The 72,089-nt window shown below is 40.9% G+C and overlaps 1 protein-coding gene across 3 annotated transcripts; it reads left to right on the top strand.

Annotated features, from left to right (window-relative positions):
• Positions 1-36,170: 36,170 nt before the first annotated feature.
• Positions 36,171-65,853, top strand: ALKAL1 (ALK and LTK ligand 1). Of its 3 annotated transcripts, XM_015145342.3 has the most exons (5): positions 36,185-36,987; positions 57,253-57,306; positions 59,793-59,873; positions 61,183-61,259; positions 65,307-65,853. In XM_015145342.3, the coding sequence occupies exons 1-4, from the start codon at positions 36,798-36,800 to the stop codon at positions 61,245-61,247; spliced, it is 390 nt and encodes a 129-aa protein (XP_015000828.1). In that variant the 5' UTR covers positions 36,185-36,797; the 3' UTR covers positions 61,248-61,259; positions 65,307-65,853. The 3 variants fall into 3 exon arrangements, with proteins under 3 accessions (XP_077798858.1, XP_015000828.1, NP_001181366.1); XM_077942732.1 differs by lacking the exon at positions 57,253-57,306 and having other exon boundaries at positions 36,171-36,987; positions 65,307-65,817; NM_001194437.2 differs by lacking the exon at positions 65,307-65,853 and having other exon boundaries at positions 36,798-36,987; positions 61,183-61,247.
• Positions 65,854-72,089: the final 6,236 nt, after the last annotated feature.

Genomic DNA, 72,089 nt, shown 5'->3' with positions numbered 1-72,089 from the left:
ACACAGAATGTATTTTGCAAGATTAATTTTTACGAACCTTACATAACTTGTTTAAAGTTTTAGCTTTATCTTATCTAATTCAAAACAATCCTTTAGCCCTAGCCAAAAATTTACATTTCCATGCCTTCTTACAATCTTGTACTACAAACACATTTTACTGTTCTTACACACCTTGCATGTAAATCCATTTTCAGTGGTCTGAATTACATGTTATAATGGTGACTCTTAGCAATTTTTAACTTTAATGTAAAATCCTGTAAGTTGTTTTAATTATGTACTACGCAACGATAAAGTTTGACTCCTTCCAGCATAGTTAAGGGTGTGGTTAATTCCACATGTGCCCAGGCCTAACCAATTGTGAAACAGGCAAGTTGAACCAAAAGCCAGAGAAGCAGTTTATAACCTGAAAACATTTAGCAAACCTAATATCTGACCTGCATGATTTAGACCACCTATTTATATTTTAATGACATTTGCATTTTACCAATAATCTTCAAGACTTTTTATTTCTCAAAGATTAAAGTCACATGAACTAAAAGACATTACAAGTTTTATCTTTGCTTCAAAATATATTTGATCCAAGTGCTTATCCTTATTTAAGCCTATTAATTAGAGCTTTTTTTAAAATAGACATCACATATATAACACAGACAGACAGAAGAAGGTCCAGTAGCTATAAGAGTTTTCATTTGCCAATCTCCTAATTGGATTATTGACCTCTGGGTAGAGCCCTTTGAGAGTAAGTCGAGGAAAGCATGCAGCTTCCAGGGCCCAATAAACAGGTATGGCTGAAAGACAGAAACAGATTTTGAGAGAGATCTATCCACCTTTAATTCCTGACTTTCTATGAGAAAAACAGAAGTTTCTCCCCCAAACAGGGTCAGTGGTGCCTTCTGTTTTTCTAAGAAGTCCCATGCTCTCAGAAGTTATCTTAGGGTCTCACATGCATGCACCAAGAGTGGCAAGACAAAATGGAGAAAACTAATTTAGTCAACTGAGAAAAAAACCTTTTTCAGGAAAACAAGATCCATGAAGAGAAAAACATAAAGGCCTTTTAAATATACTTATAGATTGGATATCCACTTCTAACTAAGCTGAGTACTCTTTAAGAAAGTCCTTTTAAATCTTTTATTACCTGACTTTAGCCATGCCAAGGGGCAAATATTTCTGGCTTTTGATTTTTAGCACAAGTAACCTCACAAGTGAAACCAACAAGTCTCAAGACATGTAAAGCACACCAGATTGGTCACAGATTAAGACCAACCTAATAAATACTTTTCCATTGATCAAAAGTTTACAGAGAATATAAACACTGATCCTTCTCATTTCTTTTACTGGTTGGCACAGGGAGAGGGAAGTCAAAAGTCTGACTGGCAAAAAAACTTTTACCCTTTGCCAGCATGTCAGACTTATGGGTTCCCTTTCTCCAAGCTCAATTCTAAGTCAACCAGTTTAAAGTTTGGGAAATTAACTTTTCTCAGTGTGGAGGATGCATCCAAATGGAGTGTTCTGTAATATGGGGACACAATTACCCCTCTGTGAAGAGAGAAGAGAGGAAGAAAAAGGAAAAAAGAAGGCATTTTGGTTTTTTTTTTTTTTTGAAGGAGTCCCAGGGGTTCATGAGACATTGAAAGGGGTACAGACTGAAAATAAATTGGCAACTCATCCAGAAAGAGGGGAGCAAGGAGTCCCAAGTTCCTTTCTCTCCCCAGAAAATACCTGGGGTATGTGAGGGAGAGGTAGATGAGGAATCCCTCTTTTTTTCTTCTGTGTTTATATCCTGATAGAGTCAGGATGTAAGCTTATGTGCTTATATCCGTGAGTCACAGCGACCTTGACAGGGTGCCGTCCCATGGGTGCCAACACGACTTTCACCCATGTTAACAAGGGAGGCTAGGGAGTTGGATTATTTGCTCTTACCCACATATGCCCTGTCCCCACTGCTGTCAGTAGCCTTCGAGTTCCAAAGCTTGGAATTGAGTTTAGGATAAAAATATGTCTCGGGGGTTGCATAGACTCCTTAACATAAGCCGAATGCTAAGATGAAGCTGTGGAATTGAGTCCTCCTCCAACAAGGGAGAGAAAAAGGGTTTCCTGTGAATTGGGGTCCTGGTCTAATAAGATGCCTTCCAAAAGGAAAGAAAAAAAAAAAGAGCCTCTGGCATAGAGAAGCCCCCTCTCCTTGCAGGGCTGTGTGATTAGGTTGTTGCAAACACAATCATGGTCCCAGCTATTCTAAGTAATGGCAAAAACTGCAACTACTTTCGCACCAACCCACTAACTCCTGATCTCGTAGAGAAAAGAACAACAGCAACAACAACAGCTTAAGTACCGAGCTGTGTTAACTGCTGACAGGGTGGAGAAAAGAAAAAGATGCCTGGGGAAGAAACCTCTTATTCTTATGCAAATGAGTTTCTCCAACAGGGAGAGAAACTTTTAATTGCTGTTGAACCAAGCTGGACCCCTCAGCCAGGGAAGGTGAAGACTCTGTGGATGTGTGGCAGGGGACACTGGCTAGCCGGCCACACTGGGCCCAGGCCCCTGAGGCCACCTTGGGACCTGGTCAGTGGTTTTGGCTCCTTCCTGCCCTCCATGGCCATTGGACACAGCACACACATGCAGTAGACATGGCCACGTGCCCCAGCCAGGAGGAAAAGGGGGCAGCCATGGGAGTGGGGGACCCACAATTTGTAAAAGAAAAAATACGTGCTATTACCATCCTGAAAAAGAAGGAAAATGCTATAGAAAAGACTGAGTTGGACCAAGGCTGATATTCCTGACCTCTGAGAGTGACTGGGAGTGGGGGGCAGATTCCCCTTCCCTCAGAAAAAAATCTGAGGATGTCCACATTTTACTCACCCTTCCTCATGTCCTTGTATGGGCTGCCAAAATGATTCAGGATTTTTTGCTCCTTAGATTAGCTAAAATCCGGGTTCTTGTCCCATGACCAGCAAAAATTAGGCACACAAATTGAAAGGTGAGGAGGGCAGAATTTATTAAGCAAAAGGAAAGCTCTCAACAAAAAGAGGGATCCTGCACACAGCTTTTCTACCTCAAAAATGGAGTACCAGGCCATCACACACAATCTGAAGAGGCCAGGCTCATCACCAGTATAAGGCGTGAATTCCTGGTGGCTCCAATCCATTCTTGCAGTGCACAGGTGGGCCCTTAGTCTGAGCCACTCCACATCGATTTATTTCTCTTACTTACGCACGTGTTAAGTGATGGAATTTTTCACCATGGGCATATTTAGGCAAACCCCCTGTGCACAATGACCTGGGCGGCATTTGGCTGCTCCTGCCTCTATCAGGATTAGAGGTGTGAGCTACCACAAAATTCAACTTTCACATAGCATCTAAGGCATTATTTCAAAATGTTTAGTCTTCTTTCCATTTGTGATTTTAAAACTTTTGAACAATCTATATGTACTACAGACAGATTCTGTTACTGAACTGAACTTGGGTCCATCTGCCTGGTGTAGCAAAGCCAAACATTGACATCAGAATTTACAGCAAGAGAAAGTGAGACATTTATTAAAGTGTACCACACGAGGAGGATCAGGCAGCAAATGCTTAAGCTTCAAACTCCCAGATGGCCTACACGTAAGAGGCTTTGTTTTTCTTTTGAGACAGTGCCTAGGCTGGAGTGCGGTGGTACCATTTTGGCTCACTGCAACCTCCACCTTCTGGGTTCAAGCAATTCTTGTGTCTCAGCCACCTGAGTAGCTGGGATTACAGGTATGCACCACCACGCCTGGCTAATTTTTGTATTTTTAGTAGAGATGATGTTTCTCCACATTGGTCAGGCTGGTCTCGAACTCCTGGCCTCAAGTGATCCACCTGCCTCGGCCTCCCAAAGTGCTAGGATTACAGGCATGAGCCAGTGTGCCTGGGCACATGTAAGAGTTTTCAAAGTAGGAGGCAGATGTTACAGGCTGTCATAAATCAATACATGGAGGCTATACATTCTTTTGGTGTAAAAAGGTGGGACATGTCAAGGAGAGGGCCCACACGTCATAGGTGGATTCAAATATTTTCCAATTTGCAGTTTGTTAAGCTTTGTCTAAAATCCTAGGGTCAGTAGAGAGGAATGCTGAGCTCTGGCCTGTGGTCATTACTTCCTCCAGGTCCCTTACAAAGAAATTTAGAACAAAGAACAGTGATCAGAATTCAGTCCTCAATTTCCCTGCATCTGAGGTCTACTTGCCAGCAGACAGGATTTTCCATTTGATTTATGAAAAACAACTCAGGGACATACGTTAAGATGTTATCTTTAGTTTCCATAGGGAACCAAACATCTCATGCCTCTAACCTTCCTGGCTGTTGTTTTAAGCTACTGTTACCTTCTTGCTTATCAGGCTGCTCGTTTTCTTCTCAAGGCCAACTAGGTGCCTGGAATTTTCCTTGAAAGAAACAGGATTTTCTTTCATGTTCATGCTTAGAGGGCCTGCCAGGCCACTAAGAGGGGTCTCTGCTCCATCTCAATTTAAGCTTGCCCTTAATCAACCTTTTATTTTATTTTATTTTATTTTATTTTATTTTATTTTATTTTATTTTATTTATTTTTTTGAGACGGAGTTTAGCTCTTATTGCCCAGGCTGGAGTGCAATGGTGCAATTCCGACTCACTGCAACGTCCACCTCCCCGCTTCAAGCAATTCTCTTGCCTCAGCCTCCTGAGTAGCTGAGATTACAGGTGTGCACCACCACGCCCAGCTAATTTTTGTAGTTTTAGTAGAGACAGAGTTTCACCATGTTGGTCAGGCTGGTCTCAAACTCCTGACCTCAGGTAATCCACCCGCCTCGGCCTCCCAAAGTGCTGGAATTACAGGCGTGAGCCACCGTGCCTGGCCAAATATTATTTTTTTGTGCCCCCTAATGTGTGCCTCTCCAGCTCTGTACTTAATGGTATTTTTGAGCTACCTGAGAGACAAGCACTACAATTACGTCATACGCTACTGCTGGCGGGAAATCTCAGAGCACTGAACCTTAATTTGGACAGAAAAAATATAATCAGGTATCATAGTAAATTCAATAATATTTTGGCAGTCTCATCAAACGTGGACTAATCTGTGCTGTATACATTGATAGATTATAGGTATCAAAGAATTTTTGGGAACTGCCTTTTAGCAAGCACCAAGTTCATCAAAACTTAAAGTATCCATGCCTATAGCCCTTTCTACCTGACTTAAGTGGTTTATGCTCCTGTCAGCCAAACATTGAGCAGCATCTCTGGTGAGACTGTCCCTGGTTGCCTCATTTGCTCTCTATCTTTAGAAATTCCATCTTAGGGCCTCCTCTCAGGCTCAGCTTTCTCATAGATTTTACCTTCTAAACTCACTGCCACCTCCCAGAGAGGCCTGGAAAACAAAGGTGGTCTATTGTCCATTACTACTGATTCCAGCTTGCAATAGCCATTGGTAGCGACCCAGAAAAGTGTCCTGGAAAGTCCAAGTTAGTCCTCAGATCAGATGTCAGTGAAGCTGGTGCATGTTCCTCCTGTATTACTGAAGAGGGCTGCATGTGGAAATGCTAATGTTGAAAACAGTGAAGGAATGTTTGTTTTATGTATGTCCTACATTGCATATGAACCACGATAAAATTAACATAAACTTAAGACAAAAATTTTTAAGTTGCCTTAAATTAATAAATTTTTCCATTAATAAATGTGACCTTGTAAACATCTCACAGTGGGACTAAATCTGATGAAAGCTACTCACTAAACACTGTATTGTCCAACGTGACTGGATTGCCCACAGCCTGGCAAGCGTAATGACTTAGAGTAGAAGGGGCTTGAGCATTCCCTAATGACAGAGAACTAGGCAGAATGACCACTGAGAACATGCATGTGGAATTGTGCTATTGTAGGGGAGTACAGCTTCTTAGATGATCACTGTTCATTTGAAATTCTGGCCCTTTTGTGGCTATTGCATTCTAACAGATAACTCTGCTGTTGAAAAGTAGGAGTTGTTTATTATCTTAGCAGTTATGTGAAAATGCTTGCAGCCAAGCCAAGGAACTAATTGCTAATTTTGCAGAGATGCAAACATTCTTTCTGTAGACCAGGAAAGCCAAATTAATAAAAATATCTCAAGTACCATCCTAAAACAGGTCAGAAAAAAAAAAAAAAAACCCACCTGATGTGCAAAACTGGTGAAATTGGATTTGGTTTCAATGACTGTGGTCAGTGAATAAATGAATGTAGAGTGAGGAAACTAACAAGTTACTACGTGAGAGTTAAGAACATGATATCTAGAGCAGACTATCCAGTTCAAATTCTGTCTCAGCCACTTAACAGCTTTGACCTTGGACCAGTGGCCTGCTGCATGATTCACTTCTTCATCTATACAATGAAAATGGTGATAGTGTTAGTATTAACAACTTGAAGGACAGCTGGGAGGATTAAAGTTGTTAGCATATGTAAAGTGCTTAGGATAGTGTTGGCAAAGATAATGAACTATTGTCATGGCATAGCCCTGCATATTTCTCTGTTATGTAAGCACAGGCCACACATTTAGTGTGTCTTTATCTTTTTTTATAATTAGCACATTGCCTCCAAAGTCATATAACAATGCTAACAATAGAAGGGTTCCACTACAAATTATTTCAGTAAAATGACTCTGCATTCATGTATCATGCCAGTGACAATCCTCGGAGACATTTATTAATACTTTTTTCCTGGTGAGTACTGATTATTTTAAGGGGACGACCTATTAGAAATTGTGACTCAGGGCCAGGCACTGTGGCTCATTCCTGTAATCCCAGCACTTTGGGAGGCCAAGGCAGGCGGATCACTTGAGGTCAGGAGTTCGAGACCAGCCTGTCCAACATGGAGAAACTCTGTCTCTACTAAAAATACAAAAATTAGCTGGGCATGGTGATGGGCACCTGTAATCCCAGCTACTTGGGAGGCTGAGGCAGGAGAATCGCTTGAACCTGGGAGGTGGAGGTTGCAGTGAGCCAAGATCGTGCCACTACACTCCAGCCTGGGTGACAGAAAGGGATTCCATCTCAAAAAAAAAAAAAAAAAAAAAGAAAGAAATTGTGACTCTAATCAGTAGAAAATAACCTTAGATATTCTCAGTTTTGTATATCAAACTTAATATTGATAATGGTTTGTACTAAAAATAATGATCTGTACAATAAATAAAATTTATTAAATTTATACACTTTATTAAAATTATGTGATTTATGATACTAAAAATATTCTAAAACATAAGTCATAAGTTGATGATTCTCAAGAAAATGTTCATGGACATATTCTAATTGGTTCTATTATGATTTTCTTTAATGTAGAGATGATATTTAAAATTATTTTGCCAGAAATAAAAACAGAACATCTTGTTTGCAGGAATAAGTCACAATTCAAAGATATTTTCATGTAATAAGACAACATTTAGTCCTACTCAGACATTTCCATTTTCATTCTAATTTCTTATCAAAGCCCGGAGGGTCAATTTACAGCAAGGTCTTAACTACACATCCCAAACTATGTTAGCAGAAAGGTATAACAAAGGCCTTAATGCCAATTCCTGACTGTCAGAAAAAATAGTTGAGATTTTTAGCATCTGAAACAATATTCTGTGAATGAGAGACACTTCAATGAAGGAAATCTCTATAGATATCAATATCTAAGTCATCTGAACTCCTCTAATAGCACAATAAGAAAATAAAAAAGGGAAAGGACATTTAGATTTCGAGTAGTACACTTAGGAAACATGTATTATTACTGCCCATCTGCTCCTCTCAAATATGCCTGGATATGTTTCCTAGTGGCAGAAGGTGAGACTAGGCAAAATCTCACAATTGTCAGAGTATGGTCCCACTGAAAACAACAATAATTATCTTCCTAAAGTAAGTGTGGTGTTTCAATTATTGGTAATCAAGTTTATGATACTCTATTTTCTGTCTTCAATTTGACATCTAGGAATGCTGGTTATAAAAGTGACAATTGCTTTAATAATTAGGGCACCAAAGAGCATATGAAATTAACCTTGTCTTCTTGAAATTGGCTGATACTCATATGTGAAGTACAGCAAGCCTCTTTATCTTACACCTACTCAAATCTCTCTTTGAACTGAGGAATAGTGGATGAAAAATCTAACATGATCATGTAATGTTTTCAATTATTCAGATTTTATACATACAATAAATATTTGATGGATTCTTTTGGCAGTTGATGAGTTAAAATCTATTCTCTTAGTTAGCAGACAACTTTTAAAATGTTTTAATTTTTTTAGAGAGTGAGTAGACAACTTACCAGGGGAATCAAATTTAATAAATGATTTATTTGAGTGGCATGTGATCTTTTCAGTTGTGGTTTAGATACAAAGCATGAATTCAAACATTCACCTTAACCCCTATATTCTAAAATTCAAACCTAGTATAAATCATCAATAGAGTTGTATAAAATCTAACTGATGTCTGAATTTCTCCAGAGATAGAAAAAGTTACTACTAACACGGGCAATTCATTTAATCTTTGCATAATCTCTGATTCTTGAAATGTTCTCCCTTTAACTCCAACTCACTAGTTTTCTTGAAGGCACACAGAAAAATTCTGATTCATAGAGAAAAACCTTCAAATATGGGCAATAACTATCCTAAGCTTCATGGTTTCACCATTAATTTGGATAAATAATTTAAGTTCTGTGAGATTTAATTCCTAGATTGAAGAAAATTGAGAAAATACATACCACGTATTCTGAAAAACCTTAACGTACAACTCAGAAATTAGTTATGTGAGTGTTTTGTAAGCAGGTAATTTAACTGATTGTTTGAGCACTCTTTATTAGATGTAAGAAAACCCTGGATAAATATGAAGTCATAGGACAGCTGGGTTCTGAACGAGCCCTATAAATTGCATCAGAAGATGATGAAACAATGATGACTTTGCACAGTTGGTGATAGGTAGAATCAAATTTGGAGGGACTTTCAGAAATTTGAAGCAAAAGAGTTTTGTCTTATTTTGCCTTGTTTGCTAATGAATTATAAAATCTTTAATCCAGAAGAGGGACTTATGGTGATGCCATTATAAGTCCTCTTGATGAGTGACCCTATTAAAAAATAATTGAGACAGGATGATTAAACTTGCATCACACAGACTTCTGGGTCTGGAACAAGATGGAGTAGACACACTTCTTTTCTACCATGAAGTACAGCTAACATCCCTGAACGTTATATATACGACAAACTTAAGAAGTCTCTGAAAGATTGGGAGAAGGCAGACCCAGCTAGGAGCTCCAGGACACAGGGTGAGTTCCCTGAGTTTTCTTTTTGCCTCATATAGCTCAGACTGGATTCAGGAGAAGGTGGTAACAAAGAAATGCCAAGCGGGTACAGAAAAACAAAACAAACAACAACAACAACAAAACTCTGCCTTGTAAAGCTTGTTCTATGTAGTGAGAGAATCAGGAAAGGGGAAGCCTAGCAAATGAGAGAATTTTACATAACAACCACCGCACTCAAGGCAAACAAGATGGAAGAAGCTGCATCCCGATTAGCAAAATTAGAATATATTTTCATTCTTGACTAAATGTCAGAAGGCAATCCTTCTCCTATGCTGAGGTGTCAGAGAAGACTGAGTGAGTATCCTGCTTTCACTCCTACTCAGGAAGTGTGAGATGTATACCCACTTAAGATGCTAATAGAGGCTTAGGGGAAGATCTGGATTTCCACCCCAACTGACAGTAACAAGGTAGTGCCCACCTTGCCTCACAAGTGTAGTGTCAGAGCAGGACTGCTTAAAGAGAAGATTTTTAAATTTTAATTTTTTTTTAGAGACAGGGTCTAACTCTGTTGCCCAGGCTGGAGTGCAGTGGCACAATCATAGCTCCATGCAGCCTTGAACTCTTGGGATCAAGTGATCCTCCCACCTCGGCTGCTTGAGTAGCTGGGACTACAGGCATGTGTCACCATGCCTGGCTAATTTTTAAAGTTTTTGTAGAGATGGGATCTCACTATGTTATGCAGGCTGGCCTCAAACTCCTGGCCTCAAGCAATCCTCTCACCTCAGCTTCCCAAAGTGCTAAAATTACAGGCGTGAGCTACAACACCTGGCACTTAAACAGAAGATTTAAAAAATATCTAGAGTATCATAACAGAATACTCCAAATGCCTATTTGAAATTCATCCTTCATTAAAAGAACAAGAAAAATTTCAACCTTAACAGGAAAAACAACCAACAGACACCAAGATGATGCAGCTGTTGAAATTTTTGGTCAAAGATTTTAAATATTTATCATAAAATGTGACAACAAGTAATTACAGTCATGTTTGAAACAAATGAGATAATGGAAAGTCTCAGCAAGGAAACAGAAGGCATGAAGAGCTAAATAAAAATTTTACTCTTACTCTTTTTTTTTTGAGATGGAGTTTTGCTCTTATAGCCCAGGCTGGAGTGCAGTGGCACAATCTGAGCTCACTGCAACCTCCACCTCCCAGGTTCAAGCGATTCTCCTGCCTCAGCCTCGCAAGTAGCTGGGATTACAGGAATGTGCCACTACGCCCAGCTCATTGTGTATTTTTAGTAGAGATCGGGTTTCACCATGTTGGCCAGGCTGGTCTCAAACTCCTGACTTCAGGTGATCTGCCCGCCTTGGCCTCCCAAAGTGCTGGGATTACAGGTATGAGCCACCGTGCCTGGTCAGAAATTTTACTCTTTTTTTTTTTTTTTTTTTTTTTTTTTTGAGACAGAGTCTCGCTCTGCCGCCCAGGCTGGAGTGCAGTGGCGTGATCTTGGCTCACTGCAAGCTCCGCCTCCCGGGTTCACGCCATTCTCCTGCCTCAGCCTCCCGAGTAGCTGGGACTACAGGCGCCCGCCACCTCGCCCGGCTAGTTTTTTTGTATTTTTTAGTAGAGACGGGGTTTCACTGTGTCAGCCAGGATGGTCTCGATCTCCTGACCTCGTGATCCGCCCGTCTTGGCCTCCCAAAGTGCTGGGATTACAGGCTTGAGCCACCGCGCCCGGACAGAAATTTTACTCTTAATATAATTATTGACATGACTAGGTTGGCCTGCCATTTCATTGTGTGCGTGTGTGTGTGTGTGTGTGTGTGTGTTTTCTCCAGAGACAAGTTTCACCATGTTGCCCAGACTGGAATACAGTGCTATTCAAATAATATCAGAAACCATGGGAGCTAGAAAGAAGTTGCACATGTTTTTCAAGTGCTAAGAGGAAATGATTGTCGATCATAATTTTATATACAGTAAAAATATTCTTTAGATATTAAGGGGAAATCAAGACAAACACAGATGATGGAAAACAATAAGAATTTGACTTCAGAAGATCTATCCTAAAAACCAGCAAAAGGAATTCATAAAATAAAAAAGGTTGTGATAAATGGAGAAATATGAGAACATCAAAAAGGAGGAAAGAAAAAAAGAATTATTAAAAATATGTGTGAACACAATAGACTATTCTTCTCTTGCATTAAAAAATTGATGATTATTAAGTAAAAATACTAACACTATCTGATGTGTTTTTCAAAGTATGTAGAGCAAATATTTAGGACAATTATAAACAGGCGAGGGCAAAGAAATTTAAGGAAGGCACGTTTTGTACACTTCTCATCAACTGGTAAAATGTTAACACTAGCGGACTGTGGTATGTTTGTATAATATAATGCCTTTAACAACCACTTTTAAAAAAGCTAAAGAAAGAGATACCCTCAAAAGCATTATCAATAAAAACAAATGGAATTCTTCAAAAAGGTGCAAGTTACAAACAAGGTAAAAAAAAAAGAAAGCATAGAAGCAAAAACAGAAAGAATAAACATAAAATTTAAAATGAAATGGTAAACTTAAAGCCTTCACATAGCAATAATTATATTACATGTAAATGATTAAAAAAATTAAAGACAGAGATGTGCACAGTAGAAAAAAACTCCAATTCAACTATATGCTGTTTTTTTTAAAAAAACTTCAAATGTATATATGTATTTAGATTGAAAGTAAAAAGATAGAAAATATATATAATGCAAATATTAATCAAAAGAAAGTAGGAGTGGCTATATTAATATCAAATCAAGTTAACTTTAGAGCAGAGAAAATTACCATGGAGAAAGAGGTACATACACAATGATAAAAGGGTCAATCCACCAAGAAGGCATTGCTATAGTATGTCACTAAACAACAAAGTCATAAAACATATGAAGCAAATACTGATAGAATTGAAAGGAGAAATTGACATATCCAAATTGGAATTGGAGACTTTAACACCCATCCTTCACATCTGGTAGGATAACTGAACAGAAAATCAACAATGATGTAGAAGAATTTAACAACCCCACCAATCAACAGGGTCTAATTGACATTTATAGAAAATTCAGCTTTCTGAAGACTGAAAAGTACACCATAGGAGGCAGATTGATGAGGGAAGTCAAACTTACAGTATGACAGGAATACTGTTGAGTTTTCTGGATTTTTTTAAAATTTTACCTGAGGGGATCTGATTCACATAACTATAGTGAGAGGAGACAACAATAACTACTCAGGGAAAACCCTCATTCTGGCTTGAAGACTAGAAAAAAAAAAAAGAAAAAACATGCCACTGTGAGTTGAGTGGGGAGAGTATGAAGGAAATCCTCTTCATTTATCTCTTTTCTCCTGCTGCTTCACCCTGAAAGTGGCCACTATTGCATGACAATGTGCAACAGCATGGAAGCTAATGCTCTAAATCAAACCCACTTTCCCAGCCAAAGCAATTGGGAAAAGGGACTGGAGTGGATGGGGAGAGAACCCCAGAGAGAAGAGAGATAGAGAAGGACATCCTTAATTTTGTGTATGAACCATGCAATTTCTGAGCTCACAACCAAACTGTTCCTATGCAAATCAGACCCAAAGAAGCACAGCAAAAGCTATGAGAACTAAACTGTGATATAAACACCACACATCTCCCAGACTAACGCTTGAGGGGTGCAAATGTAGGGCAGAAACAAACAGAAGACTACGTGTGTGATAAAATACCATAGAATAACACACACTCTTGTACCAATGTCAATTTTCTGGTTTTGATGTTATATGATTCAAAGACACTGGAAACACACTGCCCACAGAAAGCAAGTCAGAACTTGCAGTCTTGAGTTTATTGCCTGACGAATCAAAAAATATTTATATAAATAAATATTCTCCTGAAACTCAGTCTCACATATAATATTCAAAATGTCCACATTTTTATATAATCCAAAATTACTTGACATTCAAATAACCATGAAAATGTGACCAATTACCAAGGAAAAAGACAACAGATGTCAACCCTGAAATAAATCAGATGTTGAAATTATCAAAGATATTAATGCAGTTTTCGTAACCATGTTCCATGAAATAAAGGTTGCACACTTTGGAAATGAATGGAACAATAAAGGTTCTCAGCAGAAAAATAGAAGAAATGTATTTAAAATAGAAATTTTACGACTAAAAAATATAATAAGTCAGAACTTACCTGGATGGTTTCAATAGAAGAATAGAGATGACTAATTTAAAAATCTGTGAACTTGAAAATAGAGCCGGCCGGGCGCGGTGGCTCAAGCCTGTAATCCCAGCACTTTGGGAGGCCGAGACGGGCGGATCACGAGGTCAGGAGATCGAGACCATCCTGGCTAACACGGTGAAACCCAGTCTCTACTAAAAAATACAAAAAACTAGCCGGGCGAGGTGGCGGGCGCCTGTAGTCCCAGCTACTCGGGAGGCTGAGGCAGGAGAACGGGCATGAACCCGGGAGGCGGAGCTTGCAGTGAGCTGAGATCCGGCTACTGCACTCCAGCCTGGGCGACAGAGCGGGACTCCGTCTCAAAAAAAAAAAAAAAAAATAGAGCCATAGAAATTATCTAGTCTGAAGAACACGAAAAAATACTGAAAAAAATGAACAGGGACTCAGGGCCTGTAGAACAACATCACAATATCAAAGGGTCTAATATTCATATTATTGATATCTCAGAAGAATAGAAAGAAGAAAATGATGCAGAAAAATATTTGAAAAGTGAATGGCTGAAAACTTCCCAAATTTGGTAAAAGACATACAGATTCAAGAATTTCAGCAAACTCCAGACAAAATAACCTCAAAGACAAGAATACACAGACACATAAACAACTAAAAACTAAAGATAAAGTCTTGTCATAGCCAGAGAACAATGAACTGATGATATAACAATTTAGTTAACAGTGAATTTCTTTTTTTTTTTTTTTTTTTTTTTGAGACAGAGTCTCGCTCTGTCGCCCAGGCTGGAGTGCAGTGGCCGGATCTCAGCTCACTGCAAGTTCCGCCTCCCGGGTTCCCGCCATTCTCCTGCCTCAGCCTCCCGAGTAGCTGGGACTACAGGCGCTCACCACCTCGCCTGGCTAATTTTTTGTATTTTTTAGTAGAGACGGGGTTTCACCGTGTTAGCCAGGATGGTCTCGATCTCCTGATCTCGTGATCCGCCCGTCTCGGCCTCCCAAAGTGCTGGGATTACAGGCTTGAGCCACCGCGCCCGGCAACAGTGAATTTCTTATAAGAAACCATGAAGGCCAGAAGGAAGTAGTACACTTTTCAAATGCAGGAAGTAAAGTACTATCAGCTCTGAATTCTATATCCAGAGAAAATATTCTTCAAGAATAAGGCAAAATACAGGAGAAGGAAAACTTAAAAAAAATTCTTAAGAGAAGGAAAACTTAAAAAAAATTCTTAAGAGAAGGGAAACTTAAAAAAAATTATCACCATCAGACCCACTCTAAAAAATGCTAGAGAAAATTATTTAAGCTTAGAGAAAAATATACCAGAGAAAAACATGGAACTTCAGAACTAAAGGAAAGGCAACAGAAATGATAAATATCTGGGTAAATAAGTTAGACTACGTTTTTCTTCTAAGTCCTTCAAAGATGTATGGCTGTGGAAATTTGAGAGTTATAGCAATGTCAATTCAGTGTTTCAGATAGCTATAATACATACAATAACTATAATACAAAGGAGGAAGAATAAAGGGACTTTAATTGTGGTAAGGCTTCAATTTTGTACTTAAAATGGTAACATACTAACTAGAAGTACAGGTAATGTGTATTATAATTAGATTAGGTAATGTGTATTATAATCCTGAAAACAACCTCTGAAAAAAATACTGTGAAGTCAGATTAATCAAAAAGTCACCAAATTAATAATGATTTAGATAATAAGTAAAAGGGAATGCCAAAATTATTCTACTTGCTCAAAAGAAGGCAGGGAAGGGGAAAGAGAGAAACAAAAATCAGAGGGATTAAACAAAGACAAACAATAAAATGGCAGCACAACAGCACACACCTGTAGGTTCAGCTACTCAGGAAGCTGAGGCAGCAGGATTGCAGCTGCTCAGGAGTTCAAGGCTGCAGTGAGCTTGAACTCCACTGCACTCCAACTTGGGCAACAGACTGAGACCCTGTCTCTAAACAAACAAACAAAAAACGTTGTTTCCTCTCCAAGCCAGTCAAAAATATCCTCTTTCAGTATATTAAATAAAACTTAAAATATGTCTTTCTGAATTCAATCTACATGATCTTGCTTGATACTGACTAGCAAGCTTGTACAAGTTTGCTGGGGTCCTCATTACCTATGCTTTTCTACTAGGACCCCGGCTGATCCTCTAATCAAGTGGTTCTCAAGCAAGTGAGCATCAAGCATCCCTGTGGGGCTTGTGGAAGCACAGACTCTTGGTCCCACCCCAGGATTCTGACTCAGCAGGTGGACAGCTCTCCTTTCTAAGGTTCCAGGGGAGCCTGGGGGAACCGCTTTGAGAACCACTGCTTCTAGTCTTTATATCCTGTGGGAAAAAGGGAAACAGGTCCCTGGCCTTTTTAAAGGTGGGTAGTTGATAGATGGACATAGAGTTGAACTGAATGAAAAATAAAAATGACCGCTCCATAAATCTGGGGGAAGGGGGACAGGCCAGAGCTGAGAACAGGACAAGTTGTTGGTGAAAGTAACTTCTAAGTAGAGCCCAGGAACGCAGCTCTCGGAGGCCATGGGTGGCTCGCAAACACCTGTTCAGTGCGATGGAAAGGGAGGGTCTACTTAGCAGTAATTTGGCTAAAGAGAAGGGCATTCTTTTTTTTTTTTGAGACGGAGTCTCGCTCTATTGCCCAGGCTGGAGTGCAGTGGCCAGATCTCAGCTCACTGCAAGCTCCGCCTCCCGGGTTCACGCCATTCTCCTGCCTCAGCCTCCCGAGTAGCTGGGACTACAGGCACCCGCCACCTCGCCCGGCTAGTTTTTTGTATTTTTTTAGTAGAGACGGGGTTTCACCGTGTTAGCCAGGATGGTCTCGATCTCCTGACCTCGTGATCCGCCCATCTCGGCCTCCCAAAGTGCTGGGATTACAGGCTTGAGCCACCGCGCCCAGCCGAGAAGGGCATTCTTTTAATCATTATATATGTTTTTAAAGAGAACTCGCAGGTGAGAGAGGGGAGCATCTTTGCAGTTGAGACGTCCAGGATGCGGCCTGGGGACTTTGCCGTGAACCAGGCTGGACTGAGCGTGGCAGGCCCGGGCTCCCAGACACCCAACTTTACAGCTGAGAGGAAAAGGACCGGCTGTAAAATAGAAAATAACTAATTCCCTCATAAAACTGTCAAAAATCCCCTTTGGACAGTTGGGTTTAAGTAATCATATTAATCATGCTTGGAAGATTTACAAGGAAATTAGCAGGTACATAAGGGAACTTTTTTCCCTTAAAGGGTTTGAGTTTGTTTTATATTTAAGACTGTTTAAGAGAGAAATTTAAACAAACTTTATAGTAGGCTTAACATGCTCAGCTGCACAGGAGGACTGGAGACTCTCCTTCTGACGGGTTTCTCAGCTCCACCATTGATCTCACTCAGAAAAAATTCATTAATTTAACTGGTGGCACAGAGTCCATTCATAAGAAACAAACCATCATTGGAATGGTTTATTTAAAGCAATAAATAATATTTCTATCTATACAGCTCAAATTATGTTTCTCAAAATTTATTATAAATGAACATTCTTTTTGCTGCTTATTAGATCCAATAAAACAAGAAACAGCACATAAATTGATAGTCTGTTGAGGTGGGAAAAGCTGTTCCCCTCATTATTCTAATCATAATCTAATCATGTAAACGTTTTTACACTCTGAATAGAATGCAGTACTTTCTTCAGGGAACCCTAAGAATCGAGGGTTAATGCCCTTTATTTCTAAGAACAGCAATCAACTAAATTTATTTGTGGTCCGTAATAACAAAGAGTATTTTTGTGAGTTACTGCAATCGAAACAAAAAATACTTCCCTGCATTATGATCTCATTGGAAGCTCATTCATTCCTTGTGAGGGTGGCACAACAAGGTTCTGGGATTACCCCATTGTTTTGAGGAGCTAAGACTCAGAGCTCTTCAATGGTTTCCCCACGTTCATACAGTGGGAAGCAGAAGTGGCTTCGAAGTCCTGGCCTTTGATGACCAAAACTTTAAGTAGACTCTCTTTCCCAATTCTCCTGTGCTTCAGGCCCTCCTTAGGAATGAAGTAAAAGTTGTACAGCATACAGAACACTTAAACAAACTAACATTTTACAAAATTTTGAAACTACAATAATGTGTTTCATTTGCTTTTCCATGGTGCTTTTCAAGAAACGTATACACAATGCTCAGGTCATCCAGAGCCCTCAGAGGAACAAGATTAAGCAAAACCACCCTTTTCCAGGACTGCTAACAAGTGCTATGGTCACACAACCCTGAATGAGCAGAAAGCCAGTGCATTTTCATCCTCCACAAATGTTTCTCTTCACTGGTCAGAGAAACTGATGAATCTTCGGAAACACTAATAGGCCTACATAAAAGAATTGTTGGCCGGGCGCGGTGGCTCAAGCCTGTAATCCCAGCACTTTGGGAGGCCAAGACGGGCGGATCACGAGGTCAGGAGATCGAGACCATCCTGGCTAACACGGTGAAACCCCGTCTCTACTAAAAAATACAAAAAACTAGCCGGGTGAGGTGGCGGGCGCTTGTAGTTCCAGCTACCCGGGAGGCTGAGGCAGGAGAACGGCGTGAACCCGGGAGGCGGAGCTTGCAGTGAGCTGAGATCCGGCCACTGCACTCCAGCCTGGGCAACAGAGCGAGGCTCCGTCTCAAACAAACAAACAAACAAACAAACAAAAAGAATTGTTTATATGCTTTAGAAAAGAAGAGAATTTTCTCTGAAGAAATGAAAATGCATCTTTTAATTAAAAATATGCCAAAGCAGAGGAGACTAATTTGCTCCTCCAGGGGCCTTGCAAAGAGTTTTAGTCTCTTGTCAGAGCTCTCAATCTAGAGCAGTTTTTCAAGTATGGTTCTTGACCCCCTGTGTCTTAATCATTGAGGTCCCATAGCAACAAACACAGATGATCTGGTCTCTTTCTGGCTCTACTGAGTCAGTCCCTGTATTAGGTCTGCACGTTTCATAAGTTTCCTAATTGAAATCATAGCTCGTTTTAGCCTCGAACCCCTGGGCTCAAGTGATCCTCCCTCCTCAGTCTCCTGCGCATCTGGGACTTCAGGAATGTGCCACCAGACCCAGCTAATTTTTAAATTTTTTTGTAGAGATATGGTCTCGCTGTGTTGCTCAGGCTGGTCTCAAACTCCCGGCCACAGGTGATCCTCCCACCTAGGTCTCCCAAAACTCTGGGATTACAGGTGTGAACCAGCTCACCCGGCCCTAAGTGATTCTTATTTTTACTAAAATTTGAGAGCCCTTGATCAATACCAGAAGTTGAGTTAACTCAGTCTCTTTTTTTTTTTTTTTTTTTTTTTTTTTTGAGACGGAGTCTCGCTCTGTCGCCCAAGCTGGAGTGCAGTGGCCGGATCTCAGCTCACTGCAAGCTCAGTCTCTTAAAGCAGGCTTGGTGAAAATATGTTATGCTAATCAAACTCAATTGAGTCTAACACACTAAAATGTTCTAAAAAGCAATAACTGTTATTACTCACTTACCTGTCCAGGACTAAGAGCAAAGCCTAATTGATCATAGAAGCTCCCAAAATGTTGGTTGACTATTTAGTAGAGCCTAGTATCTCAAATATGAAAAATTAATTGAATAAATATAAGTAAGAGTAGGTAAATAAATAAAGAGGGGAGAAGAAATGAAGGAATCATTAATAACAATGGAAAGTGACCATTTAGTAAACACATAGCAATTGCTGCAATCATCCATTATCAATGGTTGCTAAAATTAGTAAGTCAAAATATGAGAGAAGAGGCTGGGCATGGTGGTTCAAGCCTGTAATCCTAGTCCTTTGGGAGGTAAAGGTGGGAGGATCGCTTGAGCCCAGGAGTTTGAGACCAGACTGGGCAACATAGTAAGATGCCGTCTCTACAAAAAATTTAAAAGTTAGCTAGGTGTGGAAATGGTGGTGTGTCTGTAGTCCCAGGTACTTGGAAGGCTAAGGTGGGAGGATCACTTGAACCTGGGAGGTTGAAGTTGCAGTGAGCTGTGATTGTGCCATTGAACTCCAGCCTGGCGACAGAGCAAGACACTGTCTCAAAAAAAAAAAAAAAAAAAAAAAAAAAGGATGAGAGAAGAAATAAGAAAGAGAAGCAAGGCATTTGGCCAAGGAGTATCTTCCCATAGGATACTTACTAATTAAAAAGGGAAAACCAGTGAATTTACTGTGGAGCCATCTGGCAAATGCCAGTTTGACCAAGTGATCAAATATAATAGCAGTAAGGAGACATAGTGACATCACCTGCCTCCTGATAAGATGCCCTGAGTGGGCACACTGTTGCTTCTGTGGTGTTCTTGCCAAAATACACGAGCAAAATTTAATCACAAAGAGACTTTGGAAAACCCAAACTGGGCGAGTGCAGTGGCTCATGCCTGTAATCCCAGCACTTTGGGAGGGGGAAGAGGGAGGATCTCTTGAGCCAAGGTGTTCAAGAACAGCCTGGGCAACATAGCAAGACCCTGTCCCCACAAAAAATAAAAAAGATAAAAATAAGTGGGCATAGTGGTGTATGCCTGTGGTTTCAGCTACTTGGGTAGCTGAGGTAGGAGGATTGCTTGAGTCCCGGAGTTTGAGGCTACAGTGAGCTATGATCGCACTGCTGCACTCTAGCCTGGGCAACAGCATTAGATCCTGTCTAAAAAAAAGAAAAAGAAGAAAACCCAAACTGAGAGACATTCTACAAAATAACTAGTCAGTGTTCTTGAAAAGTGTCAAGGTCATGAAAGACAGGAGTCTGAGGAACTTCCCAAATTGAAGGAGACTAAGGAGGGCCTACTCATAAAGCAGAGTGGGATTCTGGGTCATCTCCCGGACCGGGAAAGGGACGTCAGCAGAGAACGTGGCTACGTGTGCATCCAGCCTGGGGAGTAGTTGATAATATTGTATTAATTTTAATTTCCTGGGTTTGATGATTGTACTATGGTTACATAAGGTGTTAGCATTTAGCGTAGCTGGGTAAGTGGTATATAGGAACTCTTTGTACTACTTTTCCAACTTTTGTGTGAGTCTAAAATGATTTCAATATAAAGCATTACAAAATTAAAAACACTTTAAAAGTGTGATTCACAGACTCTCTGCACAGAATTTTTTTTTTTTTTCCAGGATGGTGAGTAGGGGAGGGGTTGTTCATTAAAAATGCAGTTCCGGCCGGGCGCGGTGGCTCAAACCTGTAATCCCAGCACTTTGGGAGGCCGAGACGGGCGGATCACGAGGTCAGGAGATCGAGACCATCCTGGCTAACACGGTGAAACCCCGTCTCTACTAAAAAGTACAAAAAACTAGCCGGGCGAGGTGGCGGGCGCCTGTAGTCCCAGCTACTCGGGAGACTGAGGCAGGAGAATGGCGTGAACCCGGTAGGCGGAGCTTGCAGTGAGTTGAGATCCGGCCACTGCACTCCAGCCTGGGCGACAGAGCGAGACTCCGTCTCAAAAATAAATTAAATTAAAAAAAAAAAAATAAAATAAAAATTGCGGTTCCCTGGTTCCCACACTCAGATCTAAAAATCAAAATTTCTAGAGATGGGACCTGAGAAAACTGTTTTCACTCAATTCCTGTGTGGTTCTTAGGAACACTAAAGGTTGAGGAGAGTAGGAACTCCTGTCTTTAACTCTGATAACATTTGAGAACATCGGAAAAAGTTTATATTCTGGATTGAAAGTTAAAAGAACCAACATATAATGGATTGGTTTAGCCACATATGCTGAATTATTGTGAAGTGTGAGGTTAATGAAATTAGGTAAATTCCCAGGATGTTGATCCAGATCATTCAAACTGACCATAGACTGATAAAGAAAACTGTAATTATTCAATCATGCTGTAATTTACCTTTCACAAAGCAGTGGTGCTTCTGACACAGCTGAAACCACTTGATAACATTTCTCTCTTAGGTGGATTCCACTCTTGTTTTAAATCATTGACTGGTAATCTGGAGAGAAATATTCCAAGAATGAAGAGTAAACTTCATGGAAATAGTCCTTAAAAACATTTAGCTTTATTCCTCTAATGTATACATTTTTAAAGTGAGGGTTGTTTTTATTTATGTATATTTTATTTTATTTTATTTTATTTTATTTTATTTTATTTTTACAGAGTCTAGCTTTGTTGCCCAGGCTGGAATGCAGTGGTGCAATCTTGGCTCACTGCAACCTCCGCCTCCCAGGTTCAAGCGATTCTCCTCCTTTAGACTCCTGAGTAGCAGGGATTACAGGCATGCGTCACGACGCCTGGCTAATTTTTGTACTTTTAATAGAGACGGGATTTCGCCATGCTGTCCAGGCTAGTCTTGAACTCCTGATCTCAGGTGATCTGCCAGCCTCGGCTTCCCAAAGTGCTGTGAGTCACTCTGCTTGGCCTATTAAGTGAGTTTTGTATCTAATTTGGGCTTTTGCATATTTCTCCTCACCAATGGGGCGTGCCTTGCCCAATATGTTCTATCCCTGTTATTCTTCTGGGTATGTTTCTGTGACTTAAACTGTAGTTCTAAAACAAATTTTGAAAAAAATTTAGTATATTGGGAACACTAAGTTAATCACAAAATTAAATTAACCAGTAACCTCTTTCCTGAAATAGTCACAAGAGTATAGTTTATTCATTGTGAAGATAACTCTGTTTTTTATTGTTGATGCTACTCATGTAGAAAGTGATTTCTTAAATTTTTATAAGTAAAACTTACCATGTAAATTTAAAAGAATGGAAGGTGCATACCTCAACTATCATGTCATTTTTACAGAACACTGCAGCTTATCGAGAAAGAACAGACTGTAGGATGTAAGAATTAATTATAAGAAAAAAAAAGAAAGACTTAACTACATCTTCCCTTAAAATATGGTTAACTTTAAATCAAGGAAGATCTGTCTTGTGACAACAAAACTGTACATTTTCTTTTTAGTGAGTGAGAGGAAGAATGATGGAATTTAGGAAAATTACTAACTCCAAACATCTCTTCCACCTGTGAGTTGATTAGAAGGAGGAGTCAGTGTGAGCGACCCAGCTCCTTATTTTAGATATTTCTCCAAACTGAGAAACGTAGATTCACTTGCATTCCCACAGAAAGTTATGGTAGGGTTGGCTTCTGAGTCACATGAGGGTGCCACAAAACCTCTGTACTTCTCAAGTTATTTATTTGTAACATCAAGATGACTGCTCTAGCTCAATCCCAGGACTTGATTGAAGAAGATGACGATAATATAAGAAAGTAATTTCAGTATGTAAAAAGTGGTACCAAACCAAGATGGTCAAATAATAGTAAAATTTAGTCCCGTGATATGACAGTTTATGTAGTTGGGAAATGGAAATAATACTTCCATTTTAAGTGTTTCTCAGTGAACAACGTTGTTGGTATTTGGGGCAGAAAACTTATTCATTGTGTGGGTCTGCCTTTTGATTTGCAGGATTTTTGAAATTTTAACTTACATTTTTTTAGAGACAGGGTCTTGCTATGTTGCCCAGGCTGGAGTGCAGTGGCTTCACAAGCACAATTCATCACTAAAGGCTTGAACTTCTGGGCTCAAGCAACTCTCCTGCCTCAGCCTCTGGAATAGCTGGGACTACAGGCATGCACCACCATGCCTTTACTGATTTGTAGGATTTTTAACATCCCTGTTTACATCCTCTAAATGCCAGTACTAATTCCCATGCAACATATCAATTCAACTCACTCTTCCAGATTTGCAGTGGCCCTCTGAGGAGACAGTATGACCTACATTTGAGAACCACGGAAAGTATGCCAAAATGCTATGACAGACAACATTACTATATATTGTGATGATGGTATGTTCAGTAGTTTTCGGAAAAGGTTACAAAATCAAGGATAGTGCTTTAAAATTTTACTCTTTTGTTGTATGGAAAGTAATTTTCCTATATAATTCATTAGAATTACACATGATGTGGACTTTTGTTTAAATGGACTTCTTATTTTAGAATGTTTTTTTTAGACAGGGTCTCACTCTGTTGCCCAGGCTGAAGTGTAGTGGTGTGATCACGGCTCACTGCAGCCTTGACCTCCCAGGCTTAAGCACCTCAATCTTCTGAGTCCACCTCAGTCTTCTGAGGATTTAGGACTACAGGTGCCCACCACTATGTCCAGCTAATTTTTAGTGATGAGGTAGCAGAGAAATAGAAACACTTTTACACTGTTGGTGAGAATTAGTTCTAATTAGTAAATTAGTTCACCACTGTGGAAGACAGTGTGGTGATTCCTCAAAGTTTTAGAACTGGAGATACCATTTGACCCAGCAATTCCATTACTGGGTATATACTCAGTATATACTTGGAATATAAGTCATTCTATTATAATGATACATGTACCTGTATGTTCACTGAAGCACTACTCACAATAGCAAAGACATGGAATCCACCCAAATGCCCATCAATAATAGACTGGATAAAGAAAATGTGATACATACACCATAGAATACTATGCAGTCATAAAAGGAGCAAGATCATACCCTTTGCAGGGACATGGATGAAGCTGGAAGCCATTATTCTCAGCAAACTAATGCAGGGACAGAAAACCAAACACTGCATATTCTCATTTATAAGTGGGAGCTGAACAATGAGAACACAGGAAGGGGAATAATACACGCCAGGGCCTGTTTGGGGAGAGCAGGGTGTCAGGGGGTAGAGCATTAGGAAAAAGAGTTAATGCATGCTGGGCTTCATACCTAGATGGCTCTTTTAGTTGGCTCCTGAATTCCTTTGACAGACACCTCTCTCCCCTTCATTGCATGTATGTGTGGGTTTTTTTTTTTTTTTGCACTTCCTTTTGTCACTACAAGATACTTCAGGCTCCTCTTGAGTAGTACCTGCCCCAGTGTTAGAATTGGCCAGTTGTCCAAGGAGCCCAGGACCCTTTTATTAGTAAATACTGTTAGAAACCAGGACCTGGGCTGCAGGTGTGCTCCTCATTACTGGGTGTTACTGCCTCTAGACCCTCTGCGCTGACAGGGTAAGGCAGTGTGTGTGTACTAACCAGTGTGTATACATATATCCATACATATTTCTATGTGTAACAGTGTGTACCCATATTAAACTAAACATGAATGTATATTGAGGTTTCTAGTTTGAATCTATTATCACGTGGATGATTCTAGCTTCTTCCCTTGTTTATCTGTAAACTCCACTCCCAGAGCGCTGGGATTACAGGCATGAGCCACCGTGCCTGGCCATTTTGTCTATTTTTAAACTGAGTTGTTCGTTTTCTGAGTTTTACGAGTTCTTTTTATATTTTGGATTCAAGTTCTTTATCTGCTATATTTTTTACAAATATTTTCTCCCAGTGTGTGGCTTATCTTTTCATTCTCTTAACAGTATCTTTCATAGAGTAAATGTTTTAAATTTTGATAAAGTCCAATCTATCAATTTTTTTTGTCATGAATTGTACCTTTGGTGATATATATAAAAACTCATTACCAAATCTAAAAACTCATTACCAAATCCAAGATCATCTGTATTTTCAACTAGATTTTCTTCTAGAAGTTATAGTCTTACATTTCATTTAGGCCTATGATTCATTTTAAGTTAGTATTCATGAAAGGTGTACTGTGTCTATGGTTTTCTTTTTCTTTTTTCCTATAGGTGTCCAATTTCTTCAGCATCATTTTCGGCAAAGACTACCGTGCCTCTAATAAATTATCTTTGTTTCTTTATGATGGTATTGGCAAGCATTTTGTAATGAAGATACAATGACAATCTGTTAACCCCTTTTTTTTTTTGAGACCAAGTCTCACTCTGTCACCAGGCTAGAGTGCAGCAGCGTGATATTGCCTCACTGCAACCTCCGCCTCCTGGGTTCCAGTGATTCTCCTGCCTCAGCCTCCTGAGTAACTGGGACTACAGGCGCGCACCACCATGCCCAGCTAATTTTTGTATTTTTAGTAGAGACGGGTTTCACCATGTTGGCCAGGATGGTCTTGATCTCTTGACCTCGTGATCCACCCGCCTCAGCCTCCCAAAGTGCTGGGATTATGGGCATGAGCCACCGAGCCAGCCTAAACTTTTAAACTAATGTTTTGAGTGCATACTCTTTCTCTCATCCATGAACACACACATACCACTCCCTCTCTCTGGAAGTTCACAGTACTTAGAAATAGCGCCCACGTCGCTCATCTGATCTTGAAAACAGTTCCAGTGGGATAGAAAGCCTTCAAGGAACAAAGTACTTCGGGAATAAGGAACAGAGTAATCAATTCCAACTGGGCAAGCTGTAGGGAATGAGTAGGAATATAAGGATGGATATTTATGTGATGTACATATAGGATTTATGCATATCTGAATAATAAATATTCTAAGGATATACTAGGCTCAGAGCAATGGGATATCCTTGCTAGAAGAAAAAAAAAAAAAAAAAAAAAAAACAATTGAGAAGACCAGTGTAGCTGGATAATAAAGTAAGAGTGAAAATTACAAAGGTTCCAAATGTCAACAGTTTGGAAAACCAGTTTGGTTGCTTGGACTTGGCACTGCACAACATAGAGAGCACCTATGAGCTTACACAGGACATTGACACAATCGGATCAGCACTTATGAATGTGATTTGGCAGAAATATCAGGGGCTACTAGAAGAGGGTCAAGACTGGAGAGCTTTGTTAAGAAGCCAAAACAATTGTTCAGGCAACAGTCACGCAGGGCAGTGGCAGACAGAGCTGAGAGGAAAAGCAAGGACACTGGAAGTGTTAGAAAATGTATTGCAGGAATGAAACATGAAATCAGGCATTTTTAGCAATTTACTGTTTTTCTGCTATAATAATCTGTCTACACTGCCACCTACTGGTGAATAAACTTCCCATTCTAATTGTTTCCCTGCACAGGAAGAGAAATATTTTACAGCATGTTGGCAAGAATGATGTTGATTTCTCTCACTCTCTCAAATCAGCTTGTCCCCAAAATATTTACTGAGCTCCGTTCAAATTATTGAGGGAGAACAAAAAGTGTATGCCCTGTCTTCAGGCTGGAAATGTTCAAGATATAGGTTGGGAGACAACATAAGGAAAGCAATCACCGGCTAATCTGTTTAAGTGCAATGTGGGGTCCCAGAAGGAGGAATTTGATGGGACCCCTTTTACTTGCCACTGGTTGAAGAAGTGGTGAGGTGTGGACCGTCCATAAAGAACACCCACAGGAGGCAAGCTTTAGATATGGTCTAAAGGGAAGTACACAAGTCCAATATATCTCAGAGAGCTTGTGACTTCAGACTCTGGTGGCGTTTCTAACAAACTGGCCTGAGAGTTCATTATCCCAAGCTTTAAGCCAGCTCTGTTTTCTGAGATGTATGAGATGTTATGAAGTAGACAGAAACATCTCCCCTCTTCAAAGCAAGTACCTGTTTGCAGGCGAAAGCCTTTCTGTGGTCTGGTGACAGCAGAAAAATACAGATCTCTCCAAAGAAATGAAAATGGTATTCACATCACTAGCAGAGAACTGAAAACCATGAGCAGTTATCTGAGTGGGCTCAAACCGTGTAGAGAACCAACTGGCAGCTGGTCTCTGGCTGTCCTGAAATTTCTGCCATGGTGCTGACTTTAAAGGAACCTAAAAATAAGTCTAACCTATACATGGCAGTCACTAAAAGTGGTAGATTATTATTCTTGTCTTATGGTGAGCAAACGGAGGCTTGAAGAGAGTCCAATATCCCTTAAGGCCACACAGCTATTAAGTGATGGAGCTGGGATTTGAATCCATGTAGATAGACGCAGGGCCCATTTTCCAACTTCCACATTCAACTGCTTCCTCCATTCCACTCTCACTCAACAGCAGCTGAACAAGAAAGCATTATTAAATTGCTGCTACCACGTCCTGTGACTGATTTTTATTAATGTAAGCACAGCCTGACAGTTGTTAAAGTATTCAAAAATATTGTCAATAGTTCATTTTAAGATGATCGTATATATTAAAAACATAAATATTATTTTGTGTATCTTAATCATACTTATCCAATCCCTCTTTCACCTCAATACATGAATTATTGGAAATGTGTCCCTTGACTCTCTTATTTAGTGTGTCTTAAGATCTGGCATTTCAACATATGTTATCTTGTTTCCCCTTTGAGATCAGGATGGTGCCTTATAACTCAATTTTACTCCGCATAGCATTTTACATGTCAAAGTTTGTGAAATACTTTTAAATTAACTTCTAACCTTTTACTTTAAAAAAAATTATTCCCAGTCACATGGTTTATGTGTACTCAGCATAGGAAAAATTTTTAAAAGTTTGTAATGATTCAGTTACCTAAGAATATAACAATTTTTTTAATCTTCTGAGTATCTCAGCTCAAAAATATGAACAGAATACACTATGATGTACTTGCCGTAGAATTATAAATATTATCTTTTTCCTCCCGCTTTAAGTATGCCACTTAGCTGACTCTGAGTTGTAAAAGTGATGTAAAGTAGCTCAGACTAAACATGTAAGAGAGGAAATAAACAGACATTTATAAATTAAGCTTTTTATAATTCCAGGATAATCTTTAAAATTCCCCCATGCATTTAGAGTGGCCACTCTTCACAGTGTCATCATCTGTGCTTGTGTGTATCCCAGGCAGCTCTTCCATCCAGTCCCGACCAATGCCTCATTTGGCAGAGACTGTCAGTGTGGAATCATCGCAGTTCCCCTAAGGACAACTGTGCAGCATAAATATACCACATAATTCTCTTCTTGCCTGTCCTTGATTAAAAGGGAAATATGGACAAGGAGTCTTGAACAAAGAGAAAGCAATTTCCTAATTTCCTTTAACCCGAACATACTTTCTGTATTTAGATGCTTCACTGTAAAATATTTTTCCTCAGACGATAAGAAATACAGAATAATTACTATTCAGCATATCAAACAAAAAACTTTATGTTTTTTAGAAATTGCAGGTTGTCATAAAACCAGTTTGTTATAGGAAATAAGTTAGTTTATAAATATGTCTATTATATATTCATTTACATTACAAATGACCCTATTCATTTTTCCCCTTTGTTTTCTTCTGTTAGTTTTACTATGTCATTGTATAAGTTACATATATATTGTATAAGTCACACACATAATGAAAACTCTGAAGAACTAGTAGTAGCTCTAAAAGGGAAAATTAAAAACATATTTGAAAAAATAATTTTAAGAAAGGGCTTAGTAAAGTCATAGATAAGCTGGAAACTACTGCATGAATTCAGGACCCTTAATACACAGATCTTTGCTGCCCCTGCATGTGCTCTCATGCGGACCAAACTCAGCCCCATCTCCAGTAAACTCTCCTCCAGAGTGGCCAGATAAATGTCTCTCCCTGATGAAAAGCAATAAGGGAAATCAAGGTGTGCCTGGACACCTTTGTTGCTCTCACAGATGCTGTGGAGTGCCAAAAAGAAAGGAGACAGGCCACAGAGCTCCTGTTGACCAGATAGTGTTGTTTGAGCATCAAAAGAAGGATAAATGATATTGTGATTATTATTACAGATTCTTAATTTTACTCAAAAGTGGAAAATTATGTGGTACCATAGAGGAGGCGCTTATGTGATTTAACAATCATATTTAGAGAAAATGTCATATATTGCTCCATTCACACTATGCATGTATTAGATGAAGTTTAGGTCAAATCAGGTAGCAAAAGATTAAGTAACAGTCTTACAAATGGGGTGTGTTTGTGTGTGCGTGTGCATGCGTGGCATGCAATTCCATGAATATAGGCAGAAAAAACTGAAGGAAATTATTTTAAAAGTTGTGTCAGAGGTTGTAGTAAAAAGAAAAAAAGGTCAGAGTAAAATGTAACACACCAAGTTCTAGAGAGACATGGATGAGAAATATTTTATTGCTGTAAAAAGGGGCCTGATTCCATAAACTCTATGGTTTAATCATCTTGGGAGTTCCAGGTTTTTATGTTACTGTCCTGACCTGTTCCTCTAATTAATAATCAAATCAAGCTCCTTATTTTCTATCAGATAACCTCGAATCAATAACCTAACCTAATCTAAAACAGGACTTCCAACCTGACGCACGACTTCTATTTATTTTGATCAGAAAAATAGCCTTGTATCCAAGAACGTACAAAACATGCATACAGATAGAGATGATGATTTTTAAAAATTAAATTTTGTAATGGTTAATACTGAGTGTCAACTTGATTGGATTGAAGGATACAATGTATTGATCCTGGGTGTGTCTGTGAGGGTGTTGCCAAAAGAGATTAACATTTGAGTCAGTGGGCTGGGGAAGGCAGACCCACCCCTAATCTAGTGGGCACCATCTAATCAGCTGCCAGCGAATATAAAGCAGGCAGAAAAATGTAAAAAGGCGAGACTAGCCTAGCCTTCCAGCCTACATCTTTCTCCTGTGCCAAGACCAGCTCGGCTGGGGAGACCCTAACCCTGCAGCGCTACAGGAATTAAAGACACACACACAGAAATATAGAGGTGTGAAGTGGGAAATCATGGGTCTCACAGCCTTCAGAGCTGAGAGCCCAGAACAGAGATTTACCCACGTATTTATTAATAGCAAACAAGTCATTAGCATTGTTTCTATAGCTATTCGGTGAACTAAAAGTATCCCTTATGGGAAACCAAGGGATGGGCCAAAATAAAGGAATAGATTGGGCTAGTTAACTGCAGCAGGAGCATGTCCACAGATTGTTCATGCTATTGTTTGTGGCTTAAGAATGCCTTTAAGTGGGCCGGGCGCGGTGGCTCAAGCCTGTAATCCCAGCACTTTGGGAGGCCGAGGCGGGCGGATCACGAGGTCAGGAGATCGAGACCATCCTGGCTAACCCGGTGAAACCCCGTCTCTACTAAAAAAATACAAAAAACTAGCCGGGCGAGGTGGCGGGCGCCTGTAGTCCCAGCTACTCGGGAGGCTGAGGCAGGAGAATGGCGTGAACCCGGGAGGCGGAGCTTGCAGTGAGCTGAGATCTGGCCACTGCACTCCAGCCTGGGCGGCAGAGCGAGACTCCGTCTCAAAAAAAAAAAAAAAAAAAAAAAAAAAAGAATGCCTGTAAGTGGTTTTCCGCCCAGGTGTTCCTTGCCCTCATTCTGGTAAACCCACAACCTTCCAGCGTGTGCCTTAGGGCCATTATGAGCATGTTACAGCGCTGCAGAGATTTTGTTTATGGCCAGTTTTGGGGCCAGTTTATGGTCAGATTTTGGGGGGCTTGCTCCCAACACTCCTGTACTGGATGCTTCCTGCCCTCAAACTTTGGACTCCAGAGTTCTTCAGTTTTGATACTTGAACTGGCTCTCCTTTCTCCTCAAGCTTACAGACAGCCTATTGTGGGATCTTGTGGTTGTGTAAGTTAATACTTAATAAATTAATATATCTATCTATATCTATCTATCTCTCTCTCTCTCTCTCTCTCTCTCTCTCTCTCTCTCTTTCTCTCTCTCTCTCTCTCTATCTCTCCTATTAGTTCTGGCCCTCTAGAGAACTCTGACTAATACAAATTTTGGTACCGGGAGTGGTTCTAGAGGAGCATAATATTAAAGATGGAGTTCTTTCATTGGTTTTGGGGTTTTTGGAGCTGGCTGCTTAATATTATTAGACCCCAAAATGCTAAGGACTCTACTTCTAATAGTGTGGAGAACACTGATAGTCCTTGGCATGAACTGTTTAGAGAATTATGCAAAATAAATACATTTAACATTCCTGATTCACTGTTCATGAGAGGCAAGGAGTTTAGTGACTCTATACATAATATCTTTGACTATATGTGAAGACCCAATGAACATAATGAAGGTGGTTGCTTGCTCCTAAGTTCAGTGGACAAAGTGATGAAAGAAAATGAGGAATTTAGGGATTCCGTCTCCTGACTTCAGAAGCAGATACTGAGTCTGAAATCTGCTAAGATTGCCTTAAGTGAGAGCCTCATCTCCTGTAGAGAAAGCGCTGAAATTGTGGAAAGACAGACACAAGTTCGTATCATGTGAGTGGCTGACCTGTAATGAAAGGTGTGTGCACAGCCTCACCAGGTGTCTACTGTTAAAGTGAGGGCATTGATGGCAAAAGAATAGGACCCTGCAACTTGGAATGGGACGTGTGGGAGGACCCTGATCCAGGGTTTGTAAACTCTGATGAACCTTTTTTGCCAGAAAGAACAGCTTCTCCATCCCCAGTAGTGGCAAAATCCCCTCCCTGACCCATGCTGCCATTAGCCTTTCCACCTTTGTTTGAGGAGATAAACCCTGCACTGCCCGAGGCAACAGTGATGGCCTCCCTTGAAGCAGTTGCCAGGCAAAATAATGTTGATTTTCCTTAGGAGCCACCCCCACCACCCCTGTTTGTTTCCTGACCTATAACTAGACTAAAGTCCTCTCAGGCCCCTAGTGGTAAGGTGGAGAGTGTGACCTATGAGGAGGTGCACTACATTTGAAAAGAACTGCTTAAGTTCCCTAATGTATATAAACAGAAATCTGGAGAACAGGCATGGAAATGGACATTAAGGGTATGGGATAATGGTGGAAGGAACATAGAGTTGGATCAGGCTTAATTTATTGATTTGGACCCACTAAGTAGGGACTCTGCTTTTAATGTTGCAGCTTGGGGAGTTAAAAAAAGGTTCTAATAGCTGATTTGCTCAGTTAGCTGAAATATGGATTAAAAGATAGCTCACTGAGAGCAAGCTGGAAATGCCTGACCTCCCTTGGTTTAATGTAGAGGAGGGAATCCAAAGGCTTAGGGAGATTGGGATGGTGGAGTGGCTTAGTCACTTTACACCTACTCATTCCAGCTGGGAGGGTCCAGAAGATATAGCCTTTACCAATGCATTGTGATAAAGATTTGTGAGGGCAGCACTTGCATCTTTGAAGAGCCCTGTAATTGCTCTTTTCTGTATGTCAGATCTAATGGTGGGAACCATAGTCATTCAACTACAAAATTTAAATACAATGGGCATAATTGGATCCCAAGGAGGCAGGGGCCAAGTGGTAGCACTCAACCGTCAAATGCAAGGTGGACGTAGCTAACATAATGGACAGCAGAGGCAAAGCAGCAATCAGAATAGTCTGACTCGTGTGGAGCTCTGCCATTGGCTAATTAATCACAGTGTTCCTAGAAGTGAAATTGATGGGAAGCCTACTGCATTCCTTCTTAATTTATATAAGGAGAAAAATTCTAGTTCGAATGGACAAAAGACTAATTTGAATTACAAAAACAGAGAATGATGGCCCCTCAATCAATTTCCAGACTTGAGCTAGTTTACAAACCCAGAACCCCTTGAGTCTGGGTCCCCTTGAGAAAGGACCCTACTACATTACTGACAATTTATGCAGTGAATCTTTTCCCCATCCTTCCTCAAGGAGACCTCCAGCCTTTCACCAGGGTAACTGTGCATTGGGAAAGGGAAATGATCAGACATTTTGGGGGCTACTGGACCCTGGCTCTGAGCTGATGTTGATTCCAGGGGACCCAAAATGTCATTATGGTCCTCCAGTTAAAGTAGGGGCTTATGGAGGTCAGGTAATTAAAGGAACTCTAGCTCAGGTCCAACTTACACTAGGTTCCAGTGGGTCCCCAGACTCATCCTGTGGTCATTTCCCCAGTGCCAGAATGCAAAATTGGCATAGACATACTTAGCAGCTGGCAGAACCCCCATATTGGCTCCCTGACTGGTAGGCTGAGGGCTTTCATGGTGGGAAAGGCCAAATGGAAGCCATTAGAGCTGCTTCTACCTAGAAAAATAGTAAATCAAAAACAATATTGCATACCTGGAGGAATTGAGGAGATTAGTGCCACTATCAAGGACTTGAAAGATGCAGGGGAGGTGATTTGGATTCCCCCAACATTCCCATTAAACTCTCCTGTTTGGCCTGTGCAGAAGACAGATGGATCTTGGAGAATGACAGTGGATTATCATAAGCTTAACCAAGTGGTGACTCCAATTGCAGCTGCAGTACCAGATGTAGTTTCATTGCTTGAGCAAATTACCACATCTCCTAGCATCCAGTATGCAGACATTGACTTGGCAAATGCCATTTTCTCCATTCCCATCCATAAGGCCCACCAGAAGCAATTTTCCTTCATCTGGCAAGGCCAGCAATATACCTTTACTGTCCTACCTCAGGGGTATATCGACTCTCTGGGTTTGTGTCATAATCTTATTCTTGTGATGGTTAATACTGAGTGTCAACTTGATTGGATTGAAGTATATAAAACATTGATCTTGGGTGTGTCTATGAGGGTGTTGCCAAAAGAGATTAACATTTGAGTCAGTGGGCTGGGGAAGGCAGACCCACCCTTAATCTAGTGGGAGCCATCTAATCAGCTGCCAGCGAATATGAAGCAGGCAGAAAAATGTGAACAGGTGAGACTGGCCTAGCCTCCTAGCCTACATCTTTCTCCCATACTGGATGCTTCCTGCCCTCGGACATCGGATTCCAAAGTTCTTCAGTTCTGAGACTTGGACTGGGTCTCCTTGTTGCTCAAACTTGCAGACAGCCTGTTGTGGGATCTTGTGATTGTGTAAGTTAATACTTAATAAACTCCTATATATATGTGTAGGAGTTTATTAAGTTTATATATATATATATATATATCCTGTTAGTTCTGTCTAGAGAACCTCAAGTTTATATTATCAATATTACCAATATTTTGGGGGAGATGTAGCAATGGATTTTTTCAATACTTGTGACTTTTCTGTTTTTAAAAATGTTTAAGAAAATCAATTATATTAAATATGTGATTGTATTTTGAAATGTTTAATAGGGTTTGTTGGTGTTAAATAAAGAAACTTCACTTGTTTAATTTATTAGCTAAGTTGTAAAGAAAATAAGTGCCTTGAGTTTCAAGGCTTAAAATAGCTTGTAACAGTTACAGTTTAAAAAACTTTGGATTACTTTAAACGTTAGTTACTAAGTACCCGTTTCTACACGGATAACCCCTCCTTATACACTAAATAATAAATTAGCAAGTGTTACTGAGGGCATGTCGACATGAACACTTCAAGTTGCCTCTAAACAAATTAGCAAGAGGCAGGGCAAGCAGCATTTAGTTGGGGCAGTTAGAAAAGTAGTCAAAGATACGCAATGAACAAAGAACAAAAGCAAAGAGTGACTTAGCTATAGGCAACCTGTTTATTTACAATAAAAGCATTGTGTTGGCAAACTAGATCCCTGAAGCTAGATGCTCCACAAAGATGAGGATTTCGTGTATTTTACCCATTGTGGTGGCTCCGCTGTGTTTTCACTGCCTGCTCCACAGTGTGCATTCACATCATTTTTGTTGAACGAATAAAGGTGGGTTTCAAAGGACCACTTGCTTCAGAACTACCCAGAGTCCCTTAAAATGCGGATTTACGGGATTCTTCTGGGTGCAGATTTACGGGATTCTTCTGGGGGACTGCATCCCGAGGGGTGTGGGAACCTGCATTTTTTTTACAGCCTCTCTTTCACATGATATACAGTCTGAGAACCACTGAAGTTCAACCTCCTAACCTTGCTAGAGAGAAGACTAAATGGTTTGCTCAGGGTCCTATGGCTAATGACGCTGAAAGTAGACCCCAAGCTGTCAGTCTCGAAAACTTCATTGCTTTGTTTATTTCCTCTAGCTTTCAACGTATAGGAAGAGGGAAATAATTCAGCTTTCAGGTTTTGCTGTCATTTGCTCCTGATAGATGGTTGATTAAAAAATCCATTTGTCATGGTTTCAGTATCACTTCTTCTCCAGCATTATTTCATACTGCATTTCCCCATCGTTTTCCAGACTAGTCCCTATTTTTTTATTTTCCAATAAAATTATTTTTGAACTGCCTGTCAATGTCTGTGAACTTCTAATGTTTTCTTATTTCGCTTAAGTAGAGCTGTGAGAAAGCGTTTATTCCACCTAAGTAGGGCCTTCAGACTCTTAACCTGTTTTTCTAGGAAGACTCTTCTGGGTCTTCGGTGGTGGAAGCCATTCTGTTACACCGCTGTGTTTGCTTAGGAAATACCATATTCCTATGCAAGCTTGACAGTGAAACGATTGGAAGAAGCAGTCTTCACCCGTGTAACAGCTTCCTCAAAAGAGCATCATCCAAAGGCACGATTTCACAGCGCTCCTGCAAAGCTTGCTTTGTTTCCCCAATTTCTAGGGCATGTCGGACATGCCAAACCTAGATAAACGATTTGAAGGAGTTGAGGTCATTTTTCAGGATCTGTGACCGACAAGATTTTTTTTTTTTTTTTGTAGAGTAATGTAACATTGGTCAATGTCTAAGGAGTAATGGAGCCTCAGTTTCCTTAGTTATTCCTGTTCTCTTCCGTTCACCTGTTTGCACTTTGCATATGAGGAGATAATTAGTAGTCAGTTGATTAGAGAGCAATTTCAACATTTTTCAATATGCTTAATATAAAGCAATAAAGCAGGCGGCTGAAATAACTAAAACAACAGCAGTTTACAGAGCGCGGTTTGATCAGAGATGCTCACTTTATTTTAATCAGGACGACTGGTCTTAATTTCATTTTTTAAGTTGTTAACACTAAAACTCTTTAGAAGAGTTCCCTAATTTGAAGAAAAATTCAGCCGGCTGCTTTCTTGGGCGCACTGGTCAACCCTGGCGATTTCACTTGGGGAAGAACTGAAACCAGCCACTCCATGCAGGATGGCCAGGGAAGCTGGGCGTGTGTCCCCGGTGCCCAGCCCTAGACCTCCTCCGCCCTCTTCTCCCCCACGCGGAAGAGAACGCGGTGCTGCGCCCAGGAGGGCAGGTCTGGCCTCCAGAGCTGGGGCAGGGGCGGCTGGCGTGACGGAGTGGCCATGGTTCCTGAGCGAGCAGGGAGGGGCTCGGCAGGTGAGCGCACCCGGCACCTTTGCGTCCAAGGCGCGGCGATCTCCGCTCATCCAGGCCGCATCTCGGCGCTGCTTTTTTCCGTCCCGACCTAGGCACCGCGGGTTCTACTGACCCCAGCCAACTAGGGGAATCCGTGACGGGCGCCGAGGCTTGCGGAGTGGGGGTGGCGGGAGACAGAGCCCAGGGAGAACCGCCGGGGCGACGCGGCGGGTACCTTTCTGGGTCCTCCCAGGGATGCCGACCAGAGAGCGAGCTTAGGGTCCGGGTCCAAGGCAGGCGTTGCGTAGGGAGCCCTGAGAACCCCTGAGTCCGAGATTGGTGTCCGTCAGGGCAGGCTGCACGGACTTCCGAGGGTCCCGCGCGCTGGGACACGCCCTCATCCTGGGGGACGACCGGGTGGCCCCAGGCACCGCCTCCCGTTCCCGCCCCGCGCCCCGCAGCGCTTAGGCTTCGGCACTCTGGGGGCCGAGTCCCAGTGCAGCTCCAGCCGACCCCCGGGACGCAGACAAGGGCAGGCGCGCGGTGAGGACTGCGGCCGGCCGCGTAGCCGCGCTCTGGTCCAGGGGGCCATCTCTTGGGCTGCGCACCCTCCGGAACTGCGTCAGGATCCTCCACGAGCCTCCCACTCTCTTCTGCCCGCTTGCGAACATGTGGCCCTTCAAGCCTGGTGCCCCGCTGCCCGCACTCCTCCTGCTGGCGCTGGCTTTGTCCCCGCCCGGAGCCCACGGGAGGCCGCGGGGGCGCAGGGGAGCGCACGTCACGAATGAGGAGCCCAAGCCGTTACTTTTCCTCCCCGCGGCCGGGGCCGGCCGGACTCCCAGCGGCTCCCGGAGCGCAGGTAGGATGTCCCCGTCCCGCCCCATCCTTTGCCCTGCACCTGGGGCTCCGTGGATTCCCCTAGGAGCTGGGTGAGGCACTCGCTTTGGGAAGCTTGAGATTAGTACAGCAGAGAACAGAGCATCTCTGCAGATTCCCAGCTCTCAGAAAGAGGTCGTAAGCGTATTAGATTTACCACGGTTGAGAGTTAAGTAAAGAAATCCGGCTGGCAATGGGACCAGCCTTCTATGTCCCCTCCCAGGTGTGGGAGGCCTTTTTGGAAATAAACTGGTAAAGCAGCCCAAAGACATGGGTTTCAGTCCCACCGGCCTAGGCGTGGTGGACAGGTTAGGTCCCTGTCAGCGCCTCATTTCTGGGTTTTCCGGGGTTTTGAGAATTAACTAAGATTGCTGTTCGTAGACACCTGACGGTGCCAGGAATGCCCAGTTCCCTTCCCCTTCACGCTGGCCGCAGCGAGTGGCTGAGGATGCGCCAGTTTCAGCAGGCGGCAGCTTATGTTACTGGAACCTTTCCTAGATCATTTTAGAAGGGCCCAAGACGCAGCCGGCTGCTCCCAAATCAACTTTGGACAAGTCGGGTTCCTGCTACTTAGGTGCCCAAGGGGAGTGGAAGGAATGAGAGAGGAAAAAGTTACGCTCTAGAGGGTCATGAGACACCCACGGGCAGAGAAGAGCTCTTGTGAATGCAGGGAAAACGGAAAAGGCCTTGGAAAAGGAGGTCCGAGGGGGCGGCTGGGCATTTGGGCAGCGCTGAAGGGAGGAGGGCAGGACACGCAGGGAAGGAAGATGGGGACAGAAGCGAGAAGCTCCTGACACGTTTCTGTTCACACCCAGCAACAGTAAAGCAAGGTGAAGCTGCCGGCGAGACTGGGACAGAAGGGCCCCTCTGCAGGGACATTTGGTGGCCTCCATCAGGCTTGAGAAGAGGAGAGGGCCTAGGGTGGCCTGGGGATGCCCCGCAGCCAGTGGCTGGCCATGGGAGCACAGCTCCTGATCCCTTCTCCTCAGGCTTCATGGCTAAGAAAGCAAACAACGGCTTCTTAGTATCATTTTTTTCCACAGTAGTTATGATATAAATATATACTTATTCACTCCACAAACTTTCTTCGAGTTCCTGTCTGTCACCATGCAGAGGGCGGAGGCCACCCAGAGGAGCAGACAGCAGTGTCTGTGCTCTCCTGCACACTTGGGTGTGGAGGGAGGGGCTGGTGCACACCTGCACTGAGTGAGCAGGGTGTCCTGCCCCGGGGAGGGGATGGAGAAGGTGGGAAGCTGAGGTGGGCTGCCCAGCTGGTGTGTGGACAACCCCGGCAGAGCCTCTCAGTCCAGCCGGCCACTGGGGAGCCCTCAGGAGGGGGAAGGCACAGGGTCAGTGTCCGCAGCACGGCCATGCAACAATGGTGCACACGGATCATGCACTTCGACTTAAAATTATTGTTAGCCTGAAATATTTATCTCAGAGAATAAAATGTGACTTTGGAATGTGAAAGATCTGGGAGAAAGGCTCTCAAAGTACAGAAAGGTCGAGGGCACACATTCATTCAGACCTGTTTCATTCAACAGATCTTTTCTCTTTGATTCAGACAGTGAAGACTTACCGAAGTGAGTTACAAGGGATAAAACAATATTTTATTTATTTATTTATTTATTTATTTATTTATTTATTTATTTTGAGATGGAGTTTCGCTCTTGTCACCCAGGCTGGAGTGCAGTGGTGTGATCTGGGCTCACTGCAACCTCTGCCTCCCAGGTTCAAACCATTCTCCTGCCTCAGCCTCCCAAGTATTACAGGTGCACCACCACGCCCGGCTAATTTTTATTTTTCTTTTTTTGTAGTTTTAGTAGAGAAGGGATTTCACGATGTTGCGCTAGGCTGGTCTCAAACTCCTGACCTCAGGTGATCTGCCCACCTCGGTCTCCCAAAGTGCTGGAATTACAGGCGTGAGCCACTGTGCCTGGCCAAAAATATTTTATTAAAAGTTAAAAGTGGGCCGGGCGCGGTGGCTCAAGCCTGTAATCCCAGCACTTTGGGAGGCCGAGACGGGCGGATCACAAGGTCAGGAGATCGAGACCATCCTGGCTAACCCGGTGAAACCCCGTCTCTACTAAAAAATACAAAAAACTAGCCGGGCGAGGTGGCGGGCGCCTGTAGTCCCAGCTACTGGGGAGGCTGAGGCAGGAGAATGGCGTGAACCCGGGAGGCGGAGCTTGCAGTGAGCTGAGATCCGGTCACTGCACTCCAGCCTGGGCGACAGAGTGAGACTCCGTCTCAAAAAAAAAAAAAAAAAAAAAAAAAAAAAAAAAAAAGTTAAAAGTGGCAACCATCTGAAGTTTTAAACAACAATATAGTCAGACGGAAAGTGCCCTGTGGGCACCCTCAAAGACATTGCTTTCTGTGACTGTAGTTGTGTAAGTTTTTGATTGCTACACTACATTCACAAGGGGAGAAAAGGGTGGCTCATAACATCTGTATCTGAGTCTGTGAATGGAGTACTTGCACATGGATCAGGGACAAACAAGGACATGAGAATATAGAGGGCAAGGGCCTATCTGGATGTTCTCAAGGGGCGCACTCAGCAGGTGGCAGGGGTTATCGTTCATTCAGGAGGAAAATGTCTCGCAGGTCCGGGAGGTCAAGGACTCTCATCCCTGTCAGATGTGCCTGGAATGATGGCTCCATATTTCTGTAGTGACATAATAAGCACCATCGCCCAGACCTAATGTACCTGTTCTAGGTTCAGAAATCTTTGCTGCTCCTGCAGTTGCGCTGTCTGCCTTTTTCTGTAGGCCTGGCAACTTCCCTAAATGCAGATGTGAGCTGGAGGTGGGGGGATCATTTCCAGGGAGAGGGAGTAGTAACTAGGAAACCTTGAGGCAGGAGGGGCCAGACAGCATGCTATGAGGATTGTGGAGAGTGGGGGACTGGAGGAGATGTGTTAGGTTCCCAGGAACACTCCTGATTCACCGTCCTTGGTCCTCCTTCCTTCTCACAGCCCACTTGTTCATGCATGTATCCGTCCCGTCATTTAGCCATTTAACACACAGCTGTGGTCGCTGTGATGAGCAACATTGTTGACAATTGTGCTTGAGGAGCACAATTCAGTTCGTAATTCCTGCCTCCGATGTCTCTCGAATCTGGGTCTTCCTTTTTAGTGTCCTTCCCACCACTCTAGTTCAGACCCTCTTGAGAGCTTTATGGTGACCTTCTACATCATCTCCAATTCTATTAGTGCCCCTGACAGTGTGTCCTGTTGGGATAAGAATTCCCAGTAACCTTCACTCCTGCTCTCTCATTCCTGTTTCCCTCCTCCCTTTGTCTTTGGTCCCTGCGCCACCAGCAGAATGGCACAAACAAGGGACCAAACCTCAAACTCTGCCAAAGGAAAGAAACATCAGAACACTCATCCACTGAAAGAAAAACAGAGTCAGAAGGCTGAGAACAGGGCCGTGGTGGGAGTAGAGAGGAGGTTCAGAGTTTTTGACAGAAAGGAAATTGGCTTGAGGTGTGAGAGGTAGCAGTGTAAGGGGACTGTTAGCAAGTATTGATGTATGTGACGTTTCCTTTGCTACCGCTGCCTTTTCAAGGTATTTCATGTTTACCTTATTTCTACAGGCTTTCTGGGGTCAGATTTGTGTTGTTGTGGTTGCTGTTGCTGTTTTAATATAAAACCTCGCTGATGTGGAGCTTAAGGAGAGCATGTGAAGGAGTTTTGATGAGGTTATGCTGGACAATGACAAATGAATGTGCTTAATAAGTAGCATGGGGCTGGTCTCTTTCCAGTCATAAATCTGCTGTGAGTTCTCTTGATTTTCCAAGAAGGTCCTGGCTTCCTTGGAAAGAAAGGCAGATATATACATTATATATATATATATAGTAGAGACAGGGTTTTGCCATGTTGGCCAGGCTTGTCTTGAACTCCTGACCTCAAGTGATCCACCTGCCTCGGCCTCCCAAAGTGCTGGGATTACAGGAGTGAGCCACTGCATCAGGCCCCATTATGAACATTTTATACTTCTTCTTCTTCTTTTTTTTTTTTTTGAGACAGTCTCACTCTGGTTGCCCAGGCTGGAGTGAAATGGTTCGATCTCAGCTCACTACAGCCTCAACCTCCCAACTTAGCCTCACAAGTAGCTGGGACTACAGGCACATGCCACCACACCCAGTAATTTTTTGTGTGTTTTTAGTAGAGATGGGTTTTGCTACATTGCACAGGCTGGTCTCAAACTCCTGACCTCAAATGATCTGCAGTCCTTGGCCTTCCAGAGTGCTAGAATTACAGGCGTGAGCTACCACCACGGCCAACATTTTATACTTCTGTTAATATTTTACAATCTGAATATATGAGTCTTCAACTTTGCTTAACTTCTACAGAATCTGTAATTACTACTCATCTTATGTATGTGTCTACTCACACTTGGTAGGCTCTGTTTTCTCTGTAAACATAAGGCAAATTATATAAGCCAACTGTTAAAAAAAGTCTTATCTTTATTATGCAATGATTACATGTGAGAAAACCGGAAAACAAAAACGCCAAAAAATTGAAACCCCAAAAGGTGATTATTTCTGGCTGATAGATTTGTAAAAAGTTTATCGACAGTATCAGATTGGCTATTGATCATTTCCATGAGACAGAAAGCACTGGTTCCAGGCTTGCTGTGGAATTGGGAAGGAGTGGATCTCTGAGTTCCAGGTGCCTTGTCTGCGCCACAGGGAAGACCCCATCATGAGGCTTCTCGTGAAGATGTAACAACAGGGGAGATATGTGGAGCACCTGACCAGGCTCCTGGCCTAGGAGCTGCAGGCAGGCAGCTTCTTACTCTCTCCAAGCACCACCCGGGCGTCAGCCATGGTGAACCTGAAAAGACGGATATCATCATGACTGCTTCAGAGCTTGGTTATATTTGTTTATAGGAGATTTTCTATCGCCAGCAGATATGCCTGATGCTAAGAAAGGAAAAACAACAAGTTACACATTGAGTTTGGAATACTGTTTGTGTAACTTTTTCTTATAACTATCTTTTGTGATTTCTAACAGATTTGAAAATAAAGTCTCTAATAGATTTAAAAACAAAGTAGGGCAGGGGTCATACTCTGAACTTTAAGTCAAAAGAATAAAAATTAATTACTACTTTAAATAATTTCTCATTACTACTGTATTAATTGATGAAATGTTAAAATAGCCACACCTTAAAGAATTCTTTATAGATATAGCAAAAATAAAAGATACTTCACAAGAAAGAAAGGAAATGTAACACATAGGTTAGGTTATGTGGACAATGAGCAATAAACCTGCTTATCTCGTTTGTTGATGAATTAAATTTTGGTTCAGTTGTATTACTGTATCATTCCTGTTGAGAGTTTTATCCATCCAGTCTTCTAAACCCACATATATTCCATTCTTAAGAAAAATATTTCTTATAAATGCTTTTTCTGTTTTACTGTCTAATCCAATATTTTACATTACTTTGGTAAAATCTTTAACATATGGTAATCAGGTAGTAATTACACATTTCAAAAACATTCATAATAAGGTATTTTGAAATATACTGCAAAACTCTTGCTGCATAAAGAATTTCATTGCCTCATCTAGGAAACAACACGCTATATTTAGAAAAAGTTAGTTTAAAATTGTTATGGAAGATTAGGAGGAGAGATAAAAGCTTTCTTGTAGCCAATTTTTGCATCATTTCCAGCGTATATAAAGTATATATGACTAGATCACCATTCCATGCAGGATCGACCACCATGCTTGTTTTAAAATATACCTGGGAATTGTTTTAATCAGAGATAGTGAGACACAGACGCCTGGAAATGACTATCATAAAGGAAGAAGTTTGTCTTCATGTGTCCCTAAAGACAGGAGCACAGCGAACCACACAAGGCCACAGGGGAAGCACCAGGGCGGGTCATGAGGAAGGAGGAATGGGGAAAAAGTGGGCAAGAGGTTGTACTGTGATTTCCCCAGGAAAGCCAAGGCATGGCAGGGTAAGCGGGCTTAGGGTTGGCTGGTGTGAATGATTTCAGTGGGCTCTGGCACTAAAGGCTGCTGCTAGTCATCGGGTACCTGGCCCTGGAGTGATTAGGGTGGAGGAATGTTGGCCCAGAGTTAGAGAGCCCAGTAGACGAAGTGGTGAAGGTGTGGGTTTTGCATTGGCTGCTTTGTAAATGAAAGGTGAGCTTGCACTGTTTCTTTACCTTGTCCCCTTTAAATTTATATATGAATTATCTGCTGACTATCTCAGCTACAGAATCTCGATCTTGACCCTTTCCTACCTAAACCTGTGTCCTGTCTCTGTGAGTTTACTCTCTCTAGGAAAGCTACCCTAGGAGGGGCATTCTCTCCAGGGTCAGCAAGTCCCCAAGATGTCAAAGCATTGGAAATACAGAAAATAAAAATTCATGGTTAATACAGCTCACAGGGCAAAATCCGATATCCTCTGCCAGCTTCATCTGTGTTCCAGCCCTCCATCGCCTCTTCCTGCCCATGATCCCACCTGTACTCCAGTTGACTCCAGTGGGCATTTGTCGGCCTTCATCTTACTTGGCCTGTTCAATGCTTTGCTGCAGTTGACCCGTCTCTTCCTCTTTAAATGATTCCTGATTCCACAGTTATTCTTGCTTTGTTCTCTTCTTCTCTGACCGTTCCTTCTTTCTCTCTCCAAACATCTCTTCTTCAGCCTTTAAGTGTTTATGTACCCCAAGGTTCCATGCTTATCAATGGATTTTTCACAAAATCCATGGAAGATTCCAAAAGGTATCTTCTTCCTTTTTCTTTACCTTGTCCTTTAAATTAGTATATTCATTATCTGCTGAATATCTCAGCTACAGAATCTCAAACTTGACCCTTTTCTACCTAAACCTGTGTTCTGCCTTCAAACCTGCTCTCTGTCCTTTATTTCTGGTCAAAGTAAAGGCAAGTTTTTATTGTTAGATTGTGTTTCTAGGGTGGTAAATTTATTGCTGGATTAACAGCCCTCTGGAGTTTCCCAGTCGCTTAGTTTGTTGATAAGTCTTCTCACTGCCTAATCCAAGAATATTATTAGGGCTAGATCCTGTGTTTTCTGCAAGTACTAATCTACTGTCATTTGGTTGTCGTGCCTAATAACTGATTACACATAAAAATCTTGTCACTTTGTGAAATGTGGTACATCTATTTGTTTTTGAAATGTTTTAGCATTTTTTTTTTTTTTTTTTTTTTTTGTGACAGAGCTTCACTCTTGTTGCCCAGGCTGGAGTGCAATGGTGCGATCTCGGCTCACCACAACCTCCACCTCCCGGGTTCAAGTGATTCCCCTGCCTCAGCGTCCCGAGTAGCTGGGATTACAGGCATGTGCCACCATGCCCAGCTAATTTTTGTATTTTTAGTGGAGATGGGGTTTCTCCATGTTGGTCAGGCTGGTTTTGAACTCCTGACCTCAGGTGATCTGCCCACCTCGGCCTCCCAAAGTGCTGAGATTGCAGGCATGAGCCACCGCACCCGGCCCTGTTTTAGCATTTTTATAAGAATCTTGTTTATCTTTTAAAGTGTCTATGGAAATGATCATTTTAAATCTGGAAGAGGGATTAACTAGATTAAACTAGAAACTGAATAAATCATTTTCATGAGATCAGTCTTCAGATGAAATTGCTAAAATTTAAATTAAACATGAATTGTTCTGTGGTTTACAACAAGAAAATAATCTACTTTATAACATGACTTTGTATTTTTTCAAGTTTTCTGGGCTCATTTAATATTCTGTCCTTTTGTGAATATGCAATCTAATGGTAGAATTTTATCATAATATTGCATAATATAAGAGGACTTCAAAAGGACTTTAGAGATTATTTAGCTTGTCTACCTGAATTTACAAAAAAACCCCAAGGCATCTTTGGAGGTCTGGCTGGACACAGAACTTTACTTTTGCTGAGAAAGCAAAGCATGACTGTCCAGTCCTAAGAGAGGACATAGGACACGGTTGAGTATAGAGTCTGATTCGATATGACTATGTGTTTGAAGTCAGATCATTTAAAATAAATTTTAGGCAGTTCTTATAATCAGTGAAATGTTACAGATGCTGCATCTTCCAATTTTTTTTTTTTTTTTTAGAAATGGAGTGTCACTCTGTGGGCAGTGGCACGATCAGAGCTCACTGCAGCTTCTGACTCCTGGGCTCAAGGGATCCTTCTGCCTCAGCCTCCCAAGTAGCTTGGACCACAGTCATGCACCACCATGCTCAGCTCATTTTAAAAGTTTTTGTAGAGATAGAGTCTCACTATGTTGTACAGGCTGGTCTCGAACTTCTGGCTTCAAGTGAATTTTCCACCTTGGCCTCCCAAAGTGTTGGGATGACATTGTGCCCAGCCCCCAAAACATATCCTATTAAGCACCGTAGTCCAATTTTAGAAATAATGTAAGCACCAGATGTATAAAAATCAAGGTGCTCACTTACACCATACACATTTTTCCTTGCTCTGTCAGCTTCGAGGGACTAGAAGCAGCCACACTGTAGTCAGCAGGAGCGCACCAAATGCCCTGATCTTGGTTTCTAATGCCATTCTCCAGCAAAAGAACCAGGGTTCATTGGGGAAATCCCTAAAACCAAGACTAGGACGGAAAATAATAAGAAATGAGCCTAGAGTATCTGGTAATGCCAGAAAGTTTTTAAAAGTGATAAAAAATACAAAGCAATAAAAATAACAACAGAAACTTACCAATGACAGAGTCAAAGGAACACAGGAGCCAACTAAAACATTTCGTAATGGCCAGAGTCAGAGCCATCTGAGATACAAAATAAAGCAAGTAGTATTAGATTATAACACAAAAGATAAATTATTCATCAGTCATTGCTTGTGTAAATAAATGATTGAGTAAATAAATAACTGGAGGAGAAGAGACAAACCTCTCATGCAGAAGAATTCTAAATAATGCATGTAGATCCTATGTCCTCAAAGAAGGGACGCATAACTCCCCTGTCCTCAAGTGTGGGCTGAGCATAGTGACCTCCTTCTGAGAAGTACAGTGTGGGGCAGGGGGAGGGGAGCGGGGAAGGAGTAGCTTTGCAGTAAGAATCCTGACACACAGGGACTCAGCCAGGAGGTCAAGGTCAACATCAGCAAAAGTAAATTACACTAAAAGTGGGCACTCTTCACAGGATGTGATGAAAATGGCATTTTCCCTTGGTGGTCTTCCTCCCTAAAACCCATAATCTCAGTTTAATTACAAGGAAAACATCAGGCAAATCTCAAATGAGGGACATTCTATAACATACCTGACCAAGACTCCTCCAAATGCTCAAAGTTATCAAAACAGGGAAATTTTGAGAGACTCACAGCCAAGAGACGCTTAAGGAGACATAATGACTAAGTGTAATGTGGAATCCTGGGACAAAAAAAGGACATCAAGGAAAAGTGAAGGAAATCTGAAAGGAGTGTGCACTTTAGTAAGTAAGAATGTATCAGTATTGGCTCACTAATTGCAAGAAATGTGCCATACTAATGTAATGTTAATAATAGGAGACACCAGGGCAGGGCATATGGGAATGCTTTGTATTACATAATTTTTCTGTGCATCTAAAACTGCTCAATAATAAAAGCTTATTTTAAAAATTTTATCTCACTCTTGAAGGTGGTTGACATCTTCCAAAACATTGGGTTTTAGTTTTAGGATGTAAATACTGCCTTTTAAAGCTATCTGTCACAGAAAGAATAATTATAAATAAATAATAATTTATTTTTTTTCAAAAGCCACTTAGAAAATAAGGAAAAAAAATAAAAAATCTAGGCCGGGCGCGGTGGCTCAAGCCTGTAATCCCAGCACTTTGGGAGGCCGAGACGGGCGGATCACGAGGTCAGGAGATCGAGACCATCCTCACGGCAAAACCCCGTCTCTACTAAAAAATACAAAAAACTAGCCAGGCGAGGTGGCGGTGCCTGTCGTCCCAGCTACTCGGGAGGCTGAGGCAGGAGAATGGCGTGAACCCGGGAGGCGGAGCTTGCAGTGAACTGAGATCTGGCCACTGCACTCCAGCCTGGGTGACAGAGCAAGACTCCTTCTCAAAAAAAAAAAAAAAAAAAAAAAGAAAAAAAATCTAAATTAACACTACTACAAAAACTTTAAGTAATATAAATAACCTGGAGTGAGTGATGTTTTAAAAATATTTCTGGTGGGGCAAAGTGGCTCACACCTGAAATCTCAACTTGTTGGGAGGCTAAGGCAGGAGGATCTCTTGAGGCCAGGAGTTCAGGACCAGCTTGGGCAACAAAGTAAGTCCCCTTCTCTACAAAAAGTTTTTTTTAAAAAATGAATTAACCAGGCATGGTGGCATGCCTGTAGTCCCAGCTACTTGGGAGGCTGAGGCAGGAGGATTGCTTAAGCCCCGCAGTTTGAAGCTGCAGTGAGCTATGATTGTACCACTGCACTCCAGCTGTGGTGACAGGGCAAGACTCTGTCTCTAAAAAAAATAAATAAAAATACGTATTTTCTATTTTCAGAAGTTTTTCAGTCAGGATATTCTTTGTAGGTGGGTCTTTACAACTTGCATTGGCTAAATGGACTAGCTGATTTCTTTCACAGGAGGTTGTAATAAAACCTCACATTACAGAATATATTTATTTATGTAAAAGTTATTCCCCACTGAAATTTTGTAAATAAGTCATGTTTTTTGATGTCTTGGTTAAATCATTTTAAAAAATTTTGAGCAAATTATTGTGAAAATAATTCACTTTTATAATGCAAATAATTCCAATTTATTTGTTTAGTGAATTCAGATTTCATACATTAGGAGTTTGTGTTCCCCTTCCCCAAAATATGTTGAGGATCTAGTTCCCCAGTGCCTCAGAGTATGGCCTTATTGGGAAATAGGGTCATTGCAGATGTAATTAGTTATGATGAGGTCATACTGGAGTAGAATTGACCCCTTTTCAGTATAACTGATGTCTTAGTAAGATGACGGCCATGGGAAGATAGAGAGACACAGGAGAACTCCATGTGACAATGAAGGCAGAGATTGGAGTGGACCATCGACAAGCCAAAGAATGCCAAGGATCACTGGCAGCCACCAGAGCTGGAACAGGCAAGGAAGGATCCTTCCCTCAAAACTTCAGAGAAAGCATGGCCCTGCTCACATCTTGATTTCAGACTTCTTGCCTCCAGAACTGTGAGACAGTAAGCCTCTGTTGATATAAGATGTAGAACTTTGTTATGGTGGCCCTAGGAAACAAATACACAGTATATGGTCTTTTCTGAAGGCAGAATTCATCTGTACTTATTCCATATGTAAAGTTTGAGAAAGTGCTTGCAACTACTCAACTCTGTCTCTGCAGCTCAAAAGTGCCACACAAAATTATACCAATGGGAGTCTATCCAACATACTGTGTTCCAGTAAAATAAAAGTCTGACTCTGTAAATCTGGGCTTGATTTGCATTTCTAACATGCTCCCAGAAGATGCTGACACTGCTAGTCTGTAGAACGTAGCAAAAACTTAGAAGATAATAAGCAACCAATTTGAGTTTACTTTTATATCCTCTGCGTAATTTGCAGCCTAAATGGCATGTAGGTCTCATTAAACCACCTGGCTAATGTGTGTGTCAAAAAGAGAGTTACACACATACATCCCTCTATTTAAATATCTTAAACTGTAACAGAAGAAGCATGATATAAAAACATGTATTTACAAATATTTATACATTTCAAGTATATACTGGTACAGATGTTATGTAACTACATAAAGAAAGAAGAAGGCACACATTTTATGGCAGTTTATTTTTAAATGCTTTTAATTTAGTATTTTTATGTATTTATTTATTTATTTTTGAGATGGAGTCTCACTCTGTCACTCAGGCTGGAGTGCAGTGGTGCGACCTGGGCTCACTGCAACCTCCGCTTCCCTGGTTCAAGAGATTATCCTGCCTCGGCCTCTCAAGTAACTGGGATTGCATATGCCACCATGCTCGACTAATTTTTGTACTTTTAATAGAGAAGGGATTTCACCATGTTGGCCAGGCTGGTCTCAAACTCCTGATCTCAAGTGATCCACCTGCTTCAGCCTCCCAAAGTGCTGAGATTACAGACGTGAGCCACCATGCCTGGCCAATTTAGTATTAAAAAAATATATATTTCTTAAACATATTTAAAAGTCAGCTTTAATATATTTAAAAGGTTATACTAGAGTCGGCCCTTTTTCAGTACAACTGGTATTGTTAATAAGATGACAGCCATGGGAAGATACAGAGACACAGGAGAACTTCATGTGACGATGAAGGCAGAGGTTGAAGTAGCTTTTTCTACTATTATATATTTAATATAGTATAGCTTTTTCTGCTATATATTTTAAAAATTTGAATTTGTCATATTGAAATTAAAATAGAATTTTTCTCCAAAAACAGTTCTCATCTATAATTCTGTCAGTACTGCTGTAATAAAGGTAATCGTTCTTATTTTTGAAATGGGAACTAGTTATACAATGATTAGATTGATTAGTAATGAGATTAGTAGTGTCTTGTCTTTAAAATAAATAACTGAAAGAACTGTACAGCAAACATTTTGATTTAAGTACCTAATGTAATGCTAGATTGAAACATAAAGTAATGTTCCATAGTACCTCACAAAGGACTGAGGATCAATTAACAAGGCTTGTCAACAGTAAGTCATATCAGAACAAATTATCTTTATGGAAGATAGTCAAATTATATGCAGGTAGAAGCAAACAATAAACATTTTCAATTATTTTGTTTTCTGGTTGTACTGTATTGTTTAAATTACTTCACATGATCATGGCTCATTTTTAAACAAGAATATAAGAATAAGAGATAAGTATGCCAACATATATATGTACATATGTATGCAAATCTATTTCTTTAAAAGATTTTGTAAACTTACAATTGAGGAGAGCAGCAGATGGCAACTGTTTTAGTAAATAAAAACTAGAAACTTTTACAAATTGGATGAATGAGATAGTCATTTATTCAAATTTTTCCAAGATAATGATCATGCATTACCTAGAGACCTGTTTGATTTTAACCCTCCCAAATAATGTAATCTTTTATATAATCATAGTTATGTATCACAGAAATGAAGCATACATTTTATTTTGTTTTTTAATTGGCAAATAATGGGTACATAGTGATGTTTCTTTTTTTTTTTTTTTGAGACGGAGTCTCGCTCTGTCGCCCAGGCTGGAGTGCAGTGGCGTGATCTCAGCTCACTGCAAGCTCCGCCTCCCGGGTTCCCGCCATTCTCCTGCCTCATCCTCCCGAGTAGCTGGGACTACAGGCGCCCGCCATCTCGCCCGGCTAGTTTTTTGTATTTTTTAGTAGAGACGGGGTTTCACCGTGTTAGCCAGGATGGTCTCGATCTCCTGACCTCGTGATCCGCCCGCCTCGGCCTCCCAAAGTGCTGGGATTACAGGCGTGAGCCACCGCGCACGGCCAACATAGTGATGTTTCAATCTCTATAATGCACAGTGATCTGATCAGGGTCATTAGCATATCCATCTCAAACAATTGTCATTTCTTTGTGTTGGGAACATTCAATATCCTCCTTCTAGCTACATGAAATTGTATAGTGTATTATGGTTTACTGTAGTCATCCTGCAGTGCTATAGAACACTAGCACTTCTTCCTCCCATCTAGTTGTCATTTGAAGCTTACATTTTATTTTATTTTTTCTTCTTTTTTTTTTTTTTCTTTTGAGATGGAGTCTTACTCTTGTCGCCTAGGCTGGAGTGTGCAATCTCCGCTCCCTGCAACCTCTGCCTCCCAGGTTCAAGCGATTCCCCTGCCTCAGCCTCCTGAGTAGCTGGGATTACAGGCGTGTGCCACTGTGCCTGGCTAATTTTTTGTATTTTTAGTGGAGACGGGGTTTCACCATGTTGACCAGGCTGGTCTTGAACTCCTGACTTCGGGCGATCTGTCCACCTCGGTTTCCCAAAGTGCCGAGATTATAGGCATAAGCCACCACATCCAGCCTGAAGTTACATTTCAGACTTGTGCTGTCCAACACCACATCCAGGAGCTATGAGGCTACTGAGCACTTGTCATGTGGCTGGTCCAAACTGAGATGTGCTGAATGTGCAAAATCCACCCTGGATTTTGAAAACTTAGTGCAAAAAAAGTAAAATATCTCATTAGTAATTAATATTGTTGATAACAAGTTGAAATGGTAACACTTTGGCTATACTCGGTTAAAATAAATTATTATTTTTAAAATTTTAATTCTAATTTTAACTTTAGAAAGGAGGTCTCACTATGTTGCCCGGGCTGGTCTCAAACTCCTGGGCCCAAGCAACCCTCCAGCTTCATCCTCGCAAAGTCCTGGGATGACAGGTGTGAGTTGCTGTGACTGGCCAAATGATTAAATTAATTCACACATTTCTTTTTACTTTTTAAATGTGGCTACTAAACATTTAGAATTACATGTGTGGCTCCCATTTATCTCATCATAGATGCTGCTCTCAGAACATTTTCCATCTGAGAGAAATCAACTAGTTTCGTTGTTTAGGGGGAGTTTTCTTTTTATTTAGTTTTTAAAATTTATTTATCTATCTATTTATTTATTTATTTATTTTGAGATGGAGTCTTGCTCTGTCACCCAGGCTGGAGTGCAATGGTGTGATCTTGGCTCACTGCAACCTCCATCTCCCAGGTTCAAGTGATTTTCCTGCTTCAGCCTGCTGAGTAGCTGGGATTACTGGCACACGCTACCATGCCTGGCTAATTTTTTTGTATTTTTAATGGAGATGGGGTTTCACTGTGTTGGTCAGGCTGGTCTCGAACTCCTGACCTCAGGTGATCCACCTGCCTCAACCTCCCAAAGTGTTGGAATTGTGGGCATGAACCACTATGCTTGGCCTAGGGTAATTTTCTTATATTCAGTTGTTTATTTAATATTTTGTAGATCAAAACTATTAGGTGCATCTAGTCACTAAATGCAAATTCATTTTCAATTAGTTTTTATTGAAGAATTAATACAGATTTATATTCAAAAAAGTTAAAAGTAATAAAAAGGGTGTGCATGGAAAAGTATCTCTTCTCTCCACCCCCAGAATTCTGCTCCCCGGCACCTCCCACCATTTTAGTTTGTTTTTATACAAATAGGAGTGTGCTGCAGAGCAGGGATTGGCAAACTTTCTTTAGAAAGGGCCACACAGTCAATATTTTGGGCTTTGTGAGTGTTAGAAACAGATAATTGGTGCTGCAAAGAAAAGCGTGGAGACAAAGGATCTCTCAGCAAGGCAATCTTTACTATCTACAGAAAGGGTGCCCCTCGCAGATGGAACAATGGTGAGAGCACACCTGAAAAAAGGAAAAGCAGATATATTTATCCCTTACGCATTTGGGTTATCCTTACTGCTGTGTCCTGCATCCATTGGCTGGAGCTGGACCTCACAGTCTTAAACTGATACCCGATGTGCTAATAACCTAAAAACTTCCCTAAATAGGTAAGTTCAAGGGAGAATAAAGAAGAAAAGGAAGTTGCTTACAAAAGGTTTAAGGAAGCAATAACATTTCCAAACAAGGAAGGGGCATAAGCTATGAGCTAAGACTTGCCTGGGCCTGTCCAGACATGCAAGCCAAAGCAACTAACTGGGCTAAAGTATAAGAACTAGTAGGTGATAAGACGCTTTGGAGTAAGAAGATATTATTCCTAGTGTCTATTATTTTATTTTTAAACCAAGAGGAGCTTTGAAGAGGAACTTTTCTGCTCTGTACAGTGAGCCATACTATCTCTGCAACAACTACTCAGTTCTGCCCTTGTAGTGAAAAAGCAGCCACTGACGACCCCTAAACAAATGGATGTGGGCATGTTGCAGCAGAGTTTTATTCACAAACACAGGTGCAGGCTGGATCTGCCTCAGGAGCTGTTGTTTGCTAGCCCCTGCATAGGCCAGTGCTAGTCAATACAGTTATAGTTGGCCGGGCGCGGTGGCTCAAGCCTATAATCCCAGCACTTTGGGAGGCCGAGACGGGCGGATCACGAGGTCAGGAGATCGAGACCATCCTGGCTAACACAATGAAACCCCGTCTCTACTAAAAATACAAAAAAAATTTAGCCGGGCGAGGTGGCGGGCGCCTGTAGTCCCAGCTACTCGGGAGGCTGAGGCAGGAGAATGGCGTGAACCCGGGAGGCGGAGCTTGCAGTGAGCTGAGATCCGGCCACTGCACTCCAGCCTGGGTGAGAGAGCAAGACTCCATCTCAAAAAAAAAAAACAAAAAACACACAGTTATAGTCACGTGCCACAAAAGGACGTTTCTGTCACCTACAGACTGCATATACCATGGTGGTCCTTAGATTATAATACTGTATTTTTTACTGTTCCTTTTCTATGTGTAGATAAGTTTAGATTCACAGATACTCACTATGGTGTTACAGCTGCCTACAGTATTCAGCACAACAGGTTTTGTAGCCTAGGAGCAATAGCCTGAGTGTGCAGGAGGCTCTCCCCCCAAGGTTTATGTAAGTGCACTCTATGATGCTCCCACAATGAAGGAATCACCTAATGATGCATTTCTCCAAACGTATTCCCATCATTAAACAGCACATGACTGTAAACCTTTTAACTTGTCTCTCTGCATCTATTCTTTGCCCTCTGTACTGTAAGCCAAAAAGTATCTGAGACTTGCAGTGAGCTGAGATCGCGCCACTGCACTCCAGCCTGGGCAACAGAGCGAGACTCTGTCTCAAAAAAAAAAAAAAAAAGTATCTGAGAGAGGTCTCAATCAATTTAGAAAGTTTATTTTGTCAAGGTTAAGGATGCACCCATGATACAACCTCAGGAGGTCCTGCTGACATGTGCTCAAGGTGATTAGGGTACAGCTTGCTTTTATACATTTTAGGGAGACATGAGACATCAGTCAGTATGTATAAGATGTACATTGGTTGGGTTCAGAAAGGCAAGACAAGTTTAAGGGGGATGGGGGAGGTGAAACGGGTTTGAGGGGAAAGGGGTATGTGCAGGGAGGGAGGTGGGTGGGGGGGTTCCAGGTCAGAAGTAGATAAGGGACAAAAGTTTGCATTCTTTTGAGTCCTTGATCAGCCTTCCACTGAATACACAATTTAGTGTGGCTCGGTGAATCTGCAGTTTTACATAAACAATAGGGCACAGGAAGCAATCATATGTGTTTGTCTCAGGTGAGCCTCAGAGGGATGACTTCAAGTTCTCTCTATCCTCCATCCACAAAGAATTTTTTTGTGGACAGATCATGAGGGAGGTATGTGGCTTTTTATCTTTGTAGCTATCTTATTTAGGAATTAATGGGAGGCAGGTTTGCCTGACATAGTTCCCAGCTTGACTTTTCCCTTGGCTTAGTGATTTTGGGGTCCTGAGATTTATTTTCCTTTCACAATACTTAGGCATCATTGTTTTTTATTATTAAAAATAGTTGATGCTGGGCTCAGTGGCTCATGTCTCTAATTCCAACACTTTGGGAGGCTGAGGTGGGAGGACTGCTTGAGCCCAGGTGTTGGAGGCTGCAGTGAGTCATGATTGCACCATTGCACTCCAGCCTGGGCAACAGAGCAAGACTCTGTCTCAAAAAAACAAAGTTTGCTTATTAAAAAATGTTTAAATGGTGTATATAATTTTATTTATTTTTATTGTATGTCTTTAAAGTGCACAGCATAATGTATTGATATATGTATACAGAGTGCAGTGGTTACTGTGGTCAAGCAAATCACATCCATCATCTCACAGTTACCCTTTTTTATTTATGGTGAGAACTCCTGAACTCTGCTCTCTCAACCATTGTTCCACATACAACACATCATTACTTCCTGCAGTCCTCCTCTAGACTTGCTCATCCTACCCATCTGCAGCTTTGAATCCTTTGACCAATTCTCCCCATTCCCTCCCTCCCTCAATGATCTTTTGAAAATGTAGCTTAACCTTGCCTTTCCTTTGCCTAAAGCCCTTTGACTTCTCATCACCTACAGAATTAAGCACAAAGTTTGTGTACAACTTGACTCTAAAGCCCACCTGTGCCGGCAGTCTTGTCTCACCCACCTCTTCTTCAGCAGCTCTAGACTTTTCCCCCAATACTTAAACAGGCTGCAGTCCTCCCCATTCCCATCTCTTCTTACATTCTTATCTCTGGCTTGTTACTTCAGGTATGGACTTAAACACCACTTTTCTGTTTCAGTTAAATCAATCTGTTGTACATTCTTGTATTCCTATATGATGTTTGTGCTTTGAAGTTAAAATTCAAGTGTATTGAAATTGTGGTTTTCTTGGTGGGCTGTACTGAGTGCAAGGAGGCACTGATGTTTCCATTTGAGCAGTAGCAGCCCTCTCGGCTTCCTATTCCTTGAACGTGTGCCAGGTGCCTCTGCCAGCAAAGCCGGGTTGTACAGGGGGACAAGACCGCATCCCTTTCCTCAGGAAGCCATAATTGCGGGGAAGACAGACACACACAGTGCCCTGTCATGCTAACCAGAATGTGACATCTGCTTTGATAGAAGTTATAAAATGTGTTATGGGGCGGAGATGAGGAGGGTAATTTACTTAAAATATGCAATTTTCTACACACCTGAGTGTCGTCCTTGTCACAGGGTCTAGAGATTAAAATTATACTCTAAAATGCTTTCAGAAATAGAATTATTTATGAAGTCTTTGAGCACGCCTTAGCCACAGGAGGTGCTTCTGCTGTACTCAGCTCTCATTCATTTTTCAGAATGCACCACTGTAACTACCTGGCCCAAATATTGACACCACAGAAGCCAATTTGCTATTTTTGCTTTCTGAGAAGTACGGGGGAAAAGACCTATGTTTGAGCTGGAGCATTATCGAAGAGAAGAGGAAAGGTTTATGTGATGAAGTACTTTCATTTTACTGCTGCTTTGTTTTCCTGGATTAGTTTTAATTGTTTGTAAAGTGCAGGTGTTCATTGTCAAATGGGAGGGGAGCTCCGATCTCTCTGCATTCCTGCTGCACCCACACAATCACGCCCTGAGCCAGGCCCTGAACTCGCAGAAGGCTGCCCCGAACTGGGGAGCTCCCTGCACAGGAAAGGGTTCCGAAGTCCCTCAGGAGCTCATGGCATGTAAGGAACAGTTAGAATTACTGCGTCTGCATTTTCCAAGCCTCAGTCACCACTGCCTTGTCCTGGCGAAGTCACACTCATCACCGTGGTGGCTCAGACTCTCCTAGAGGGGGATGACAAACGTTCACTTCCCTATTATATTCTTACAATGTTGTAAGTTTAAATGTATACCTACCAACAAACCATGAGGCTCCACTATTTTACTAAAGTTTAAGTTTTCTCTTCCTTTGAAAGTGTTGCACGTGCTCCCAATTGTTTGTATAAATTGCATTTTCTTGATGGTGTAGTTTTAGTGAGTACAAGGTAAAGCCTGAGATATACTTTTATTTTTAAATTTTATTATATATTAAGCACAAAGCCTTCCAAGTGGGAGAGATCATGACCTATAGTACATTTCAGTTTGTTTGTTCTGGCTACTGGGGAGAAAGATGATTATGGGCAGGAGAGGAGGGGTTAGGAGGCCACTGCCAAGGCATGGTCACAAAAGGACGATGGCTTGGGCCAGACTCATGTTGAGGGAAGGAGAAAGAAGTGAGTGGGTCTGGAATAATTTGTTGGAGGTGGAATACATAAAACTAACTCATGGGTTGGGTGTAGTGGTGAGGGAAAAAGGAAGTCAAGCATAACTTCTTGAGCTGGGGCCTGATCGAGAGTAATGCCACTTCAGTCAGTCTTCAGTGGACTGAGGAACATGGAGACAAACAGGCCTGGGCAGAGGAAAAGGAGACCTTCCATTGCGACTGTACAGTTTTGAGAGGGCTGTAAGGTACCCTTCATGCCGTAGAGCAAGCAGTGAGGTAGGTGTATTGGAGTTTTGGAGCCCAGGAAATGGTCAGGGCTGGAGATATCAGTTTGGACTCAGCTAAATAAACTGTCACGAATTCATGTGTTTAGTGCCTTATTAAGTATTTAGCATATTAAGGATTTTTTTTTTTTTTTGAGACGGAGTCTTGCTCTGTTGCCTAGGCTGGAGTGTAGTGGCCGGATCTCAGCTCACTGCAAGCTCCGCCTCCCGGGTTCACGCCATTCTCCTGGCTCAGCCTTCGGGGTAACTGGGACTGCAGGCGCCCACCACCTTGCCGGGCTAGTTTTTTGTATATTTTAGTAGAGATGGGGTTTCACCGTGTTAGCCAGGAAGGTCTTGATCTCCTGACCTCGTGATCCACCCATCTCGGCCTCCCAAAGTATTAAGGATATTTTTAAATGGGAGAAATGCATTCAAGAAATTCTGAAGGTTTTTTTTCTTTTCAGAAATATTCCCAAGAGATTCTAACTTAAAAGACAAATTCATAAAGCATTTCACAGGTAAGTACAAAATTTATCAGTGATTCCATTAACTAAATAAAAAGAATGTGTACAGGTTACTATGTCAGGCACTAGGAATATGAAAATAAATGTCTGTAAGTGACTCATGGTCCAGTTGGGGAGATGGACGGATGCTACTAACTTGTGTTAACTGTAATGTAAACCAGCCCTTAATAAGTAATAGAAGTATGAACCACTTTTTAAGGATACACAGGAAGTGAATAATGTGACCAAGAACTACCAAGAAAGGCTTGTAGTAGACACAGTATTTAAGGTGGGCTTTAAGGGATGAATAAGGCTTTCCCGTGGTGAGAGAGACCTTCTCTTCAGAAGGAGTGCATTGAGTAAGCCATGAAGGCACAGGGTGTGATTTAGGCAAGGACAGGTATGCATGGACTGTGGGTGGGCTTAGGTATGTGGGGCGTATGTGGCCCTGGTCAAGTATATGGCTGGAAAGGTAGCTTGGAGTCACGTTGTGGATAATCTTAAATGGCATGCTGGGGAATTCAGACTATGTTCCCCAGTCTGGTGAGGGGTAGGGAGAGAGGGGGCAATAGAAATGTTTTGAATAGGGAGGGACAGACTTTCATATACTACATCTTTTAAAAACATATTTGTTTATTAATTATTATTATTATTTTCTGAGACAGAGTTTCGCTCTTGTTGCCCAGGCTGGTGTGCAGTGGTGTGATCTCGGCTCACTGCAACCTCCGCCTCCCGGTTCAAGCAATTCTCCTGCCTCAGCCTCCCAAATAGCTGGGATTACAGGCATGCACCACCACGCCTGGCTACTTTTTTGTATTTTTAGTAGAGATGGGGTTTCACCATGTTGGTCAGGCTGGTGTCAAACTCCTGGCCTAAGCGATCCGCCCGCTTCGGCCTCCAAGTGTGAGCCACCGCGCCAGGTCAAAAATTTTTTATTTTTGAGACAGGGTCTGATTCCATCAAGTTCAGTGGTGAGATCATGGCTCACTGCAGCCTTGAACAAATAGGCTCAAGGGATCCTCCCACCTCAGCCTCCGAAATAGCTGAGACTACTGTGCCATCACACCCAGCTAATTTTTTATTTTCTTTAGAGATGGGGTCTCACTATGTTGCCCAGGTTGGTCTTGAACTCCTAGCTCAAGTGATCCTCCTGCCTTGGCCTCCCAAAGCATTGGGATTATAGTTGTGAGCCACTGCACCAGGCCCACCTGCCACATCGTAAGCACAGATAAATACTGTCCCATGACACTGTTTTGTTCTTCATATCAACTTTGTGAATCATTTGCACATCATCCTATGCCCCAATTTCTAGCAAATCACTGAATTATTGTGAACAGTACACCCCCATATTTACTATTGGCATTACCTCTCTGTTCCCAGTCATCCCAGCTACTTTTTTTTCTTTTACACCTCAGGCCTGTGATGTGGGAAAGATGTGGTTTGCCCACTTAGTCAAGTCCAAGGGCCCTACCTGTTTATTAACAGAAAGGATGGTCCTCAGGATCAAGTGGAGATGCACCTGCAGGGCACAGGGATGTGTGGGGATGTTGAGCCTTTTGAGGCAGCTGTTAGCGACGTGACTGTGGACCCCACGAGAAGCAGACACCAGAGGGACGGAGGGATGAACATTTTGTTGTTGTTGTTGTTCTGTGTGTATTTTTTTGTTTTTTAAGAGATAGGGTCTTACTCTGTTGCTCAGGCTGGAGTGCAGTGGTGCAGTCATAGCTCACTGTAGCCTCCAACTCCTGGGCTCAAGGATCCTTCTGCCTCAGCCTCTACAGTAACTGAACTGGGACTACAGGTGTGTGCTGCCATGCCTGGCTAATTTTTTATTTTTATTTTTTGCAGAGACAGGGTCTCACTATGGTGCTTAGGCTGTTCTTGAACTCCTGAGCTCAAGTGATCCTCCTGCCTTGGCCTCCCAAAGTGCTGGGATTGCAGACGTGAGCCACTACTCCCCATCCGGGATGAAAGTCTTGATGGGCCCTACCTTGGATTTAAAGGGAGAGACAAAGGACTTCTCAAGGCCCTGCCCATTCCATTTTACAATTATCCTAGACACTAATACGACACAAATTACTATAATTAGAAAATGGAATAAATGTCTTGGCATGTAAACATTAATTGCTTTAGATAAAAACAGAAAGTAGAAACCAAAGATACTTATTTTTTGTACTTCTCATGCACTCAATTTGCTCTCTACAGTCTTTTTATTTTCTGTCCAGAACTTTTTCCTTTTAATTTTTCTACATAGTTGTACTACATGTGAAGATTCCATTATGTGAGATGTTGAGAATGTGGAATGAATTTAGATTATTTTTCATAGACCACAACTCTACCTCCCACAGAGCCTGGGTGGGGGAAGAGCTCTCAGGCATGTTCTTTTAAGGGCATGGAAGTATGTAAAGTGCTGTTATATTATGTCCACTCAGAAAGTGCTAGGAAATTTGTTTGGAAAACATGCCTATGTTTATAATAAGCATTCTTTTCCTGTGCTCTAGGGCCAGTCACATTTTCACCAGAATGCAGCAAACATTTCCACCGACTCTATTACAATACCAGGGAGTGCTCAACACCAGCTTGTAAGTAACTTGAGTGGGTTTTTTTAAAAAAAAATTATCCAACAATAAATGTGTGTAATTTTAAACTTCAAATGTCTGTGGATGGGAAGAAGTAGACTAACCATTGACATTCTATTCATAACACTGATTTATAACACTGACAGTACCTAAGGTTTGTGTGTACTGTTGCTGTAAGGAATGAAACCATATTCTAATTGGGAATCTATTCAAATCTGATAATAGCCAGATTTCCTTAAAGATCAAAGTGTTTGTTAGGATTTAAACATTTTATCATGATTCAAAATCTTTGACATAAATAGGGTGCTGTCTCAAATAAATGAAAAAAAATGAGATGACTGCGAACTCTAAGTAAAAATTTTTTCCTAAGTTATTTTAAAGTAAATATTTTTTATATCACATCATTTATATAATGATGCTGGATTTTTCTGAGTAATGATAGCATGTAAAAGTTGCTATAATGAATTCTTTTGGATACTTAAGTTACTGAAGTTAATAATAATTCTAAACATAATATTTAAGCACTATCATTTAAAATGCCAAAATTATGACTATGTGTGGTAACTCCGTTTGCTGTTTCTAAATTCCTTTCTAAGCCTCAACTTTCCTTTTAAAGAACATGAATTCTAAGCATTTTGTTTCTTTTTAACTAGATTGCTCATCTTGAGGAGTATTGACTTTTACTCAGCATATTAAGTTGTATTTGTTATGTTTTTCAAAAACAACTTGTGTTTAGGCCGGGTGGGATGGCTCACGACTGTAATCCCAGCACTTTGGGAGGTCAAGGCAGGCAGATCGCTTAAGCTCAGGTGTTGGAGACCAGCCTTGGCAACATGGTGAAACCCTGTCTCTACCAAAAATACAAAAGTTAGCCAATCTTACAATCTGGCTTCAAAATAAAAATAAATAAATAAATAAATAAATAAGTAAAAATTCCAAAATAAAATAAAATAAAACAACTTGTGTTAAATGGCTAGAGAAAGTCAATCACATTGGATTACAGGCAGAATGACTAATGGTAGCCAAGCGTGGTGGAGAAAGCACATGGTTTGGCATAGAGCTTTTGACTAGTTATGGGGTGATTAATTAACATTCTGAGGCTCTTGTCTCACCTCTAAAGTGAATATAGGAATAGCACCTTCCAGATTGTGTTATTAAAAGAATTGATGAGAAAATCCATTTTCACCACTTGACATAGTAGGTATTTATTAAATTGTAGTTATTGTTATATGAATTAGTGACAACAATAACAGGATTTCCCCAACATTTCTAGTAACTCTATACATAATTTATCTTTAAATGTTTTTCCTAGATTACAAAAGATGTGCTAGATTGTTAACAAGATTAGCAGTGAGTCCACTGTGCTCCCAGACCTAGCAAACCTACCCTGTGAGTATATATTTATTTTTCTTATCCTGCTTAATAGTCTAACTTTATTTTTTAACATTTTTTCCTTTTCTTTTTAGTTGACACATGATTGTACGTATTTATGGGGTACAGTGTGACATTTTGATACTTAATCAAAATGTGATACTAATTTAAAATTTAATTTAAATATATAATTTAAATAATATAACAACACTTTACATACTTCCATGCCCTTAAAAGAATGTGCCTGAGAGCTCTTCCCCCCACCCAGGCTCTGTGGGAAGTAGAGTCGTGGTCTATGAAAAATAATCTAAATTAAATTTTAAATTTTAATCTAAAATTTAATACTAATAAATGTTTGATATGCCTCAAACATTTATTATTTTTTATACTGTGAGCATTCAAAACCTTCTTTTGCAGCTTTGAAAAAATATACAATAAATTACGGTTAACCAGATTCACCCTACAGTGCTGCAGAGCCCCAGAACCCTCATGTCTAGCTGTAGTTTGTATTCACTAACCAACCGCTCCCCAGCTGTGCCTCCCACTCCCCTTTAGCCTTTTTTTTTTCTTTTTTTTTTTTTTTTCTGAGACAGAGTCTTGCTCTGTCTCCAGGCTGGAGTGCAGTAGTGCAATCTCTGCAATTTCCGCCTCCCAGGTCCAAGCGATTCTCCTGCCTCAGCCTCCCAAGTAGCTGGGACTGCAAGCACATGCCACCAAGCCTGGCTACCTTTTGTATTTTTAGTGGAGACGGGGTTTTTTCATGTTGGCCAAGCTGGTCTCAAACTCCTGACCTCAAGTGATACACCGGCCTCAACCTCCCAAACTGCTGGGATTACAAGCATGAGCCACCATTCCTGGCCCTCTTTAGCTTCTAATACCCAACATTCTACTCTCTACTTCTATGTGTTTAATTTTTTTTTAGCTCCCTTATATGAGTGAGAATATTTATCTTTCTGTGGCTGACTTATTTCACTTACCATAATGTCCTCCAGCTTCATCCATATGGCCTTAAATGGTAGCATTTCATTCTTTATATAGCTGAATAGTATTCCTTTGTGTATATACACAACATTTTCTTTATCCATTCATCCATTGATGGACATTTAGATTGATTGCCTGTCTTGGCTATTGTGACTAGTACTGCAGTTAATATAGAGGTGCAGGAATTTCTTTGATATACTGATTTCTTTCCTTTGGATAAATACCCAGTAGTGGGATTTTTGGGATTATATGGTAGTTCCATTTTTAGTTTTGTTTTTGAGAAACTTCCACACCTTTGTTCATAATGGCTGTACTAATTTATATTCTCACCAACAGTGTATAAAGGTTCCTTTTTCTCTGCTCCTCACTAACATTTGTTTTTGTCTTTTTGACAATAGCCATTCTAACTGGTGTGAGATAATATCTCATCATGGTTATGATTTGCATTTCCCTGATGATTAGTGATATTTGGCATTTTTTTCATGTATTTGTTAGACTTTTGTATGTCTTCTTTTGAGAAATGTCTGTTCAGATACTTTGCCCTCTTTTAAATCAGATTATCTGGTTTTTGCTGTTTAATTGTTTGTGTATTCTGGATATTAGTCCCTTGTCAGCTGGATAGTTTGCAAATCTTTTCTCCCATTCTACGTGTTGTCTCTTCACTCTGTTAATAGCCTAATCTTCTTAAGAAAATGTTTGAATAATGTCAGAAGCCAGGAAGCCTATTTTAGCAATACCTATGAACTTAATCTATGGATTTTTCAGTAAGTGTTAAAACTTGGTCCAAATGAAAAGACCGTTTTAATGAATTAGTTTAAAATATCCTCAGCAGTGATTGAATTAAAATAGTTTTTTGACAACCTTGCCAGCCCTGAGAGATTTCCAAAAATCTTTCAGCATTTAGTGTTGTTTCATGATTGTGCAGAAGCATTACTCAGATAGACATTAGATGAACAGAAGTACTTATACAGTTCTATTTTTTAACTGTCCAAAATATATAATAAAAATGAAGCCAGGTCTTAAAATTTTGGTACAGTTTTGGTACTCTAAGTAGGAAACAGAGAGAAGATATTGTAATAATAAGAGAAAAAGCAAAGAATAAAAAAGATAACGAACATGTAATTATTTCTTGCTCTAGCCTATTACTTTACAAGAGTGAAATGGTAAACCAGAATTTTCATTCTGGCTAATTTATGCTAGGAGCCCTTGGGCAATAAAGTATTTGTACGATCCTAAATAAATTGAATGTAAATTGTAACATTTATTTTAAAAAGTAGACTCTATACAAAATACTGAAAGATACTTATTTCTTTGCAAATGTTTCTCTAATCAGTAGTTCTTTCGCAGTGTAGTACCAAGTCAACTTTTTTTGGGTCAGCATTTCAGTACCATGGACAAGTCCTTTTAAGGCAACTGGTTCCTCAGTTGTGAAGGTGGAAGTGAAAGTCATAAGAGGATGGCTGGGCACCGTCGCTCACACCTGTAATCCCAGCACTTTGGGATGCTGACGTGGGTGGATCACTTGAAATCAGGAGTTCGAGACCAGCTTGGCCAACATTGTGAAGCCCTGTCTCTACTAAAAATACAAAAATTAGCCATGTGGTGGTGCGTGCCTGTTGTCCCAGCTACTCGGGAGGCTGAGGCAGGAGAATTGCTTGAACCCAGGAGGTGGAGATTGCAGTGAGCTGAGATCATGGCACTGCATTCCAGGCTTGGCGACAGAGCAAGACTCCGTCAAAAAAAAAAAAAAAAAAGTCATAGAGGACTTGTAGTCTAAAATTAATCATGAATATCTTGAACTGGCCAGTGTAACTCAGTATCAATATCATAAATAACTGCATGGGGATTTACTTAAACTATCTCACAGTTTTGTTGTGACAATTACTGAGACAATCCTGACCTATTATTGTTGCTATACTTAGTCTTACTTTAAAATTGATTATCACACATTAATGATAATAATTAGAACTGTTAGTTCTGCATATCTACAGTTGCTAAATTGAAATTTTTTTTTTAGATTAAGAAAATAAACTAGATTATTGTAGTGGCAGGATACTTAATTCAATTACTCTCAACCTACCTGTTTCAATGTTTTTTTCTTTCTTTCTTTTCTTTCTTTTTTTTTTTTTTTTTTTTTTTTTTGTGAGACAAGGTCTTACTCTGTTGCCCAGGTTGGAGTGCAGTGGCTTGATCATAGTTCGGTGTGACCTCAACCTCTCAGGCTCCAGTGATCCTCCCACCTTAGCCTCTCAAGCAGCTGGGACTACAGGCTCATGCTACCATGCTCATCTAATTTTTTTTTTTTTTTTGGTGGCAACAGAGTCCCACTATGTTGCCTAGGCTGGTCTCGAGCTCTTGGGCTCAAGTGATCCTCCCATCTTGGCTGCCCAAAGTGTTGGAATTACAGACATGAGCCACCGTGCCTGGTTTCAACTCTTTTGAACAACACAAAACATGAATCAAGATAATTCACTTGGTTATTGAAATGACCTAAACCAAGTTATATTTATCTCTTTCTTTGTTTTTAATATATTCCATGTAAATGAGTAAATTTACCTAAAGTCCCCAAACAACACAATACTGGAAAAGTTTTCCCAAACAAGTACTGTATTATAATTTAAGATAATGTACACAAATTTACATTCTCCTGGGCTAGATCATAGAAGACAGAGCTGATAAACATGACTTTTGAAAATTATAGATTTTAGAGACTTAGTGATTTTTCTCTATGAGTTATCTGTTTCGAATTATTTATTTAATAAGGTTTGCAATCAATATTACAGATTAATAAATGTTAGGGATATTTAATGAGTTGTTCACAAGGTGTCAAATTCTTTTCTGTTTTGGTATGTCTAGATATCATAAATCTTTAAGGGAAAAGTCAATATTTAAAGTCTCTAAAAGTACTGATCAACCTTCCTGCCCCTCTGCACACAAATTAGTCTGCATTCTCAGGATTAGACTGTAAATTAGGAGTCCACAGATTCTTTAAGCAAAATAAAATAAACTGTTGAAACTGTACATGTTTATAAGTATTCTAAAAACCAGGTCATAAATGATATGGTTCTTCTTTTCCCCCCACAGGCATTTCCTAAGAATGTACATCTAATGTGAAGAAAAAGTGCCTCAGATCATGCAAAATGTAAAAAAAAGATGAAATTTATAATTTTATGGATATGAAGATGAGTAAAATAAGAGACTTCCCAGAAATAACTGGTAGCTGTGACCTGTCACAGAATGGGTCTTTCTTGCTTTATCTTTTTGTGTATACAGTAATTTATAATTTTGTAAAACAGTTTGAATCACATATTGAAAATGAGATATTAAAAATTGTGTGATTGTATTTTATTTTTACTAGATATATTATTTTCTTTACAATCTAAACATATAATTGTGTAAATTATATCTGAGAGTACCAGTGAGAAATAATGATTTTTTTGTATATGACTGTTAGTAATATATTTGTCAAATCATCATGTACCAAGTTAAATTTTATAATTCTTATTTAATATTTAAATACATTTATTTAGAACTTGTCTTCACTTGCATTAATTTGAAATGTGAATTTTATTAAAGCTGAAATATGAAAAAATGTGTTGTTTCCTTTGAATTAAAGATGTTTGTAATAGAGGTTATGCTTTTGAAGTGTGATTACCATATATGTATATGTGTATAAATATGTATTGTTTGAATTGATAATTAGAATCCTGAGACAATTTCTGCCTTTTAAAGTTAGAACATCTGGTATTGCTCTCTTAAATACAAAGAAGTCCAGTTGTTCTTGGACTGGCGAGCTGTATATCAAGGAGTGAGAGGAATGTATGGGTGACCTGGATGCTCTGTTTAGAATGTAGCAGAATACTCTGATGCATCCAAGAAGTTCTATTTAAAAACAACAATGAAAAAAAAATCGTGAACCTACAACAAAACAATGGAGAACCTCCATCCCTTTAATGAGTAGACAAATCATGAGTTGCTTCACAATACCTCAACAGTGCAGTCATTGACTTTGTATCACTTGCCAACTGCTTGTGTTGGTGTCATGAAGACATATGTATCTCTGTGCCTCATGGAAGCCATCATTTCAATTATGCAGTGCCTTTTGTCTCTTGCATAACTTCCAGACACTGTATCATGTCTTATTTGTGTATGTATACATACATTGTCCTTTGTTCCTCAGAAAACCAAGCTTAAAAAATGCCCCTTGGCTTCAGGAATATTATGAAGCTCCATTCTCAATTTTTGGTTTTACTTATTTTGGTCTATGAGCAAAGATTTACAAATAATTATGTTTAAAAAATCTGAGGTGGGGGAGAAAATTCTGCAGTAATGCTATATAATAATGGAAAAAGACTACTTTTTAGTTAATTTTACTTATAATAATTATAATACTATATCTGGGAAAATGAAGTAGGTTTTGATTATAAGTATCTGGGGAGCTGAGGACTGTTTTTATAAAATGAAGAAGCTGTTGAATGATGATATAAAAGAACTTACTGGTGAGACATATTTGGCTGAAATACAGAAAATAGCCTAAAGGGGCTTCGTGATTAGTGTGGTTTTAATAAGATAAATGATTTCAGATGCAATTCTGTGAAATTAGATTTTAAACATTCTCATAGATGAGTAGTATACCTCAGAAATGTGTTGCATGCTATATATTTCTCAAAAACACACAAAGATATATTAAATATTACTCCAGTTAAAATCATGTTTATTTTACTACATGATCCTCATTTTCTCATTGTATTAATACATTAATTCTCATTAATACAATGAGAAAATTTTCTCACATGGACAAATGAGTGATTGAAACGTGAGTAGGGTAAAATATTCATGGTTACTTGGTAAAGTAATATCCACACATCAAATAAATGATCTCATTGTCTAAGCAGCAAACCAGGAGGTTAACAATGTTTTCAGAATATTTAGAGCTACATCAACTAAGTGGGCTGTTCTCAATTAGGCACTTAAAAGATTTAGGCAAACCACCCTGTTAAGCTTAGAGCTGTCTGTATAATTACCTAACTTTCTACTTCGTGTAGATCTTTTGGTTTGAAAGGCAGAACGTAGTTAGTAAAGCTACCCCTTGAGACTTTCTAGAAGAGAGGAAGTGGGCTTTAACCTTGGGCTGGGGGAGAGGAGGTATATATGTCCTATCATTTTCCACATGGTAAAAAATGGTTGACTGGAAAATCTAACCCTATCTAAATTAGCCTTTCCCCACATTTTCTGGCTTAATTTGCTTCAAATCATTATCAGTCTACGCAATCACACTTGATGGTTTCTTATCTACCTCGTCACAATAAATGACGATGAATTCTGTCTACAAGAGAAGAGACTGTCTTCTGAAGTATTTCTAGAACCTACAACAATGCCTGGTTCATAGTAGGTACTTTGTGTAGTGAAGGAATAAACAATCATCTCATACTCCAATGAATGAGATTAACAAACACACTGTAACCGGTAATAAAAAGCAGACAATGACTTATGAAAACACTATTGAGCAGTTTTCTAGTGACTCATCAAAACTTATGTTTTCTATGAAAACGTTGTGTTTACCCACTTCATTTCTAGTCCTGTAACTGCTTCAATTTATCTAACTCATGAATTCAAAGAACTTTACACTGGCATTGAAACTCAATGCCTGTGGGCCAGGTGATTAACACAAGTGATTTGATTGTACCACAGAGACCCGATGCAGTCTGGGGTAGGGCAGGTTTGTAGCCCCACTGCATCTCACTGGCCATGCTGCTAAGTGAGAAAGCAGGCTTCCTTTTGATTTCTCTAGGAAGACTGCAATCTGGATTTTTATGTGAAACATCTCAGTTTCTAAATGTTGGCATTTACTAGAAAAATTCCAATGTATATGCCAGCAAAAAAAAAAAAAAAAAAAAAATTTGGAGCCTTATTTGAGACTATTTGGCTCAGAAGCTGCTATTATTTGACATCTGATGGACATTTTTAACTTGGGATTTTTTCAGTTTGACTTCCTTTCATCCTCTTTGAAGAACTGTGATCCCTCTTCTATCTGGTCCCTATGGAGATTTAGTGGTGAGTTTTATATTTGGGCCTTGGCTTTGGCCTGGCAGCTCCCTAACACCTTGCTCCTGGGGAACTTTCTCCCGAGCTCCTGCTGTGTAGCCCCCAGCAAGGTGAACGACATCTCCTTGTGTTTCACAGAACCCTGAGCTACCTCTTGATCCTTGACAAAGGTGAATCTTTGCCTCTTCAGTGTGTGCCAATCCTAGGTGGGGAGGTTGATGAAGGGGAAGAAGTGTAGAAAGGGAGTGCGGGAGAGAGAGAGAGGGGAGAGAGAGAGAGAGAGAGACAGAGAAGAGATGGTTTGAGATACATATACTGCTCTTTTTACCTATCTCCATCAAGTCAGATGTAGTAGTGTTCTCTTAGAGGGACAGAACTAATAGGATGTGTGTGTGTGTATATATGTGTGTGTGTGTATATATATATGAATTGTATATATGTATACACATATATGTGTGTGTGTGTGTATATATATATATATGAGTTTATTAAGTATTAACTTACGTGATCACAAGGTCTCACAGTATGCTGTCTGTGAACTGAGGAACAAGGAAAGCCAGTCCAAGTCCCAGAACTGAAAAACTTGGAGTCTGATGTTAGAAGGCAGGAAAAATCCAGCATGGGAGAAAGATGTAGGCTGAGAGGCTAGGCCCATCTCTCTCTTTTTCACATTTTTCTGTCTGCTTTATATTTGCTGGCAGCTGATTAGATGGTGCCCACCAGATTAAAGGTGGTCTGCCTTCCCCAGCCCACTGACTCAAATGTTAATCTCTTTTGGCAACACCCACACAGACACACCCAGGATTAATACTTTGTATCCCTCAATCCAATCAAGTTGACACTCAGTATTAATCATCACAAATCCACCTCTTGTCTACTCAAACCCATACATATCTCCTGAGATCATACATAATCTTCAAATTAAGAAAATAATGAGGTCATAATTATGCCTAGCATAACACAACTATCCTTCATACAATGGGAAACTCACCAATCCCCAACCCAAATACTGTTACATAAAGTTAACAATACTTAAATGCTGATATGAAGTCAGTAAATCTTGTGTCACATGATAAAGGAAAAGGAAATAAAATGAAGATATTTTCTTAGTACAAGTATATACCTGCACAAATATGTTTTTAACAAAAGAAGGAGGAAATACTCATGACAGTTATAGTCCTCATTTCTGGAGCTGGTCACGTGGTTGTAGCTGCTATTGATGACTATCTTCTTTTACTACCCATTCTGTATTCCCTTTGCCTTTAGCAAGCACCTCAGCAGGTTGTGGTTTTTTTTCCTGGGGGAGTGACCCAAACTTTCATTCCTGAAGTGTCTGGACCATTTGTACTCCTGCCTGGGCTGAGCTGTTGCAGTTTCCCATTGACCTTAATCACAGGGCATGGTAATACTGAGAGATGCTCTGGTGAATCTCCTGTATTCTATGCATACTCTTCCTTACTTCCATTACAGAGTAGTAGACATATTTCATCTCGATGGTCCGGGTCAATCACCTCAACCAACACTGTAACTCCCTTCTTAGCCTGTTGACTTAAAGGTAGGAGGAGACAAAGTGTGCAGGTGGCAATCTTAACTTCCAGTTTAATGGAATAGTTGTTGTGTCGCCTGGTGGCAGCATTCCTCCCTCAGGAACTAAGACCTCTAGGCCAGCAGAACGTAATGTTGTGGTAACAGGAAGCAAATTTTTGCTAGTGGATCGCTAGGGGTGATGGCAAATGGTGCCACTTCCACTTCTACCCCTTGATTCCTGGACCTGTGAATCTTGGCTATGGGAGAAACAGTACCATATATTGGACATTGATTTAGAGCATACACAGCTTTCTGAAGAACTATGCCCCAGCCCTGCAAAGTATCGTTGCTTAGTTGGCATTGTAATTGTGACTTCAAAAGGCCATTCCACCGTTCTATCAATCCAGCTGCATTAGGGTGATTGGGAACATGGTAAGACCAGTGAATTCCATGAGCATGAGCCCACTGCCACACTTCTTTAGCAGTAAAGTGAGTGCCTTGGTCAGAAGCAATGCTGTGTGGAATACCATGATGGTGGATAAGGCATGCTGTGAGTCCATGGATGGTAGTCTTGGCAGAAGCATTGCTTGCAGGATAGGCAAACCTATATCTAGAGTAAGTGTCTGTTACAGTGAGGACAAACCTCTGCCCTTTCCAAGATGGAAGAGGTCCAGTATAATCAACCTGTCACCAGGTAGCTGGCTGATCACCCCAAGAAATGGTGCCATATCAAGGGCTCAGTGTTGGTCTCTGCTGCTGGCAAATTGGGTAGTCAGCAGTGTTGGTCTCTGCTGCTGGCAAATTGGGCAGTCAGCAGTGACCGAAGCCAGGTCAGCCTTAGTGAGTGGAAGTCCATGTTGCTGAGCCCATGTGTAACCTCCATCCCTGCCACCATGGCCACTTTGTTCATGGGCCCATTGGGCAATGATGGAGTGGCTAGGGAAAGAGGTTGAGTGGTGTCCGCAGAACGGGTCATCCTATCCACTTGATTATTAAACTCCTCCTCCACTAAGGTCACCTGTTGGTGAGCACTCACACGGGATACAAATATCTTCACAGTTTTGACCATTCAGAGAGGTTCATCCACACACCTCTTCTCTAAATTTGTTTGTCACCAATTTTCCAATCACGCTTCTTCCAAGTCCCTGACCATCCAGACAAACCATTGACTACAGCATATGAATCAGCATATAATCGCACATCTGGTTATTTCTTCCATGTAAAGCGCACAACCAGGTGCACTGCTGGAAGTTCTGCCCACTGGGAAGAATTGCTTTCACCACTGTCCTTCAGGATTGTCCTAGAAAACGGCTGTAGTGCTGCAGCTGTCTACTTTTGAGTGGTGCCTGCATACTGTGCAGAACCATCTGTGAATCAGGCCCCAGTCTTCTCTTCCTTTGTCAACTGATCATAGGGAACTTTCCATGAGGCCATCGGTGCAGGCTAATGGAGAGAAGGCAGGTGGCAGAAGTGGAGACCATGGGCATTTGGGCCATTTCCTCATGTAACTTACTTATACCTTCAGGACATATTTGAGCCCAATCACATATATACCACTTACATTTGGTGATGGAATGCTGCTATGCCTGAACCAGTCAGAAAGCACCCAATTCATCATAGGCAGTTCAGGTCACATGGTGACTTGATGACCCAGAGTCAAACATTCGGTTTCCACCAAGGTCCAGTAACTTGCCAAGATCTGTCTCTCAAAAGCAGAGTAGTTATCTGCAAAAGATGGCAGGACCTTGCTCCAAAATTGTAGAGCCCTCCAACAGCCTAGAGCTGTTGCAGAGCCTTCTCCTGTTCTGGACCCCACTCAAAACTGGCAGCTTTTCGGGTCACTTGATAAATGGGCTGGAGTAACACACCCAAATGAGGAATGTGTTGCCTCCAAAATCCAAATAGGCCCACTAGGTGCTGTGCCTCTTTCTTGATTGTAGCAGGGGTCAAATGCAGCAACTTATCTTCACTTTAGAAGAAATATCTTGACAGACCCCACACCACTGGACCCCTAAACATTTTACTGAGGTAGAAGTTCCCTGAATTTTAGTTGGATTTATTTCCTATCCTCTGGCACACAAATTTCTCACCAATAAGTTCAGTGTGTTTGGTACTTCTTGCTCATTGGATCCAATCAGCATAATGTCATCAATGCAATGGACAGACCAGTGTGATATCTTGTGGAAGCAAAAAGTGGTCAAGGTCACTCTGAATAAGATTATGACACAAAGCCAGAGAGTTGATATATTTCCATGCTATTTACAATAGCAAAGACATGGAATCAATCTGGGTACC

Source organism: Macaca mulatta, chromosome 8 (assembly GCF_049350105.2).
Source record: "Macaca mulatta isolate MMU2019108-1 chromosome 8, T2T-MMU8v2.0, whole genome shotgun sequence".
Lineage (NCBI taxonomy): Eukaryota > Metazoa > Chordata > Mammalia > Primates > Cercopithecidae > Macaca > Macaca mulatta.
The sequence above is the reverse complement of the archived record's forward strand: the minus strand, read 5'-3'. Positions and strand labels throughout refer to the sequence as shown.

Coding starts and splice junctions, on each gene's coding strand:
- ALKAL1 (XM_015145342.3), top strand. CDS start 36,798: ATGTGGCCCTTCAAGCCTGGTGCCCCGCTGCCCGCACTCCTCCTGCTG. Junction 57,307..59,792: donor ATTCATAAAGCATTTCACAG/GTAAGTACAAAA, acceptor CCTGTGCTCTAG/GGCCAGTCACATTTTCACCA. Junction 59,874..61,182: donor GGAGTGCTCAACACCAGCTT/GTAAGTAACTTG, acceptor TGTTTTTCCTAG/ATTACAAAAGATGTGCTAGA.